The 72,089-nt window shown below is 43.8% G+C and overlaps 1 protein-coding gene across 3 annotated transcripts; it reads right to left on the reverse strand.

The window, feature by feature from the left end:
• Positions 1–11,843: 11,843 nt before the first annotated feature.
• crfb1 (cytokine receptor family member b1) lies at positions 11,844–51,762 on the reverse strand. 3 transcript variants are annotated; one of them, XM_084313806.1, is made up of 8 exons: positions 51,658–51,762; positions 51,398–51,487; positions 44,469–44,578; positions 26,795–26,961; positions 16,050–16,216; positions 15,400–15,553; positions 13,974–14,104; positions 11,844–12,949 (listed from the first exon to the last, which is right to left on the reverse strand). In XM_084313806.1, the coding sequence occupies exons 3-8, from the start codon at positions 44,549–44,551 to the stop codon at positions 11,870–11,872; spliced, it is 1,782 nt and encodes a 593-aa protein (XP_084169932.1). In that variant the 5' UTR covers positions 44,552–44,578; positions 51,398–51,487; positions 51,658–51,762; the 3' UTR covers positions 11,844–11,869. The 3 variants fall into 3 exon arrangements, with proteins under 3 accessions (XP_084169932.1, XP_084169931.1, XP_084169933.1); XM_084313805.1 differs by having other exon boundaries at positions 44,458–44,578; XM_084313807.1 differs by lacking the exon at positions 26,795–26,961.
• Positions 51,763–72,089: the final 20,327 nt, after the last annotated feature.

Here is a 72,089-nt window from a genome sequence, read left to right on the forward strand (position 1 = left end):
AATTGTTAAGGGGATGCAGACCAGAGGGGTGGGGAAAACTCCTGTTATACAGCCCCACGGCGAGCAGGAACTGCACAACGGCTCTAGCTCTCTCATTAACCTTCCCACCCAGGCCTAGAAATGAAGACAAAGAGAATGAAATAACTCCCTGAGAAGAAAGTACTCCATAGAAGGTTCTTCTTTGTTCCCTATACTTAATACAGTCCATCAGGACATGCTGCACTGACTCCGCCCCCCCCCCCCCCCCCCCCCCCACACTCACACAGCCCAGATGGGTGTTTCCCTACTGTACACAAAGTCTGATTAAGCCCACAGTGCCCCAACCATAATCTACAGAGTTTAACAGAGTCCCCCCCCCCCCCCCTCCTGACAGAGGGCTGGATAGAGTAAAAGTGCCTCCCCTTGGTCTTCGTGTCCCACCTACACTTCCACTCCCTCAAAACCCCCTCCCTAATTTCCCCCCTCAGCTCAGCCCCCCCCCCCCCCTAACTGTACAGACAGATCCGGGGCCATTCTACCTAATGATCCTCCACAATTTCATTCCCTTCAACTCCTGCATTCCCTGGGACCCAGCAGAACTTCACCTCACAGCCAACCTTCTCCAACCTGAACAACACCATCAAGATCTCATGGATCAGGTCAGGCCGAGCCTTGACTTGCCCTCTCTCAAGCTGCCGCTGAGTCTGAGCACAGAAGCACCCCCTCTGGCTTGACATCCTCCATCCTCCACCCACCATAATGCCGAGGATAGCCAGCACTTCTGACACAAACACTGCGCTCCCATCAGATATCCGAAGACCAGCCTGCAGATCCCACTGGGCCACATAAGACTCCAAACCCAGCCCTCCCAGAGACTGGGTCCGTGAAGATCCCAAGGTGCACCTCCAACTCGCATCTTAGGAATTGATTCCACGCCTGCCTGGATCCCAGCCTTTATCCACCTCCAAGAAAGACAGGTTGACGTCCCGCTCCTGCATCAGCGAGAACGGCACCGGCGTCCAGCTCCCACAAGGTGGCGGGTCCTCCTGAGTCCTGTACCAGCCCCAATTTTCCGGGCCACTGGTTCACCTCATCAAAGAATGGCCTGCGCCCTGTGTAGGCAGAACACTTACATTGTTTGAATAATTTGTTTGGTTAGTGCATTATGCTAAGTCAAGCAATTACTTACCAACACTGGGGGCTAGATCCACAAAGAATGGATTGCACGGTGCTAATTGCACCCTTACTTACACTTCGTTATGAATTGAAAATGGGGGACCCTGATGTAAACAAGACGAAAGTCTTTCTCTGGTCTGCATCCCCTTAACACTTGTGTGTATTGAGCCGTACTGTATTGTACCCATTATGCAATCTGTTAATAACATTTTCATTCAATCAATCACGTGCAATCCATTTTTGTGGATCTAGCCCTGGCTGTTCATGTCTTTGTGAAAAGTTATGTTTGATCTGTTTTCTGGCATGTATGTCTATTTCCCCAGTCAGCTGCAGGATATCTCCTAATTTCCTAGTCTGACTCACAGGATATAGACTGTGGGTATAAACTGCCATTAGCCGCTGCTGTGTATGGTGATGGAGGGGGCTCGGGATAATCACTGTACAGTCTGTCTCAATTATTGTCTTGTCATGTTAAGTTAATGTCTTGGGATGTCTTTTTATGTATTATTATTATTATTATTATTATTATTATTATTATTATTATTATTATTATTATTATTGTGTTGTGATATGTTTTTGTTTCATGTTTGAAAAATAAAATAAAAAGATTTGATCAAAAAAAAAGCTGCCATTAGCCGACTATTTCAGTCTGAATTCTCTCCTCCTCTTCCGCTATCTGTGACACTATTATAGCTATTATAGCTTAGCACCGCCCAGGATGATTGTCAAGGTCAAGGTCAACTTTATTTATATAGCACATTTAAAACCAACCGAAGTTGCACCAAAGTGCTTTACAATACAAAAACAGAGAAATACTAAAAATACAAAATACAGTAGGCCTATACACAAAATAAAAAGCTACAATACATTAAAACAATCACGACACGACCGGGGATGTATGGCTTACCAAGCCTCAAAACGCCAATGAAAACAGGTGAGTCTTTAGCTGTGCTTTAATAATCTCTAGGGTCTGAGCAGACCTAATTTGTAGTGGAAGACTGTTCCACAATTTAGGGGCAGCCATCGCAAACGCTTGGTCACCTTTTGTTTTTAGCATAGACCTTGGGACATCTAAAAGTAGTTTGTTTGATGACCTCAGGGCCCCGTTCCCCGTACCTGGCTAACTGAGTTAGCCGGATAATTTTCAGCATAGCTTGACTTAAGCCAGACATTTCCGTTCCCAGACGTCGGATTTTCTAAATCGCCATGGTAACAGATCAGAAAGTTTGAACCTGGTCGAGGGCAGGGTTTAGTTCAGTTAGCTGGATAACCTGCATGGCCACACCCTCGCAAAGAAATGCCAGCTCCCTTCCTGAAATATTTCTCACAGTCTAGATCCCATTATACCATTCTGAATTATGTTTTTGTGCTTCGTTTGAAATGTAAAATAATAGGTCTGCAGTAACGCTGATAATAAATTATATTCAGCCTATGAATTTACGTTGTCCTATTATGCACGTCATATTTATACGGATACGGTGCTCGCGACACACTATTTTAATAACGGACTAAACAGATCATTGCAAATGTGAATCCCGCAGGGATATTTTTAATGAATGAAACCGGGCATTTGGCTCTGATTAGTTTCATATTATTTGCTGTGTATTTGCTTAACGGAGCGCCCGGATTATGTTTCATTCAAGCTGAAGCGTCTATGCGCGGATTGTGGATATGAATTATGAGGAATCTGAATCTGTGGAGTGTTTAATTGTATCACTGTCACTGTGACAGTGTCACACGTTATTGTGATATTGTAACTGGGTTTAAAATATATGAGGAGATGCGCTGTTTGATGGATTTGATGACGTGACTTGATAAATTGAATGAGCCTTTGACGTTTTGATGAATGAATTTGAGAAAATGCATTTCAAGCACTGTTATCTGATGATGAACATGAGGTGTCACTGGTATAAACTGAAGGTTAATCAATTCAATGCATGTATGGATGAACAGATTAAAACCTGATTAATAGTGTAACTGCAAGCCTCCCTCCAAGCCTCTCTTTGGGAACCATGTATAATATTTATATAGTACATAATACATAAGCACATACAGTAGGCCTACAGATATCCTCATAATATAATTCGTATCAATTAGATATACTATTTGGGCTTGTTTTTATCCTTATTCTGAAAGAGTTGAACAAATTATTTTCGCTAGCAAGATCTCATTTGATTATTCATTCCATTAAGCCTAGTGCCAGCAGGCACATTTAAAGAAATATAATCTGATTTATTGGGGTAATGAGGGACTTAAAATGAACCTATAGATATGCATTTAACTTGTCGGCGAGGCTATTGAGCCGTACTGTATTGTACCCATTCTGTAATCTGTTAATAAAGTTTTAAATCAATCAATCAATGCCGTTAGAAAATCAGGATTTCTGCGATTGACACCTGCTGTCTTTTCAGCTGAGGTGGCCGCGCGCAATTATCCTGAGTCTCAAGTCTGGTTCAAATGAACGAGACTGAATCCACCTTCGAGGAACAGGAAAAGCGCGGATTCAAACATCAGGTTAATTGAATCTGGATAATGGGACTTTTGATCGACTTAGTTGAACCAGGTACGGGGAATAGGGCCCAGTGCTCTAGCTGGGGTGCAAGCATTGTGATTGGTTTAAAGAAATATAAACAAGCCAGAGAGTCCCCCCCCCTATGCTTATAAAGCTGGGAACGAGGTTACCCTATGCTGCAGTGATAATAGGCTCAGCCAGACCTATCTGTGACATTAGAGCAGCTCATTGGCTACACCACAGCTAGGAAAGAGCTCTCTGTGACATTAGAGCAGCTCATTGGCTACACCACAGCTTGGAAAGAGCTCTCTGTGACATTAGAGCAGCTCATTGGCTACACCACAGCTTGGAAAGAGCTCTCTGGCTAAACTGTCTGAGATATGCAATAACAAGAGACTAGTGACTATACAGTGCCGAGTGCCAGTCATTTAGGAAGATCACACAAGATGCTTGTTCACTTCCTGTGAGAAACAACCAGTAAGATACATATTGCTGGCTATGTATTCCCTTCATAATTCATTGAGACAAAGCAACTGAGAGATAGATGGACAGTGGTTCAATGGTAAATGGAATGCATTTATATTAGCAGCTTTTATCCAAAGCGTTTTACAACTTATGCCTCGTGTTCACTCACTCACGCACACAGGGTTAGGGATTAAGTGTCTTGCTCAAGGACACTTCGACACGCTGCCTTCAGATTACAGACGGCCACTCTACCTCTGAGTCACTGTCACTTCCGTTTAATTCCTCAACAGATTTCCTTTAAGACATAGACTGTACAGTACATTCACAACTCGGCATCATGGGAGATTCCGGTGATATCTCCACCATCTCCACACACACAGTTACTGGACGAACACGAGGCAGGAATGCATTGTTGAATAGACAATAATATGGACATACTCTGTGTTGGGGAAGCTACTCTGAAAGCATAGTTTGACAAGCTACCAATTACTTGATCCTGGAAGAAGTTGAACAAAGGAAACGCTGCCCTCAAGAGAAATATAGTTTGGTGAACTAGTTATTTTGATTCGATTTGATTTGAAATCTTTATTTCGAACATGTAAATACAAACTAAATAAAACAAAAACAAATCATTAACTCATTCAGCGCCAGTCACGATGATAGTCGGGTTAACTCGCCATCGCTTGAGCGCCGATCACGAGTATAGCCGGGGTTTAATCGTTATTTCTTTTATTAGCGATATCCATTCATTTTCATCCATCCACCCTGATGTTATCGCTGGGAATAGGTCTGAGCTCGCAATAGGGCCGCCTACGCCTTCAAGCTGGTATTGCACTCCACTGGGAATGGTGGTTTATTTTCTGGGACGATCCAAGCCGTGCGGGGGCGTGGTTTAAATACTCAGGCGAGGTAACCTGTTTCAACGATACATCTGCGAGGCTGCCCCCCCCCCTCAATATGTTTATGATGTAAACAAGACGAAAGTCTTTCTCTGGTCTGCATCCCCTTAACACTTGTGTGTATTGAGCCGTACTGTATTGTACCCATTATGCAATCTGTTAATAACATTTTCATTCAATCAATCACGTGCAATCCATTTTTGTGGATCTAGCCCTGGCTGTTCATGTCTTTGTGAAAAGTTATGTTTGATCTGTTTTCTGGCATGTATGTCTATTTCCCCAGTCAGCTGCAGGATATCTCCTAATTTCCTAGTCTGACTCACAGGATATAGACTGTGGGTATAAACTGCCATTAGCCGCTGCTGTGTATGGTGATGGAGGGGGCTCGGGATAATCACTGTACAGTCTGTCTCAATTATTGTCTTGTCATGTTAAGTTAATGTCTTGGGATGTCTTTTTATGTATTATTATTATTATTATTATTATTATTATTATTATTATTGTGTTGTGATATGTTTTTGTTTCATGTTTGAAAAATAAAATAAAAAGATTTGATCAAAAAAAAAGCTGCCATTAGCCGACTATTTCAGTCTGAATTCTCTCCTCCTCTTCCGCTATCTGTGACACTATTATAGCTATTATAGCTTAGCACCGCCCAGGATGATTGTCAAGGTCAAGGTCAACTTTATTTATATAGCACATTTAAAACCAACCGAAGTTGCACCAAAGTGCTTTACAATACAAAAACAGAGAAATACTAAAAATACAAAATACAGTAGGCCTATACACAAAATAAAAAGCTACAATACATTAAAACAATCACGACACGACCGGGGATGTATGGCTTACCAAGCCTCAAAACGCCAATGAAAACAGGTGAGTCTTTAGCTGTGCTTTAATAATCTCTAGGGTCTGAGCAGACCTAATTTGTAGTGGAAGACTGTTCCACAATTTAGGGGCAGCCATCGCAAACGCTTGGTCACCTTTTGTTTTTAGCATAGACCTTGGGACATCTAAAAGTAGTTTGTTTGATGACCTCAGGGCCCCGTTCCCCGTACCTGGCTAACTGAGTTAGCCGGATAATTTTCAGCATAGCTTGACTTAAGCCAGACATTTCCGTTCCCAGACGTCGGATTTTCTAAATCGCCATGGTAACAGATCAGAAAGTTTGAACCTGGTCGAGGGCAGGGTTTAGTTCAGTTAGCTGGATAACCTGCATGGCCACACCCTCGCAAAGAAATGCCAGCTCCCTTCCTGAAATATTTCTCACAGTCTAGATCCCATTATACCATTCTGAATTATGTTTTTGTGCTTCGTTTGAAATGTAAAATAATAGGTCTGCAGTAACGCTGATAATAAATTATATTCAGCCTATGAATTTACGTTGTCCTATTATGCACGTCATATTTATACGGATACGGTGCTCGCGACACACTATTTTAATAACGGACTAAACAGATCATTGCAAATGTGAATCCCGCAGGGATATTTTTAATGAATGAAACCGGGCATTTGGCTCTGATTAGTTTCATATTATTTGCTGTGTATTTGCTTAACGGAGCGCCCGGATTATGTTTCATTCAAGCTGAAGCGTCTATGCGCGGATTGTGGATATGAATTATGAGGAATCTGAATCTGTGGTGTTTAATTGTATCACTGTCACTGTGACAGTGTCACACGTTATTGTGATATTGTAACTGGGTTTAAAATATATGAGGAGATGCGCTGTTTGATGGATTTGATGACGTGACTTGATAAATTGAATGAGCCTTTGACGTTTTGATGAATGAATTTGAGAAAATGCATTTCAAGCACTGTTATCTGATGATGAACATGAGGTGTCACTGGTATAAACTGAAGGTTAATCAATTCAATGCATGTATGGATGAACAGATTAAAACCTGATTAATAGTGTAACTGCAAGCCTCCCTCCAAGCCTCTCTTTGGGAACCATGTATAATATTTATATAGTACATAATACATAAGCACATACAGTAGGCCTACAGATATCCTCATAATATAATTCGTATCAATTAGATATACTATTTGGGCTTGTTTTTATCCTTATTCTGAAAGAGTTGAACAAATTATTTTCGCTAGCAAGATCTCATTTGATTATTCATTCCATTAAGCCTAGTGCCAGCAGGCACATTTAAAGAAATATAATCTGATTTATTGGGGTAATGAGGGACTTAAAATGAACCTATAGATATGCATTTAACTTGTCGGCGAGGCTATTGAGCCGTACTGTATTGTACCCATTCTGTAATCTGTTAATAAAGTTTTAAATCAATCAATCAATGCCGTTAGAAAATCAGGATTTCTGCGATTGACACCTGCTGTCTTTTCAGCTGAGGTGGCCGCGCGCAATTATCCTGAGTCTCAAGTCTGGTTCAAATGAACGAGACTGAATCCACCTTCGAGGAACAGGAAAAGCGCGGATTCAAACATCAGGTTAATTGAATCTGGATAATGGGACTTTTGATCGACTTAGTTGAACCAGGTACGGGGAATAGGGCCCAGTGCTCTAGCTGGGGTGCAAGCATTGTGATTGGTTTAAAGAAATATAAACAAGCCAGAGAGTCCCCCCCCCTATGCTTATAAAGCTGGGAACGAGGTTACCCTATGCTGCAGTGATAATAGGCTCAGCCAGACCTATCTGTGACATTAGAGCAGCTCATTGGCTACACCACAGCTTGGAAAGAGCTCTCTGTGACATTAGAGCAGCTCATTGGCTACACCACAGCTTGGAAAGAGCTCTCTGTGACATTAGAGCAGCTCATTGGCTACACCACAGCTTGGAAAGAGCTCTCTGTGACATTAGAGCAGCTCATTGGCTACACCACAGCTTGGAAAGAGCTCTCTGGCTAAACTGTCTGAGATATGCAATAACAAGAGACTAGTGACTATACAGTGCCGAGTGCCAGTCATTTAGGAAGATCACACAAGATGCTTGTTCACTTCCTGTGAGAAACAACCAGTAAGATACATATTGCTGGCTATGTATTCCCTTCATAATTCATTGAGACAAAGCAACTGAGAGATAGATGGACAGTGGTTCAATGGTAAATGGAATGCATTTATATTAGCAGCTTTTATCCAAAGCGTTTTACAACTTATGCCTCGTGTTCACTCACTCACGCACACAGGGTTAGGGATTAAGTGTCTTGCTCAAGGACACTTCGACACGCTGCCTTCAGATTACAGACGGCCACTCTACCTCTGAGTCACTGTCACTTCCGTTTAATTCCTCAACAGATTTCCTTTAAGACATAGACTGTACAGTACATTCACAACTCGGCATCATGGGAGATTCCGGTGATATCTCCACCATCTCCACACACACAGTTACTGGACGAACACGAGGCAGGAATGCATTGTTGAATAGACAATAATATGGACATACTCTGTGTTGGGGAAGCTACTCTGAAAGCATAGTTTGACAAGCTACCAATTACTTGATCCTGGAAGAAGTTGAACAAAGGAAACGCTGCCCTCAAGAGAAATATAGTTTGGTGAACTAGTTATTTTGATTCGATTTGATTTGAAATCTTTATTTCGAACATGTAAATACAAACTAAATAAAACAAAAACAAATCATTAACTCATTCAGCGCCAGTCACGATGATAGTCGGGTTAACTCGCCATCGCTTGAGCGCCGATCACGAGTATAGCCGGGGTTTAATCGTTATTTCTTTTATTAGCGATATCCATTCATTTTCATCCATCCACCCTGATGTTATCGCTGGGAATAGGTCTGAGCTCGCAATAGGGCCGCCTACGCCTTCAAGCTGGTATTGCACTCCACTGGGAATGGTGGTTTATTTTCTGGGACGATCCAAGCCGTGCGGGGGCGTGGTTTAAATACTCAGGCGAGGTAACCTGTTTCAACGATACATCTGCGAGGCTGCCCCCCCCCCTCAATATGCAATGCTGTTGAACGTGGCACGGACCTCCGCGGCCAGTACTTCAAATGGCGATCAGATAATTGGATTCTTTCTTTTGCATTACATCAGATACAAGGTAAGAACACTATATATACATTTGATCGTTGATCTGATATGTCTTTCTACCATGATCACGGCTGTGTGTGTGTGGCTGTGTGCCATTGAGTGGGAGGAGGCGGCGGCGGAGCCTCACGGTCTAATGCTCTTTTCATTTTTGCATGAGGAAGGATAATAATGATGATCTAGCGTTGATTTCAGGAAGATTCGATAATCAGGCGAAAAATTACAACATGTTTAGTGTATTCCACTAAACGCTATTATCACGTCTTTCTCTGGAATTACTCAGAAGCACCCAAAGTTATACTCCTATTCAAAACGGTATAAAACGGAAATGTACCGATGAAAAAACAATCCGTTTTGTACATGTTGACTGGAAGCAACTCACTGATAATCGACGGGTGTATTAGACCCATAGCTATAATTTAAGATATATTTTAAGCACTCGCAAATCTCGCAGTCCCCCCATTGATTAAAGCGGTGGCGTTCTAGCGCCATCTCACGGATTAAGCTCCGGCGCTGAATGACTCATGAGTTAAGCACAACATTCAGACTGTTCCAGTGTCACTCCACATATGGAAATGCAATGTCTTCTCCTGGTAGTACGCACACTAAGAACTTTTAAGTTGAGTTCTCCCCTCAGATTATAACCCCCCTCTCTTTCAAAGAACAGTTTTTGAATGTTTCCTACTACTAATACTACTGAAGTAGTTCAAAATACTTGGTTGCCTCCGCCGTCTGTGTGTGAATGTGATGAGTGAATGGGTAAAATGAGAGGAACAAATTGTAAAGCACTATATAAATGCACCATTTACCATTTAGCAGACCTGCAGGGATGGGCGTTTGGTTTAACAAGTGTGCACTTAATACCCATCACAGATATGTAATTGAGGGTAGGCCTATGACATCACAGGAGACGCTGTGAGGAGGAACACGCCCACATTATGGGGAATGCGCTTCTACTACGGTCTGCCCGTCTGAAGCCTTTCCAGTTCGCTACCGGGCCAGAACTCCGGCCACGAGACTCAGTGAATAAGCGAATGGCATTGCATCAACTATACTCCTAGCAAGTATTTCAAACCACTATAGTGTATGTCCAAAAATGCAAACTATCCCTTTAAACTATCTCTTGATAGATTGTTTTCCTACAGTCTGATGTCATGCCTGGTTGTGAATTACATTAGTTGTTTGTGCAGACTGTTGTGTTTAGCTGGTTCACCCAAAAATGCTGTATTATATTGATTACATTTTGTGTATTATATTGATTATATTTTGTGTATTGTATTGATTATATTTTGTGTATTATATTGATTATATTTCAGACTGATGGTTTGCTCTGTAACTGGCAACCAACTAACAAACCTTTCTCAGTGTGCAGTGTCACAGGGCTTGGCTAGGGGGCAGAAAACTCCCCATATTTGGACCCCGTGTTAAATTAGTAACAAACGTGTTTCATTTTTGTACCATATAATTGTATAATTCCTTCTCTCAGACCCCCATACATTCAAAGTGAATGTCAAAAAGGTACAACATTGACTTGATTATTATTATATTTGTTTTACCCTGCCCATACATGTACCTCCCCTCCCCCATGCTGCTATGACGACCGGAGGGGATTAATAAAGGAATATCTTATCTTGTCTTAGTTAACTACACCTCAAAATAGGACAAAAGTAATTAACTACAATCACTATGCAATTTAGTTGAACTACTAGCAAGCTAATGCAAAATATAGTTTAACTACTAGTTTAATTACAGTGTGGTACACCAGCTGCACTGAAGCAGACAGAAAGGCGATTCAGAGGGTCATAAACTCGGCACAGAGAATCATCGGCTGCCCTCCCTGAAGGACCTGCACAACTCCCGCTGCCTCAACAGAGCAAAAAACATTACAAAGGACAGCTCACACCCTGGCTTCCACCTGTTCGACCTGTTGCCATCGGGCAGGCGTTACAGGGGCATCAGAGCCAGAACAAACAGGCTCAGAGACAGTTTCTTCCCCAGAGCCATCAACACCCTGAACTCTAACATGCACCAATAATTCACCTTTCCCCCTCCTCCCACTGTGCAACATCCTGATGTACAATATCCACAGTGCAATACCCACCCACTACCGTCTGACACTGTGATTGTTATTTGTGTATTGTTATTTTGTATATTGTTGTTATTTTGTATATTGTACAGTATTGGAACATTGTCTTATTGTATAGTATTTAATGTTTCTTGTATAGTATTTTATGTTTCTTGTATAGTATTTAATGTTTCTTTCTTGTATAGTATTTTATGTTTCTGTATAGTATTTTATGTTTCTGTATAGTATTTTATGTCTCTCTTTTATTACTTGATTACATTACTGCACCTTAAGTTTGAGTCCCGAATCACGTTATAATGTAAATATAATGACAATGAAGTACAATCTAATCTAATTACATGTAGTGAAACTACTTACCAACACTGCACATACTTTTAATGGTAAATGGGTTTATACAGCATTATATAGCATTTATATAGAGCTTTTATCCAAAGCGCTTTACAACTTATGCCTCACATTCACCCATTAATTCACACACCGACGACGAGGGCAACCATGCGAGGTGCCAACCTGCTCATAGGGAGCAGTTAGGGGGTTAAGTGTCTTTGCTCAAGGACACTTCAACACACCGCCGGGAGGAGCGGGAATCTAACCGGGAACCTTCAGATTCTGCAGATGACTGCTCTACCTCCTGAGCCACTGTCGCGCCCGATAGACAAACAAACTTCAGTGCAACATAATCACCCCCCCCCCCCCCCCCCACACACACACACACACACATACACCAATCCAGCATAAATGGTCAGCGTCCCATGTAGCCTGAGAATTCTTCCTCTTCCTCTTCCTTGTCAGACTTCGCGTTACCAAGGTAACCAGAGTCTGTCTGCTCAGGCTGCAGTGATGTCATCAGTGAGCCGTCTGTCTGCTCAGGCTGCAGTGATGTCATCAGTGAGCCGTCTGTCGGCTCAGGCTGCAGTGATGTCATCAGTGAGCCGTCTGTCGGCTCAGGCTGCAGTGATGTCATCAGTGAGCCGTCTGTCTGCTCAGGCTGCAGTGATGTCATCAGTGAGCCGTCTGTCTGCTCAGGCTGCAGTGATGTCATCAGTGAGCCGTCTGTCTGCTCAGGCTGCAGTGATGTCATCAGTGAGCCGTCTGTCTGCTCAGGCTGCAGTGATGTCATCAGTGAGCCGTCTGTCGGCTCAGGCTGCAGTGATGTCATCAGTTCACGTTGTGACTCCGTGTTGCTTGGTCTCAACAAAGTCCTATGATGTAAGTCTGTGGGAAGTAAAGCCCATTTAAAAATGTCTACAGTGGAGTTAGTAGCATCTTCCTCCTCCTCCTCCTCATCTGTTTGCAACGCTCCGAGTGTGACTGAGAACAGGTTGATGTTGCCAGAGGAGCTACCAGCCTCCTCCTCCTCCTCCTCCCCACCCACCGCATGTCCCGAGACTCCTCCCACTCGCCCCCCGTCAGGCGTGAAAGACACATTTGTTCCTTCATGTTCTGCCTGTACTCGGCCCAGAGCCCCGCCCCCCTCCTCCTGCACCACCGGTTCTGCTTCCTCAACCAGACCCGACGAAACGACACTCAGACTCCCAGAATCCCCAGAGATGGGCCCACCACTCGCATCGCGGGAGTCTCTGCCGGCGCTGGTGTCCGGCGAGGACAGCTCTCCAGCTCTGTCCACATAAAGTCCTTCCTCCTCCTCATCCTCCTCATCATCATCTTCCTCCTCTCCCTCAGAGTTAGGCCCCCCCGCTGTGAGAGGATGGGTTTTAGGTTTGGTCATCTTCACTTTTTCTTCCGTCTTGGATGTGATGGAGACCACCAGGTCAGGGACAGTTCTCTCAGGGGTGAGGATGTAGCCTCTACGTAGAGCAGCCTAGAGAGAGAGAGAGAGAGAGAGAGAGAGAGAGAGAGAGAGAGAGAGAGAGAGAGAGAGAGGAGAGAGAGAGAGAGAGAGAGAGAGAGAGAGAGAGAGAGAGAGAGAGAGAGAGAGAGAGAGAGAGAGAGAGAGAGAGAGAGAGAGAGAGAGAGAGAGAGAGAGAGAGAGAGAGAGAGAGAGAGAGAGAGAGAGAGAGAGGAGAGAGAGAGAGAGAGAGAGAGAGAGAGAGAGAGAGAGAGAGAGAGAGAGAGAGAGAGAGAGAGAGAGAGAGAAAGCAATGGTAAGCAATGTGGAGATTAGGGTTGCACGATACACCGATACTAGAAAGTAACCCAGCTGTTAAACGGTTCAATACTCCCTTTTATTAGTATCAATACTTTTAGAATAATAGCCTGATGCATATTTTCTATGAGTTAAGTGGATGCAGAGCAGTGTGTGTGAGAGAGAGAGAGGGCACGCGTTGCATAGTGGCTGTGTCAACAGTGTCGACTGAGCATAGGGAAAATAGTCGCAGACATCCCCAAATGTCTTATTATTTCATAATACAAACGTTTCTGAATAGACGTTTGGATTAAACCAAGTTGTATGCAGTGATGAACGGTCTTTCCCAGCGGAAACACAAGTTACTTAACGTTACACAGGTCACGCTATGCACGCCTAGCTTGCTAACGTTAGATAGCAGTGTTGATAAGGAGTCATCTGCCTACAAAGATGCTGTTTCAACAAATGTATTCACGAAATGGATTACTATTCAAACGTTATTGAAGATGAATATATTGCGATTCTACCTACTGTAAAGCCAAGACCCGACAGTGCTAGTGTCTCTCTCTCTCTCTCTACTAACATAGTGCGGAGTGGAGAGATAATGTATAATACATGTAATAACAAATGGACATTAGCTATAATATTATATAGCTCAGCAGCTGTAACAATCATTTAATTATTCATTATATCATTATATACGTTTCGTAGATGACACAGCTATACGACACAGCTATATAGTATATATATAGTTTCTCACCAGTAATGTCCTGGGCAGGTGGGTCTTCAGTTTGCACAGGAAGCCTGTGTAGGCCAGGCCAACCATGAGAGTCATCACACCCCCTCCAAGCAGGATGAGAGCAGCAGCCACGGCAGCTACAATGGGCAAGACTACACACACACGCACACACACACACACACACACACACACACACACACACACACACACACACACACACACACACACACACACACACACACACACACACACACACACACACACACACACACACACACACACACACACACACACACACACACACACACACACACACACACACACACACACACACACACACACACACACACACACACACACACACACACACACACACACACACACATTAATACTTTATTTGGTTCCACAAATTATATTACATAAACAGGGAATCAAATATATCGGGGCCAAGCAGCACTGAACACTTAAGGGTACACATAGCACCTCCTTCTCCACGTAGCTAAGCTGCCAATAATAGCTGAGACAGAGCCATATTTGGCAATTTGTTTGGCTTTTCTTTTAGACATTGCAGCAATTCTCAGACCGGTCATGGTGCATTTGTATACATGGCCAAGACTTCCGAATACAAGTACACTATATCTACACTTATACCCAAGGTCAGCCATCACACTGAGCAGTGGTTGGTATTTGATATACTTGTCCCGGAAGGCCTGGTCCATGTACAGATCAAAGGTACAGCCTACTTCTATGACCAGCACCTCCATGTGGCTGGTGTCAACAAAAACAACATCCGGTGTATTTGGTATGTTAGCAAAGACATCGTTGGTAAGGCCAAACCACTCTGGTTTCACTCTGGCATGTTTGTACATTGCTGCACTAGATGGTGATATGTTCCGTACCACATCAGACACAATACGGTCCACACACACACACACACACACACACACACACACACACACACACACACACACCGATTGTAATAGCAAAACACTGTAACAGGAATTACCTTGGACCCATTTAAATTTGAATGTTTTACGTTGTCATGTTTGAAAAGGTCTATATAGTAATATATTGCACAGGCCTGGTCTGGCCTATTTCTATTTTATATTTATTGTAAATTCTCAGATTCTATTGTGCTATTGTGCTATATTTTATTTAATTCATTCGTTAATTTAATTTATTCTACCTCTTTATTTACAGTTGTACATACAACAGCGACCTCTAGGTAAAATAGCCCCTCTTGGTATTGCACTTTGTTAAAAGAAATTATATTTTGGTCTGTGGGTTGGAGTTGAGTGGGTAGAGGGCTCTGCAAAGAAGGTTCCGGAGAAATTCACATTATAATAAGTTACTATATAGCTATAAAAGAAATTATAAATAAATAATTGATATCAAACAATTTCATCAACTAGTGTTCAAAAGCTCCATTTTCTACGTTTAAACTCACCTCTCCTTGGCTCACTGGTGAATGCGCACATCCACTCTGAAGGCCTGGTGTTGGTGTTGGTTACAATGCGCGTGTGAACCTGGACACAATACTCCACGCCTCTCTCTAAGTTGTTAACAACATAGCTAGTGTTGGAGGTTTCTATCTGTATGGCCTGCAAAAATGAACCGGGAGAAATATCTTTCAGCTGCAGTGGGAGTTCAGTTTTACATCAAATGGTCCACGGTCTATGCTGCGGACTCTGAGTGTAGTGTGTGGATAATAATAATAATAATAATAATAATAATAATAATAATAATAATAATAATAATAATAATAGTGTTATAGATAACATCTTTATGTAAAATAAATCATAAATCCACAGAGCTTTTAGAAAGGTGTGTAATAAAAGTATTGCTTTTGCCCCCGAAAAATGATTGATTAATGAAATGATCATTAAAGAAATATTGACGGGTCCAAAATGAATGTCGTTGTCGTTTACATGTATCCCCTCCCTACTTCCCATTTCCGCAGGTGGAATGCACCTTAATTTGATAAATGACATGCTGGTGCTCTAGTGCGACATCTAGTGGCTGAACCTTTACTATTAATAATAACAGTTCCGATAACCTTTTTTAACGGCATTTCCAACGTTCCTCAAGTGTTCCTACCGGTTTCCCCTCTGCCTTCTTGGTGAGAATTTTGAAAAAGGCTCCGTAGAATTGCTGGATGGATTCACCGCGCAGGTCGGATCTGCTGTCGGGTTTGGGAAGTGAGATGCCCAGTCGAAGACAATCACCACATCCCTCGAGTGACAGCACCGGAGGACCTATCACCGCTAGGGGGTGGGACCAGATGACAATGGTTACTTAACCCTTTCACTGCCACACGACAGCCGGTTAACCCTTTCACTGTGACAATACAGAAGGTTAACCCTTTACTATCACACAACCGACGGCGATGCTCCATCATTAGCTCCGCGGATGCGGAGCTAATGATGGAGCATCGCCGTCGGTTGTGTGATAGTAAAGGGTTAACCTTCTGTCGTGTGGCAGTGAAAGGGTTAAAACACGATTTTTATAGAATTTTGGACCCCTAAGCTGTATTTCATACTCATCAATGATAACTCTGTATGATAGCATGTACAATAATGCTGTATATACTGTGTATATATATATATATACCCACCTGTCTGTACATACCTGCGCATAATCCTCTTACATATCTGTAGATACTATTTATTAATTGTTATGTTGTTCCTCTTCTCTGTTTGTATTTAGGAAATGCTGAAGAGTTGTGCCCTTCCTGCTGACCCGTCGTACAGAACTTGTAAGTCGCTTTGGATAAAACCGCCAGCTGCTAAATGACTAAATGTAAATGCCAAACTTCTTTTCGTTGTACTGTACAATGACAATACATTTGAATCTAATCTCTTTTTTATGCTCACTTATGCCTGTATTTTTTTTTTTTACTGCTGTGAAGCACTTTGAACTGCAATGTCTGTATGAAAAGTGCTATACAAATAAAGTTTATTATTATTATCATCAATCTAACCTAATCTAATGTAATCGAAGGGTGTAGAGTCCTTTCTCAACACAACCCATGCTGTGCTTCATACTGGAGACCCAGCTCCTCCTTTAGTTAGCCACAAGACTCTGGTCTCTAACTACACACCCTCAAGACCCCTACGCTCTGCATCTTCTGGCCGCCTCAGACCTACTCCTATCCAAGCTCCCGGAGGGTCATCAAAGAGAAGCCGCCTATTCTCAGTCCTTGCCCCACAATGGTGGAATGAACTACCCATCCCAGTTAGGACAGCCGAATCCCGTCCAATCTTTCGCCGTCGACTAAAGACTCACTTCTTCAACCATTATCTGAAATGATAAAAAAAAAAAAAAAAAAAAAATCTAACCGTGACTAACCGTACTGTCATGCACTTGTCCTAATAAACTAACCTACACTGTAACACGCAACACTTGATGAACATTGTTACTCAGCTGATAGAGTTGTACCCTTCTTGCTGTCTTGTCGTACAGAACTTGTAAGTCGCTTTGGATAAAAGCGTCAGCTAAATGACTAAATGTAAATGTAAATGTAATGTAATGTCGATGGAGCCACGCTAGAAGAAACGGTGCAGAGAAGGTTTTTCAGCATTTACCACGAGGCTTGTACAGACTCCAGCGTGGCCCCACTGACTTTACATTTACCACGAGGCTTGTACCGACTCCAGCGTGGCCCCACTGACTTTACATTTACCACGAGGCTTGTACCGACTCCAGCGTGGCCCCACTGACTTTACATTTACCACGAGGCTTGTACCGACTCCAGCGTGGCCCCACTGACTTTACATTTACCACGAGGCTTGTACAGACTCCAGCGTGGCCCCACTGACTTTACATTTACCACGGGGCTTGTACAGACTCCAGCGTGGCCCCACTGACTTTACATTTACCACGAGGCTTGTACCGACTCCAGCGTGGCCCCACTGACTTTACATTTACCACGGGGCTTGTACAGACTCCAGCGTGGCCCCACTGACTTTACATTTACCACGAGGCTTGTACCGACTCCAGCGTGGCCCCACTGACTTTACATTTACCACGGGGCTTGTACAGACTCCAGCGTGGCCCCACTGACTTTACATTTGTACATTTGCCGGAGCTGTAGGCATCCAGTAAGATGAACTGTATGGGTTGTGCTGAGAAAGGACTCTACCGATCAACAACAGAATTGGTAAGTCAGTAACAGGGCTAAGGGACCATAATTCTGAACTTACCTTTTAAGAATTCTTCCTAGGGTATAAAACAACACCAACCTCCCACCACCCCTACACCCGCCAAAATTAGCAGTGCCCTGGTCATCACCGAGGCCGATGTGCGCGCTGAGTTTAAACGCATCAACATCAGGAAAGCAGCCAGGCCAGATATCATCCCAGGCCGGGTGATCAGAGCATGCGCGGCGTAGCTGGCGGGGGTGTTCGCGGACATATTCAATTGATTGATTGATTGAAAACTTTATTAACAGATTGCAGAATGGGTACAGTACAGTACAGCTCAATACATACAATTGTTAAGGGGATGCAGACCAGAGAAAGACTTTCGTCTTGTTTACATCAGGGTCCCCCATTTTCAATTCATCGTAACATATATGACATACATGCCATACAGATAGACAGTACTGCTACATCTATACATTTATGACATACCAGATTTGCAAATACAGTACTGTTTGTGATACAAAAAGAGTCCAGAAAAAGGAGTATATACATTTGACGTAGAAACTGTACATTGGATTGGGTAGGTGGGGGGGGTGGGGGACCTGTCCCGCTCCCGGAGTGTAGTCCCCTCCTGCTTTAAATCAGCCCACATTGTGCCAGTACCAAAAAAGAGCAAGGTAACAAGCCGTAACTGGCGCCCAGTTGCTCTTACCCCCATACTGAGCAAATGCTTTGAGAAGCACATCAAGGCACTTCTCAACAACAACCTACCACCCAGCCTGGACAAACACCAATACGCCTACAGACAAGACAGATCCACAAAAGATGTCATGCTCAATGTCCAATCTGTTCCTCTACTTTGTCTTCAGCTGTACCAGAGCTGAGAAGCCACTTTCACAAAGATAGGTAGTGCAAAAAAATAAAAATAATATATTTTTTTAATACAACGCACCGACTAAAAAATTCGGCGTCGACCTCTTTTTATGATCGACACCGTCGATTATGTCGACTAATCGTTGCAACCCTAGACAAGACGGATCCACAGAAGATGCAATAGCCACAACCTTACATGAGGCTACCACCCACCTGGAGAAGGCGGGGAACTATGTGAGGATGCCGTTTGTGGACTACAGCTCAGCGTTCAACACCATAGTCCCTGTTTGTGGACTACAGCTCAGCGTTCAACACCATAGTCCCCGCCAGACTCGACACCAAGCTCAGAGTCAACCCCAGTCTGTGTGACTGGATCCTGGACTCCCTGTCGGATTGATCCAACACGGTGATTCAATTCGCAGATGACACCACAGTGATAGGCCGAACACCAAGAGCGACGAAACGGCCTACAGGAGAGAGGTTGACAACCTGGCAAAGTGGTGCCAGGAGAACAACCTCTCCCTCAATGTGGTAAAAACAAAAGAGCTGGTCATAGACTACAGGAGAGGGGAAGAGAAGCTGGACCCCATCACCATCGACGGGGCTGCAGTGGAGAGAGTCAGCAGTTCCTCTGTGTTCGCATCACCGACAAACTCACCTGGGACGTCCACACTAACCATGTGGTAAAGAAGGCCCAACAACACATCTACCACAGGAGGCAAGTTTGGCATGACACCAAAGATCCTGAAGGCGTTCTACAGAGGGACAACAGAGAGCGTCCTGACAGGGTGCATCACCGCCTGGAGGGGGATCTGCACCGACCTCAACCGGTGAGCAGAGTCAGGACAGCCCAAAAGATCTGTGGATGGGAGCTTCCCTCCATCCAGGACATCTATGAAAGCCGGTGCATTAAAAAAGCCTGGAAAATTATCAAGGACCTTAATCACCCCAACCATGGACTGTTCCAGCTGATGCGGTCTGGAAAGCGCTACCGCAGCCACACAGCCAGAACCAACCGGCTGAAGAACAGTTTTCCCCCTAAGCCATCAGACTCAACAGAGCCCATTGACGCCCCCCTAACCCCCCCACGGACTACACTTGAGAAACACTGTTGCTGCTGATAAAACCATATTGCATTTTACACACTGCAAAAATGTGCACATTGCTCATTGCATATCACACAACATACTTTGTTTGGAACTGTACATAGCCATTTTGTTATTAAAATGTTATATAGTATAATATCTACATCCTGTTATCTGCACTGCACACTTTTTAGAACTGTATATAGTCATCTTCATTTTAGTCATATTTTATCTTATTGTATTCTTATTCTATTTTATTCTTATTCTATGCACATTTTATTGTATTTATATTATTGGAAGCTGCTATGGTAGAGGAACCACAACAAATAGAATTTCACTCTCTCTTTACTGTAAGGTACTGAAATACGTGACAATAAAGGAATCTGAATCTCGGAACCTCTAAAAGGTCATGTAGATTGAAGTTGGCAGGCTTACAATGTTATAAAATGTCTTGTAAACCAAATATCTTTCTTTAAAGTAACTAGTAACCGATGGGTTCAGATAAATGTAATGTAAAAAGTACAATATTTCCTTTTGAAATGTAGTAGAGTAAAAGTACTAGGGCTGACCCCTATTAGTCGACGAATCGGTCGAAAGGAGCCGTAGTCGACTGCCAACCTCTTTGAATAAAAAATAATAATAATAATTAAATTCTTTAAAAAAAGATTTTAGCATTCTTTCCAAAAGAAAAGAGGCCTAGAAGCATGGCTAACACTAATGGCACGCATAGAGGCTAACTGCCTACGAAAACAGGCACAGAGGCACTGAAAGAGGATTTCACCATCTAATGAACACACTAGACTAGACAAATGTCAAGATGTATCCATCAGTGGACCAATTGCATGCTTTTGCAGAGGACAAGAAGCCTTCAGTCGACTCCTTCAGACATTAAGCACCCCCCACAGCCCAAATGGAATGATAAAAAAATATATATATATATATTATACTTTTTTTTATTTAAAATTTTTAGTCAACCAATAGTCGACTAACGGCAAATTTTGGCCAATCATAGTCGACCATCCAAATCCTTAGTCGGGGACAGCCCTAAAAAGTACCAAGTCCCCTAAAATGGAAATACTCTATATAGAGTACACACATACAAGTACTTTATAATTGCACTTAACAGTACTGTGCTCGAGTAAAAAAAGAAATTTACTTCCCACCGCTGGCCAATACAATGAATACAATGGCTGAGAGATTAGTCAAGTTTTACTGTAGAGCCCAGTATCATAATACATGTCTCAACAGGCCTCACAACACACCCTGACCTAGTCTGTAAAGACAACTGTCAAATGTAGTGCTTGATAAAACTGAAGAGCAACCATCCTCCACTTCCTGTCCCATTGGGCAACAACATACTGCAGACGTTTATTCACTCAAGATGTGTATCTCCAGTGGTTGGTTAAGATGGGTCCAAGGATGTTAGGGTTAAGGTAGGTGTAACTGAGGGGTACAATTCCCTGACTGTATTAATAAGTATTGGTATCATTAAACCACTACCGTCTTATGTACATTACTACTGGCCATACCGTACACAAGTATATGATGATGAACACTTCCCCACAATGAAATCGGTTCCACACAAAGTTGTATTTAAGTATTTATTGCAGCAAAAGGTACATAATATACTTCTCTAATTACTTTGGATGCTCTTGTAAGGCAAAGGAATGTGCGTAGGCAAATCAATAATGAATGTCCATTCTCTGGTTACGCAGGAGATAATAATACAACCTGAATATTAGGAATTATATCTATGGTACTCTGGGGAGGCAGCGGGAGATTCTGGTAGGGGGTTCCCACCGGTTGTAAGTCAGCAGGGGGAGGAAATGTTCGAATGCAAAGTCTGGGTCAGCGGGGACTCAATAGGCTCCTGCTATGGGAGGCGGTATATTACTCCCTGATCGGCAGACGAAAAACAGCAGCTGTAATCCCAGTATGCGTGCAGCACAGGTGAAAGCCGGCCAGCCTCTCCAATAGAGACGGGCTCGAGTGATGTTCCTCACGGGTAGATCCCACAGCAGTGGGTGTAGGCGATTCTTCTCTGCTCCAACAGTCTGGTCCAAAGCAATAAGAATAATAATCCAGCCGGAAAGGGGGCTCTGCATTCACCGTTGTAGATACTCCGGTGCGCGGTACTTCACATTAACTAAGTTGAACTTGACGTTATTCAACCAAGCTCTGATACTTTACTATCCTATTCGCACACGGCTATAAGTGCTCTATTTAGACGCACAGTTGCTCACTTCACTTGGTCTTTGACTCGTGATGAAGGCTTTACTAGTAAGGAGCGAACGATACGTTGAACAAACGTATTAGGATAAGACAAGACTCTATTTTGGGGCAATGCGGGCCCACTTCACAGCACGTTGTATCGTAGTGTGAGGCTTCAACTTGTTACTAAGACTACTGCTGTATCCACCTACGCCATATTTATATGTGCAGGGAATAAACTAGTGCCAACCTTATTTCTGTCTCGTATTCCTGGGCAAAGCCGGGCATGTACAGACATGTCTTGACGGTAGCTTTGAACTCGACTCTGGGGGGCATGGCCGCTGGCGCCTGTGGACCGCTGTCCAATAGGAGAATGAAATATTATGGTCTGTACTAGGCTAAAGGGATATTCCGTGTATATGTACAAGGAATATACAAGGGATATCAAACGATATACAAATATTATGCAATATATATCAATCAATAAATATATATATTCGGTTTAATCTGACCCTTTGTAGTAAGACCCTTTGTGGGACTAATTAGTCCCACCTAATTAGATAAGCAGAGACAGATTAACCGCACTGTCCACTACTCAATGTCTGTTGTGAGGGGTAGGGCAGTTCACAAAGTCATGGGTCATGGTCGTCATTAAGCGAGTCGGGGAGCCTTGGCGACTCTATCAGCCTCGCCACGGGTCGGTTGTAGGTCCGCCCTTGGACGAGCAATTCTGCCGCTCTGACCTTTCCGTCGGCACCAGTGGTCACTTTGCTTACGCGGCCGGCCGGCCACGCAGCTCGGGGTAGTGACTGGTCTATGGTCATGACGACTGGACGGGATGAAGGGGGGCTTAGGAGGAAGCGGGCCTGAGACTGCTTTGATCTGTGCTTGGCTGTGCCTCCTCCTCCTCCGTCTGTTTCTCTTGTTTGCTCTGTACCCCGTCTGAGGAGGGGCCGGTCCCGGCCGCCCCGTCAAGGAGTCGCTTGGGGTGCTGGGTTCGAGGTCAGCTACGTCTGGAGCGCAGCTATGGGGGGTGGAGTTCCGAACTCCCTCTGGTGCCCACGGTTCTCTCACGGGCCGGTGTCGCTCGCCTTTGTGTGTAGGCAGCGTGTAGACGTGGGTTGACTGTCAAGTCCGTAGAGGGGGCCCTGGAGCGTCCATCCCAGTCGGGTCTGAACCGCGACTGGGCATCCTTTGGGTCCGATGTGGGCCGCCTCAATTGGGAGAATGAGGTCCGCGTGGTCGGAGCCGATGAGCAGGGTCGGTGTGGCGCCGTCGATAAGCGGTATAGGTAGTTGACGTAGGTGCACATACTTAGCCATCAGCTGTGGGATGGGGTAGGTGTACTGAGACAAGCCTATGTCGTGGCTGGTGAAGACGTTGGTTATACTATACTGCTTCTCGGGCTGGTCCACCGCTGCTATCTTGAAGGAGACCTTTTCACCTTTTATGGTCTTCTGGTCCCTTCTGATGGTGCGTATGGTCATGGTATCTTTGACACCCCGCAGGCCCAACTGGGCTGCTGCGGAAGCGAGGAGGAGAGTCTTTTCAGACCCATCGTCCAGGACGGCGTAAGTGTCCAGGACCTTGTCCTCGTAGCTCAGGAGCACTCTGACCACTTTGAGGAGCACTCGGGGGGTCCCGCTATGCTGGTCAATGTGGAGCACTCCTGTTGGTCGGTTGCCTTGGATCTTCTGGTGGGCTCCGCACCGTGCTGCGCGGTAAGCGGCGCCCGCCTGGGCCGCCCTTGCGCGGTAAGCGGCGCCCGCCTGGGCCGCCTCACGCCACTGGTCAACGTGGACGGGGTTCAGTGTCTTATATTCGGCGCACTGTGCCAGCCAGTGTCCGCCGTCGCAGTAGGTACAGTAGGGAGCGGTCTGGTGGCTCTTCGGTACTGGTGCCACCGCCTCGGCATGGTACATTACCGCGACGGGCCCACTCTGTTGTCCTGGCTGACGCCTGTTGATGTCATGCAGGACCTCCAAGTGGGTGCCACCGCACCTGCTGCACTTCTTCTTCAAGCGGCACTCAGCTGCTAGGTGGCTGCGCGCGCAGCGGAAGCAGCGGCGGTGGTCCTTGATCCACTGACTCACCTCGTCCGTGGTCAGCTTCCCGAAAGTGTCGCATTGGTACAGCCGATGTTCTCCCTCACAGTACTGGCACTCAATCTTCCACTGGTCCTCTTTCGTCGAGGGGGTGTTGTGGTTCTTGTGCTGCGGTACTGATTCGGCTTGGTGCATAACGGTCACCAACCGGCGGTTATCTGTTGATCCCCGAGGTCCGAGTCTTGGGCTTGGTCCACTCCATACGAACGTGTCGAGTCGTAGGCTACTGACCTCCCTGGCGAGGAACTCAGATAGGTCTAGGAGGGATGCCTCTGGACCGTTGGGGTCGCGGTGGTCTCTCTGCCGCCGAAAGCGCTCTTGTCGGGCGGGAGGGAGCTTCTCTAGTATCCTCTCTACATTAGAGTTAGCGTACAGTTCATAGATCCCCTTTTCCTTTTGGGACCCCAGCATTCCTACCAGGGACTGTACCTTGATAGAGAGGTCATCTAATGCTCTGTTGTCTCTGGCTGGGGGGAGACGGTCAATGTCTCTTATCTCCTGTATCACATAGTCCCATATGCGTCCATAACGTTGGTCGAGGGCTACTAGAGGAAATGTTCGAATGCAAAGTCTGGGTCAGCGGGGACTCAATAGGCTCCTGCTATGGGAGGCGGTATATTACTCCCTGATCGGCAGACGAAAAACAGCAGCTGTAATCCCAGTATGCGTGCAGCACAGGTGAAAGCCGGCCAGCCTCTCCAATAGAGACGGGCTCGAGTGATGTTCCTCACGGGTAGATCCCACAGCAGTGGGTGTAGGCGATTCTTCTCCGCTCCAACAGTCTGGTCCAAAGCAATAAGAATAATAATCCAGCCGGAAAGGGGGCTCTGCATTCACCGTTGTAGATACTCCGGTGCGCGGTACTTCACATTAACTAAGTTGAACTTGACGTTATTCAACCAAGCTCTGATACTTTACTATCCTATTCGCACGCGGCTATAAGTGCTCTATTTAGACGCACAGTTGCTCACTTCACTTGGTCTTTGACTCGTGATGAAGGCTTTACTAGTAAGGAGCGAACGATACGTTGAACAAACGTATTAGGATAAGACAAGACTCTATTTTGGGGCAATGCGGGCCCACTTCACAGCACGTTGTATCGTAGTGTGAGGCTTCAACTTGTTACTAAGACTACTGCTGTATCCACCTACGCCATATTTATATGTGCAGGGAATAAACTAGTGCCAACCTTATTTCTGTCTCGTATTCCTGGGCAAAGCCGGGCATGTACAGACATGTCTTGACGGTAGCTTTGAACTCGACTCTGGGGGGCATGGCCGCTGGCGCCTGTGGACCGCTGTCCAATAGGAGAATGAAATATTATGGTCTGTACTAGGCTAAAGGGATATTCCGTGTATATGTACAAGGAATATACAAGGGATATCAAACGATATACAAATATTATGCAATATATATCAATCAATAAATATATATATTCGGTTTAATCTGACCCTTTGTAACAGTAGGAGTGTATGGAGCGTAACAGTAAGAAGCATTTTGTATAAAAGTATTCTGTACTTCTGTATGACAACTATTAAAGAAACTTGAAACTTGAAGTGCTTAAGATTGGTCCAATGATGTTAGGGTTAAGGTAGGAGTGCTTAAGATTGGTCCAAGGATGTTAGGGTTAAGGTAGGAGTGCTTAAGATTGGTCCAAGGATGTTAGGGTTAAGGTAGGAGTGCTTAAGATTGGTCCAAGGATGTTAGGGTTAAGGTAGGAGTGCTTAAGATGAAGGTTTGAAGGTTATGTACTGTGTCTCTGAAGGGGTTGAAGGTTATGTGCTGTGTCTCTGAAGGGGTTGAAGGTTATGTGCTGTGTCTCTGAAGGGTTTGAAGGTTATGTACTGTGTCTCTGAAGGTATGAACCGGTAGAGCGGCACGGTGGTGTAGTGGTTAACACTGTCGCCTCACAGCAAGAAGGTCCAGGGTTCGATTCCCGCTTGGGGACCAGGTTTCCATGATGCCAGGTACCCAGGTGGGGTATCTCCCAGGCCTTTCTGTGTGGAGTTTGCATGTTCTCCCCGTGCTCGCAAGGGTTTCCCCCCGATAAGATAAACCCAATGGAAAAACATGCACAACAACAGATCGTTAACACTGTGGCGTCCTTGACGAAGACGGGCAGGAGCACTTGGATTGGTCCCCGGGGCGCGACTCACGTTGACGCCCTATCTGCTCCCAGCTGCCCATGGGGGGAAAGACGACGGGATGGGTTAGGCGCAGAGACTCAATCGCATCGGCGACTGAGAAAAAGACAATGCATGTGTGTGTGTGTGTATCCCGGTGTGTGTGTGCCGCTCCAATTGCATGTCCAGTTTGTTGCATGCCGATTAAAGACCCCCTAAAAGAGGTCCCGCATTATTATTATTATTATGAAGGTTATGTACTGTGTCTCTGAAGGGGTTGAAGGTTATGTGCTGTGGACATACTGTCTCTGAAGGGTGTGAAGACTTCTTCTTTGGATATGGCAGAGGATGAGCCATGGTGGGACGCCTGGACGGAGAGGTAGTACGGCGTGTACACGTCTCTGAGCTTCAGCGTGTAACTCGTTGTGACGTTGGAGGGATTTGGCAGTTGTCTGGCTTTCTTGTTGATCCTGCACAGAGTGAAACAAAGAGCTTTATTTAAAGACTGAATGTGTCGGTTTGTTGACTGAATGTGTCGGTTTGTTGACTGAGTTTGTTGACCGACCCTCTCTTGCGAGGGTTAAACAGTACTTATTTTTTTAAATGTATTATTATCTTTATCCCCCTTCTTTTTTTCCATTTTTCTCCCATCCCAATGTTAGTCGTTATGCCAATTCCCAATCCCCTTCCTGGTCGTTGCGCACTCTACCCCCTACCGTCGGTCTGGGAGGGCGGAGACTATCGCATGCTTCACTTGTGTGACTGGGAGACTTGTGTGACTGGGAGACTCATGTGACTTGGAGACTTGTGTGTCTGGGAGACTAGTGTGACTGGGAGACTTGTGTGACTTGGAGACTTGTGTGACTGGGAGACTTGTGTGACTTGGAGACTTGTGTGACTGGGAGACTTGTGTGACTGGGAGACTTGTGTGACTGACTGGGAGACTTGTGTGACTGGGAGACTCATGTGACTGGGACACTTGTGTGACTTGGAGACTTGTGTGACTGGGAGACTTGTGTGACTTGGAGACTTGTGTGACTGGGAGACTTGTGTGACTGGGAGACTTGTGTGACTGGGAGACTTATGTGACTTGGAGACTTGTGTGACTGGGAGACTTGTGTGACTGGGAGACTTGTGTGACTGGGAGACGTGGTAAATACACAGGTCACAACATGTTTACAGGAACGTTTGGGAGTTGTATTTTGATTGTATTTAGAGTATATTTCCTGACTGTAGTGAACTAGGCTAGATGTCTGCCCCACTTCCAGTGAACGGTCCAGGCGTTCCCTAAGCCCAATGCATGCAGAGAGACGAAAAAGGTATGTATCTTCTTGTCTAACTCCAGGGAAGATGTTAAATAAGCTAATTTCCCAAAATGTTGGAGTTTTCCTTTAAGACTAGACCTGGTTTAAGACTTAACCTGGTTTAAAGATTCAAGATTCAAGATTATTTATTGTCATATGCACAGTTAAAACGACAGTTTGCCATACAATGAAAATCTTACTTTGCTAGTCCACCCTTCACAAAAAAAATCACACAGTACTTAACTTAAACATATTTAAATACAAGCGAGTGCTAGAAAATAAGATATAATAAAAATAGATACAATATATATATACAATACAACAAGGCACAGTGAGTTACAATTGCACGTTCCATGGAGGTGACAGTGGGTCATAGCAGCAGTTAAAAGTGTATTTAGTGATTCATAGTTCATAGTAGAAGGTGTGTGTGGAGGGGGGGGGGGCTAGGCATTCAAGAGTCTGATGGCCTGTGGGTAGAAACTGTTTGTCAGTCTCGTGGTTCTGGCTTTCAGACTCCTATATCGCCTGCCTGATGGCAGGAGGTTGAAGAGTCTGTGTTGGGGGTGTGCACTGTCCTTAATGATGTTGTGTGCTCTCCTGGTGGCCCTGGTAGAGTAAATGTCCTGCAGTGAGGGGAAGGCTGCTCCAGAGATGTACTGAGCAGTTTTAATCACTCGCTGGAGTGCCTTCCTCTCCTTAGCAGTGCAGTTTCCATACCAGACCGTGATTGAACTGGTAAGGACACTCTCAACCGTACTTCTATAGAAGTTGCTGAGAATCTTAGGTGGCATGCCAAATTTTCTCAGCCTTCTTAGGAAGTACAGTCGTTGGTGGGATTTTTTTTAACGATCTGTTGGGTGTTGTGAGCCCAGGTGAGGTCCTCGCTGATGTGGATACCGAGGAATTTAAAGGTTTTAACCCTATCCACCTCCGTCTCACCTATGTACAGAGGTGTGTGCTGTACACTCCTCCTCCTCCGTGGGTCAACAATCATCGCCTTGGTCTTGTCTGCATTCAAGGAGAGATTATTGTCCTGACACCAGGCCACCAGTTCCGCCACCTCCCTTCTGTACGCCTCCTCAGCTCCCCCAGTGATCAGTCCGATGACTGTAGTATCATCTGCGAATTTGATGATACTGGTGTTGTTCTGGGAGGCCACACAGTCGTGTGTGAAGAGGGTGTACAGCAGGGGGCTCAGCACGCAGCCCTGGGGGGTCCCTGTGCTTAGAACCTTTGTGTCTGATGTCCGGTTGCCAACTCTGACTGACTGGGGCCTGTTTGTAAGAAAGTTCAGCACCCAGTCACAAAGAGCCGGTGTCAGACCCACAGTGAGGAGTTTCGCAGAGAGTTTGTGTGGGATGACTGTTAAATCCAGAGCTATAGTCAATGAATAATAGCCTGGCATATGTGTCCTTGCCCTCTAAGTGGGTGAGGGTGGTGTGGATGACGGTGTTGACTGCATCCTCAGTGGACCGGTTCTGACGGTAGGCAAACTGCAGACTATCCTCTCGAAACACTTCATCACTATTGGGGTGAGTGCAATGGGACAATTGTCATTCAGACAGGTTACAGTGTTTTTCTTTGGCAGGGGCACGATGGTGGTGGTCTTGAAGCAGGTGGGCACAACAGAATGGCGCTGCTCCGACCGGCTGCCTCTCTGTTCGCTCCGTCGAGACTGTGTTTACTTTTGTTAATATTTATAGTTTTTAGAGTTTTGTCCGTACCAACTGTTGGTGCATTTAATGTATATGACCGTCAGTCACTCATAGACATTGGATTACGGGAAACTTACCAACTGGATTACTCACTGGATCAGCTTTCCGAACCGCATCAATGGCCTGAAGAAATTCTCCGGAGATCAGGACCAGATCCTTTGTTCCTAGACCCCAGGAACAGAGGAACCAGACGGCGAGGGAAGAGGGCTGGGATCCGTAACAGGCTGAGATCCAGACGCCACCGTACACCACTGCCCAGTATATTGCTAGCCAATGTACAATCAATTGACAATAAACTGGATGACATCCGAGCAAGGATTCAATATCAAAGAGACGTTAGGGACTGCAACGTCCTCTGCTTCACCGAGACGTGGTTGACGCCGGACGTCCCAGACCACGCAATTCAACCGGCTGATCACTTCTTTATACATTGCAAGGATCGGACATCAGCAGAGTCCGGTAAACAACGTGGAGGAGGTATTGCCTTCATGTTTAACAGAAATTGGAGCGATCCAACGAACGTGAAGGAATTATCCAACCACTGCTCCCCAGAACTGGAATATATAACCATCAAGTGTCGTCCTTTCTTCCTCCCGAGGGAGTTAACGGCGATCGTCCTGGTCGGAGTGTATATTCCACCGCAAGCCAGCAACAAGGTTGCGCTCTCCAGACTACACGACGAGGTAAATAGAATCCAAGTGGCGAATGTTAACGCCGCCATTTTAGTTCTGGGAGATTTCAATAGCGCCAATCTGAGAAAGGTATTGCCTGACTTCTATCAGCATGTGACTTGCAACACCAGAGGCGGTAACATCCTAGATCACTGTTACACGCAATTTAAAGGTGGCTACAAGGCTCATTCTGATAGTGGCTTTGGTAAGTCAGATCACGCATCCATCTTTCTTTCACCAAAGTACAGACAGAGAATTAAAAGTACTCCCGTAGTCTCGCGAGAGGTGCAGAAATGGGATGTGACGTCAGAGGAGACGATCCGGTCAGTGTTTCACCACACAGACTGGAATGTGTTCCGCGACACAGATAACATTAATGTCTACACGGAGACAGTGCTGGACTATGTTTGTACTAGGGTGAAAGAAACAATCCCCACTACCAAAATGAAAGTTTACCCAAATCAAAAACCCTGGGTAGACAAATCCGTCCGTGAAGCTCTGAGAGAGCGCACCAAAGCATACAACGACGGCCTAGAGGCAGGCAACATGGATGACCACAAGGTGGCGCGATACAACGTAAGGAGGACAGTGTCAGAGGCCAAACGACGCTACAGGGATAAAATTGAACTCCAGTTTGAACAAGCTGACTCTAGAGCTATGTGGCAGGGGCTCAAAACGATGACAGACTACAAAGGCGCCTCCCTCAAACTGAACAGTGACATCTCCTTAGCAAATGACCTCAATACCTTCTATGCGAGGTTTGATGCTGGTAATAACAACACCAGCTCACAAGCCTCGGCAATGGGGGGGGGGGGGGGTCGGCTGCTGATGGAGGCGCAGTGTTCAGGGTAACAGAGCATGAGGTGAGACGGATCTTTAAAAAAGTGAATATCAGGAAGGCAGCAGGTCCGGACGGCATCCCCGGCCGCGTCCTAAAAGTCTGTGCCGACCAACTGGCCCCAGTATTCACTGACATATTTAACCTGTCCTTAGAACAGGCTGTCATCCCCACCTGCCTGAAGAAGTCCACTATTATCCCTGTACCCAAAAAATCCAAGCCTGCTTGCCTCAACGACTACCGCCCTGTAGCTCTCACCTCCATAGCCATGAAGTGCTTTGAGAAGCTAGTAAAGGGCTACATCTGCTCCTCCCTCCCCATCAACATGGACCCCCTGCAATTTGCATACCGCCCCAACAGGTCCACGGAGGACGCCATATCCCATGTGCTGCACACAGCAGCATCACACCTGGACAAGAGGCAGGGGAACTATGTGAGAATGCTATTAATCGACTACAGCTCGGCATTCAATACCATAGTCCCCTCCATACTCATAGCCAAGCTCAGGGACCTGGGCTTGGGCTATGACCTCTGCCAGTGGGTCTTGGACTTCCTGACTGGCAGACCCCAGGTGGTGAGAGCAGGCAACTGCACCTCCTCATCCATCACCCTCAACATAGGGGCCCCCCAGGGCTGTGTTCTGAGTCCCCTCCTCTACTCCCTGTACACACACGACTGTGTGGCTCAGCGGAGTAGCAATACAATCGTCAAATTTGCTGACGACACAGTGGTGGTGGGCCTGATCTCTGCCAACGACGAGAGGGCCTACCTGGAAGAGGTCAAGGTCCTGGCGGAATGGTGCCAGGAAAACAGCCTCTCCCTGAACGTCAGCAAAACAAAGGAGATGATTGTGGACTTCAGGAGGTCGGGGGTCAAGGACTACAGCCCCCTCAGCATCGACGGGGCACCGGTTGAGAGAGTCAACAGCTTTAAGTACCTCGGAGCCTACATATCCGAGGACTTGACATGGACCACACACATTAACAGTGTTGTGAAGAAGGCACGACAACACCTCTACTTCCTCAGGCGCCTAAGGAAGTTCCAAGTCAGCCAGAAGATCCTTAAGAACTTCTACTCATGTACAATAGAGAGCATCTTGACCGGCAACATCACCTCCTGGTTTGGGAATAGCACTGCACAAGACCAAAGCAGACTACAAAGAGTGACACGTTCAGCCGAACGCACAATTGGAGGGGGGCTCCCCACCCTCCAGAACATTTACTACAAGCGTTGCAAGGGCAAGGCTAAGAGAATCATTAAAGACTCCAGTCACCCGAACAACTGCCTCTTTGAACTGCTGCGGTCAGGCAAGCGATACAGGAGTCTCAAGGCGAGCACAGAAAGACTCAGAAGAAGCTTCTATCCCCAGGCCATCAGGCTGCTAAACGAACAATGAATGAACACTACACAACAACAACCACCAAACGCACATAGCACACACATCCACACGCACACACTCACTTTAAACAAACACACTGTAGCACCCACTCCACACACTTATAGCACACACCCACTTTAAACAAACACACTGTAGCACCCACTCCCCACACTTTATATTTATGGATGAAGGATTGCACTACAACTCGTACACCTTACTGTAAATTGTACCTAAAATTGTACCTCATCCCATTTCTGCTTTGCACTAGATAGTACTGTACATTAGTACACTGCATAGTATTGTGTATTGTATATTATATGGTAACTCAGAACATTGTACATATGTCTATACCGAACACTGTGACCTCATTTTCTTCTTCTAAATTCATGCTATATTATGTTATTATGTTATTTGATACTATCTTGTCTAGCACAGTCTCTGGAGCGTAACAGTAAGAAGCATTTTGTATGAAAGTATTCTGTACTTCTGTATGACAACTATTAAAGAACTTGAACTTGAACTTGAAGCTTGTGCTAGTGACAGGTTGTAAATGTCAGCAAGTACGTCAGCCAGCTCCATGAACAGACCCTGAGGGCACGGCCGGGGATGTTGTCTGGGCCGGCTGCCTTCCGTGGGTCTGTTCTCCTCAGAACCGCACATACCTCTGCCGTTGTCACGGTGAGTGGTGGTAAAAGTAAATGATCTTGTTTTCATAATCGTTTCAAAACCCTGCTGCATTCTGCGTGCGCCGTTTCCAGTGTTTAGCAAGACACAGATGCTTTCAGAACCCTTCACCGCAGACTCCCACAAGTGGTTCGTTCTTAAAAGGGAAAGTCGTTCTTCAGTTCCCTTGAAATTCAACCGTTGGCAGCAGGTCTCTGTGGTAACAGCTGCATCATTCACACATAAGAGAGAGACGCTCCTCTCTAGAAGCTGCTTCACACTAGGGCTGGGCGATATGGAAAAAAATCATATCGCGATAACGATATGATAATTTTATTTTATTTCTCGATATCGATAATTATCGAAATGTTATAAGTATATAAAAAAAAAAAAAAAAAAAAAAACAAGAGATGTATGTTTATTTTGCAGCAATTCTTTGTCATTGCCGCCATCTTTAGTGTTACATCCCCTCACACTCCAGTTCTCAGGCTGCAGCTGGTTTAAAAGCTAAAGTAAACCGGCTTCTCTGCTGGCTGTGGCTCCAGAGGAGTTGAACAGTTCTGGCTCTGCTAGTTTATTTTCGATCTTTTGGCGCTTTTTTGGTGGACAAACCACCGCACATGTGCACTGTGACTCGTGACTGGAGTCTAGAGCCATATGAAATCCGCGTTCACGGAATCGCGGACGGAATCGCGGAATTAACCAATAAAAATGGAATCAACTGCAAAACGTGGAATATTGCAGAATTTGGCCTAATCTGGACTGAAATTTCGTTTTTGGGTGGAACGTTTGGTGTACACGCGACCGGGGAGGCGGGAACGCTACAGCGTGTTACACACAACACAGCCGCGGTGCTCAAGCGTCTGGCTGCTTGTGTTAACATCGTCAAGAAGCTAAACTATTCCACAATAAGCCCTCAATTCAGAGCAGAACAGTATCCTAATGACTTTTATGCCTCCGGTGATAAGGTGTTTTGCTAATTCTGTCAACGTTCCGTTATGTAACGTTATAGGACTATCTATGGAAATGATAGCTTCTAGAAGTTCTAGCTAAATCTGGTGCACCCATCAATTTGTTTAATGCAAACGATTGTCATTATACACTGCCCTTTATAATCTAAATAAACTTAAATAGCTATGAAACGTTACATTACATAGGACTATAGATGGAAATGATAGCTTCTTGCTAAATCTAGTGCACCCATCCATTTGTTTAATGCAAACTATTGTCATTATACACTGCCCTTTATAATCTAAATAAACTTAAATAGCTATGAAACGTTACAGTACATAGGACTATAGATGGAAATGATAGCTTCTTGCTAAATCTGGTGCACTCATCCATTTGTTTAATGCAAACGTTTGCCATTATACACTGTCCTTTATAAACGAAATAAACTAAACTAAAGGTGCCTAAATTATGCATTACTATATTTCATCACAATATAATAGATATAGCTAGGTTACTGACATTGTCATTGTGATAATGTCAGTAGTAGCTAGCTGTATCTATTGTTTACACTTGAAATATGTATTTTTATTTTGTCACAATATTAATTGAAAAATATTGTGTAAAATTGAACTGTATTTCTGAGTTGAAGCACTTAAAAACATTAAATGGACTGTTATATCTTATTCAATTGTGGACATTTATTCATTCCCACTTATTAGACACTATTTCTGATGGTAAAATGAGCATAAAAGGCAAAATACAGAATTCTGAAATATTAAAACGGAAAAAATGGAATTTGGGAAAAAATAAAATGGAATTTGGAAAATAATAAAACGGATTTCATATGGCTCTAGAGTCTAGTTCTGCTAGCACACATAGCCTACTGTGTACAGACGGTTTCAAAATGTATTTTAAATTAGAAAGCAAACAAAATAAATGGACAAGAGAAAAAGAAATCTGAATTTGGTCAGTATTGTCATTTGGACAAGCAAAGCCATTACTTTAAGTTGCAGGCAAGAAAGACAAGTCTGTCCACTGTCTCTCTTTAAAACTGCCCTGTTGCAGGTAAAAAAAATAAAAACTTAAAAAAAAAAAAAAAAAGATTTTTTTTTAATTTCGATATTCGATATCGATTATTAAAATATATCGCGATATTTATCGTTATCGTTATATCGCCCAGCCCTACTTCACACATAACAGACGCTCCTCTCTAGAAGCTGCATCACATAACAGACGCTCCTCTCTAGAAGCTGCATCACATAACAGACGCTCCTCTCTAGAAGTTGCTTCACACATAACAGACGCTCCTCTCTAGAAGCTGCTTCACACATAAGACGCTCCTCTCTAGAAGCTGCTTCACACATAAGAGAGACGCTCCTCTCTAGAAGCTGCTTCACACATAAGAGAGACGCTCCTCTCTAGAAGCTGCTTCACACATAAGACGCTCCTCTCTAGAAGCTGCTTCACACATAACAGACGCTCCTCTCTAGAAGCTGCTTCACACATAAGACGCTCCTCTCTAGAAGCTGCTTCACACATAAGAGAGACGCTCCTCTCTAGAAGCTGCTTCACACATAACAGACGCTCCTCTCTAGAAGCTGCTTCACACATAACAGACGCTCCTCTCTAGAAGCTGCTTCACACATAACAGACGCTCCTCTCTAGAAGCTGCATCACACATAACAGACGCTCCTCTCTAGAAGCTGCTTCACACATAAGACGCTCCTCTCTAGAAGCTGCTTCACACATAACAGACGCTCCTCTCTAGAAGCTGCTTCACACATAACAGACGCTCCTCTCTAGAAGCTGCTTCACACATAACAGACGCTCCTCTCTAGAAGCTGCTTCACACATAACAGACGCTCCTCTCTAGAAGCTGCTTCACACATAACAGACGCTCCTCTCTAGAAGCTGCATCACACATAACAGACGCTCCTCTCTAGAAGCTGCATCACACATGTACGTGCCGTGCCATACATTAATAAAACATTTAAAAAACGTAAATGCACAAAATTTTTGCCAAAAGGCTAATTTCCATTGGCAGTCCCCCTGCCAGAAGGTACAGGCTAAAATCCTGTGTGAAAAAGGGATGGCAATACAAACAGAATGTGTGCAAACCGGAAAAACCGGAGTAAAGATTATATCCTACAAGCCGACAGTTCAATGACGTTACAGTTAAACTAACCCTGGAGCCACTCACAGTGGAGCAGTCCTCGGGGGCCGGGGGCCAAGATAGTGAGGCTTGGGAGGGGCTGAGCACGAGACCCTTTCCCTGCCTTTAAAAAAAATACGTTTTGGTAAGGTGTGCAACTATATACACACATATATATATATATATATATTTTTTTTGTATCCACTTTTTCTCCCATTTTCTATATTTTTCTCCCATCCCAATTTCGTATCATCCAATTCAACCCTCCCCTGTCACGAACGCTGTTTCTTGCCTCCCACAAGCCGGCTGCAATGTGGACTAAGTCATACATAGCACGAGTCCCCTCCGGTACTTGAGGTAACAGCAGTCGCATCTTTTCACCTGCGCAGCTCGATCTCTCAGTGGCGAGGAGTAACGTGTGGGAGGCTCACGCTGCCCCCGACACTTCCTGATTCTACTGCGCAGGCGCACCAACCGACCTGTAGGAGTCGCTGTCCACAACGCCCGATCCCCACCCATCAGTTTCCCACCCCCTAATACGGCCAATGTGTATTAGTACGGACGACCAGCTAAACTGAAAGCAATGTGGAGCGCTGGGCTCGAACAGGCGAGCCCAGCGTCTCCAGATTTCATGGCGAGCGCCTTGCCCACTACGCCACGTAGCCGCTTATATATATATATATATATATATATATATATATTTATTCTCACTGTGTATATACCTGTCTGTACATAACTGCATATCATCCTTTTTACATATATAGTTACGCTGCTGGCCAGTACGAAGTCACACTATACCATCTTTATACCTGTATCGCTGTACTTATTATATTACAACTCTAATGTACATACATCTGATTAGCACTACACACTAAGTTTTATGTTTACTTTACTGTTACATTTGCACTCTGGTTGGATGACAAACTTATTTTTGTTGTACTGTACTTGTGCTGTATAATGACAATACATTTGAATCTAATCGAATATATATCTAATACTATACAGTATATATCTAATATATATAATGCCAGTATTCTTTATATATATACATGGATTTTTCGGGCTGATAACAATATTGGAGAGTAAAGAATTCTGATATCGATATATATATATATATATATATATATATATATATATATATATATATATATATATATCAGAATTCAGTGTTCGAGTAGGACACCATGACTTCTGATGTATGGTATAGTTGTATATAGTTTTTTTTTTTTAACAATACAGTATGTATTACCTGTATGGTATATTGTGGCTAACGGTAAAGGAATTCCATATGGAATGATGAATCGTGATGCTATATCTTCATATTTGGTATACCTGTACCTCGAGACCCTGAGCTTTGTTTTTAGGAGCATGTACTCTGATATACTATAAACGTAAAATAAAAGTAATGGTGTCAAATTAACCTTTAAAGCCCAACTATTTCACATACATGGTAGCCTTACAGGTCTAACATCCAAACCCCTTGCTGCTACATGATAACAGCAATCAAGCCCATGGAGTTTACCCCTGAAACAGACCATCATTTAGTGTGACACGCCTTGGTTTATAACCTTTGCGTAACTCGGTTGTCTAATTGACATTAAAGACACAATCAGTGATTCAAATGTAAAGAAATCGTTAACCCCAGAGTTGAGAATGTTTTCATTCTCTAGTTCAGGGAGGGGCAACTGGCGGCCCGCGGGCCGCATGCGGCCCTCACCGACGTTCCATGCGGCCCCAGGCCAAAAAAAAAAAAAAAAAAAAAAGAAATTATAATATTTTTTTATTTTTTTTATTTTTTTGTATTGTATTCGACTAAGAAGAGTTGGCAGTCAACAATGGCTCCTTTCGATCGATTAGTCGACTATTTGACTAATAGGGGTCAGCCCTAGTGTGCACATATTCAACGCTGTTGAAAGTGCCGTGCAGCAATATGGGGGTTTTGATAAACTGTCGGCTGTTGTTACCGATGGATTCGCCGGGCTTCTAAGTCAGAGTGGCGTTGAGTGTCCAATGCTGCACTGCATTATACATCAGGTAAGTTCGCTAACATAATTTCCATCTATTGTGCGTCACTATAATGACCAATGCGAGTCGAGTGTAGTCAAATTATATGCGAGAGTCGTTAAATCGTTTTTCTTTTTTTTTTATCTGATATAGGAGGCTCTCTGTGCCAAGAAGCTTGAATACAGCCATGTTATGGATTTGGTTACCAAGGTTACCAATCTAATTTGTGGAGGCAACAGGTCACTAAACCATAGAAAGTTTGTCTCCTTTTTGGAAGAGATGGACACTGATTATGGCGACTTGCAGCTACACACAGAAATCCGATGGCTGAGCCGTCGGAAAGTACAGGAGCGACATTGAAACACTGCAAATGCAATTCAATGATCGGTTTGAAGATTTCAACGGCATGCAGTCACGGATAGCGCTGTTTGCCGGCCCCCTCACCGCTACGGTGTCAGAGCAGCCCCCACCGTTGCAGCTTGAACTGTGCAAGCTACAGTCAGATCCTTTTTTTCAAGCAAAGAGAAATGAGAGGGGAATTTCGTTTTGGAAACTGCTACCTGAGCCCCGCTTCCCACTCCTCAGGCCCTCTCTATGGCCAGTATGTTTGGGAGCACATACATACGTGAGAGCAATTTCTCAAACATGAAGCACATCAAGTCAAAGGAGAGAAACAGGCTGTCGGATGAAACATTATTTCATCTGATACAGATTGCATGCACAAACATTGAAGTTGACATTCCTGCTATTGTGCGCCAAATGGAGAGACCACAAGTGTCTCATTAAAGACAGGGGGGGGAGGAGATGATGAAGAGGTGTAGAGGGGGGGAAGGAGATGATGAAGAGGTGTAGAGAGGGGGGGGAGAGATGATGAAGATGTGTAGAGAGGGGGGGGGGGAGATGATGGAGAGGTGTAGAGAGGGGACCATTATTATTATTATTATTATTATTATTATTATTATTATTATTATTATTATTATTATTATTATTATTATTATTATTATTATTATTATTATTATTATAACCATTATTGACCCACTGTGGGGCGAGGGTGAATGTCATGCCAGTTTGATAAAGGGTCAATGGGAGGCATGTAGTATTGCACTTTACTTTACTTGCACTTTACTTGTTTACTTTTGTAGTGTTCAGATAACACTAATAACACAAACACAAAGCAGCATTCCTGCTGCATTTCACTACAACAGTAAATCAAAAGTGCAATAATAAATGATTTTGTTAAATGTATAAACTTGTATCCTGCTACTAAACAAAACATTCCTGAGTGCTTCATATCCATAACATGCATTTCAGTGTTATAATGTTTTGTTTAGTAGCAGGATAAAAGTTTATACATTTAACAAAATAATTTATTATTGCACTTTTGATTTACTGTTGTAGTGAAATGCAGCAGGAATGCTGCTTTGTGTTTGTTGAGCAGTGGGCTTTAAGTTCATACATTTATTTTATTAGAAGCCTTAATTATAATTGATCATGTTTGTATATATTTGGGGTTACAGCAATACTTTTAAATTCAGCTGTTTATAAATTCATAAAGTTGAAATTGCATTACTAAATGCATTTGAAATGGAATAAAAACAAAGTTACAACAAATTATAATTGTTTATATACCTTATTTATCACATCTGTGACTATTATGGGCTATTTGAGTGATGGGGTACTACTGGCGGGACTGCCGATAAACAATGCGGCCCCCCAGATTGATTGTGGACATTTTGTGGCCCTCACCATATACAAAGTTGCCCACCCCTGCTCTAGTTGATTGATTGAGCTCTTGAGACAAGGACTAAGCAACGGGTAAATATGAGTTTTTCTAATTTTATTTGCTGTATTTTGTTGCTGTAAAGGTTTAGTTTTTTTTACATAGATAATGTCTGAATACATACATGATTTACAACGTTGTGACGCTTTAGCTCAACTGGTTAGTGCAGCTGCCTGTGGATCCTATGGTCCCAGGTTCAAATCTCTTGGTTTCACAATTTTATTATTATTTTTTATTCATTTATGCATTTCTTTATCCATTCTGTACTCTGCACATTTTGCCACTGTCGTGTTCATATGGTTGTGTTTACCTCCGCCTGAATAACACCCCCCGTTGTAAACGCGGGCTGGTTCGCCAGAAAGCACCAAGGTTCAGAGGCTCCAGAATGGCCGGAGCCTGAACCGGCGCCCTGCCGGTGTGAAAGCGCCTATAGTGAATTTTTCATCAACAGATCATGAATGTACGTGAATATAACCTACATGTCAAAGAAGTCGCTACCAGTGCCCAGGAAATGAACATTTAACCTCTTAACACATTCGTGGCCAACCACATATATACGTGTTTCGGATCCAACGCTTGAAGAAGGTTGTTTTGGCTTTTATTCCATTGTAATATCCTACTCAATGTCACCGAACGGCACTGCAGATTTACTCTACTCTTGGAATTCGGAAAAGTGCATTACCGGCCAGATCCTCGTAGGGGCGCTGTCTCGATAATGCAGTGTTCCCTGTTACAGACCGGTGTTTTTTATTTATTTTTTATCATGGGGTTGATTTTTTTGTTAGCCTAAAGCTATGCGTGTAACCGATCGCCTGGAATAGTTTTTGGGACGCTGAATTCAGTATGCAGTAAAGGAATATAGCATCAGCCAATGGACATATGTATCTACCAGATGGCGATCGATAACTGGGAAATCCTTTTTACCGGCCACAGGTAAGAGCGATTTGACGTCAATTTCATGCTGATCAGGCCTTGCTTTGATAGCCATCCACCCGGTCAGCGAATGAGGCTACTGAGGCTAATGCCGTTATTGGTAATCAATAATCAGAAACGACGTCCCCCGCCCCCCCGCGTCTATATTTATCACAGCCGAAGAGTGCGTCGCGTTTCTCTGATTGGCCATGACGCCCATGTGACCGCGGCAGCGCGAGAGAGCGGCAGTGCGGAAATAGGCTGCATCCTCCACGTCAAGAAAGACAGACAGGCATTCTCTGTGACAAACCCTAACCTTAACCAACTCCGAAATAATGCCTAACCTTAACCCTCCCTAACCTTAACTTAACCCTAACCTTAACCAACTCCGAAATAATGCCTAACCTTAACTTAACCCTAACCTTAACCAACTCCGAAAGAATGCCTAACCTTAACCCTCCCTAACCTTAACTTAACCCTAACCAACTCCGAAATAATGCCTAACCTTAACTTAACCCTAACCTTAACCAACTCAGAAAGAATGCCTAAACTTAACTAGCAGAAGAATGCACATTTATAGCGAGAGATGATAAACGTAAAAAAGAAAAGGAAAAAAAATTGAAGTGATTCAAACTTGTGACCAACCGCACCGCAGGCTCCACAGCACGGCGTATGTACCAGTTGAGCTAAGCGTCGATGGAAAAACATCGGGGATTACGGCTACATAATGCCGCAAGCTCTGCCGCTCCACTCTGCGGCTGCCGCGGGGCGTGTCGCAGCCAATCAGGGAAAAACGCGGAAGCACTCGGCAGCACTCTTCGGCTCCAATTAAAGAATAGGCCGCCCCCCCCCCCCTTTCATGCATTCATGGTGGACCATGATACCGATTAAATGCATTTAGATTTTTAGCTCTAGCTTGTCTATAGCCGAAACGCCATTCGATTTAACGTTATTAGCTTAGCACCCTATATCTCGCCTTCCAGGAAATAACCCAGAACATTCTGCTATAACGTTCATATTCACGACGCTATAAAATGGGAACGGATTGATGAAATTGTTTTTTATTTAAGGCATATTGAAGGGACGGTTTATAGTGTCAATTAGGGCTGACCCCTATTAGTCGATTAGTCGACTGAAAGGAGCCGTAGTCGACTGCCAACCTCTTTTTATCATTCTTTCCCAAAGAAAAGAGGCCTAGAAGCGTGGCAAACGCTAACGGCACGCATACCAGAGGCTAACTGCCTACGAAAACAGGCACAGAGGCACTGAAAGAGGATTTCACCCATCTGATGAACACACTAGACTAGACAAATATCAAGATGTATCCATCAGTGGACCAATTGCATGTTTTTACAGAGGACAAGAAGCCTTCAGTCGACTCCTTCAGACATTAAGCACCCCCCCACAGCCCCAAAAAAAAGATATTATAATTTTTTTTTAGTCGACTAACAACACATTTTTGCCAATCATAGTCAACTATCCAAATCCTTAGTCGGGGACAGCCCTAGTGTCAATTGACAATGACAATGGACAGATAGCAATAATATAAAGTATAGATTTAGCTCTACAAACAGCCTCACGCACAATGAAACCTTGTTATGATAAGATGGCCGTATAGAGTGAGATTAGACGGATCCCAGTGGCCGCGAATGTGTTAAACCCTAGCCATATTTTCAGAAAATTCGCCTAAAAGTACATACCCAAGTAAATGGAAGATTGCTACACTTCTAGAAGGTCCATTTTCATGTTCTTGGTATCTAGGGACATCTATGGACCTTAGGGAATGTATTCCCTGTGTCAGAAATATTGTGTCCGTTACTATACTCAAGTAAATTGTAATGAACCAAAGGAAAATATAAATTATTATAATTGTTTCCCCCCCCCCCATCTTTGACGGTGAATAACACCATGCTAACATTGACCAGACGTGAAAAATTGCCACCGAGCTCATTCAGCACCTTCTTGAGATCAAGTGTACTAAGAATATGAGCAAATTAATAAAGAGCAGATGATTTACAGGTTTTTTTGTAGATAAAGTACTAAATGTTGCCATCTGGACACATGCAATTTTAAATATACAAGATACAAGATACTTTAATGCCACACAACAATGGTTGGTGGTAATTGTTTTGGGTAGATTGTTAAGCACTGGTTACATCAACATGAAACAGACATCAAACGCCCCCCTCCCACCTCCCAATCCCACAATAGATACATAAATACATATAGGACAGTCACGGTAACGGTGTCAGTCAGTGACAGATGCTTGCCCGTCTGTGCAAAGCGGGGCGGGCCAGGGTGTTCAGTGTTCGGACTGCTGTGAATATAGAATATCAGGCCTAGGGCGGCTGGGTGGCGCAGCGGACATTGCGCTCGTCACCAACGCACGAGACACCGGTATCAAATCCGGCTGTCGCCGTTGCCTCCGGCTTGGGCCAGCCGTCATACTACTGTAACTCAATTGGCAGAGTTAGCGGGTGGGAAGTCGATGGGTGGTAATCTGGACGTTATAAACAGCGACTCCTGCAGGTCGGTTGGGGCACCTGCACAGCAGAGACAGGAAAATGGCGGGGGCAGAAACAATATACCTTGTATTTTATGGCAATAACGTTCAGGTTTTTTCGACCCTTGAGATATAATCATGAAAATAACGTAACAATGTTTTACCCACATCGGCCGGCTGAGCTTCGACAGCGGCTGGTGTGAGCTCGGTAGTGTTTTTTTAAATATTTTTTTTATGTTGACGGTTTAGTTTAGTTTGTTTAGTTTATTTATTTAGCACATTATTTAAAAAAAAAAACAGTGCTAGGAGGGAACGAAGCCCAAAGGGCTTGTACAAAGTTCCACTCCCATCTCATTGTCCATAAACAATATGAACGAAATACATGTAAACATGGTCTAGAAAATAAACTACAAAACAGGATCAGAGACATAAGGCAGACACTATAGTGAAAACACGGAAGATTGACACTGTAAGAAGATTTTTTTTTTTCTTTTAGTACAAGAGGGCAAACGAGAGGAGAATAACATTAATAGTATATAATGAGGAAAAAGAAACAAGCAGCCATACAGTAGATGTAACACTGAGTAACTTAATGTGATGGTGATTTATGATGAAATTAAATTACATTTGAATTGTTTTTTAAATATAGATAAGGAGGTTGTTGACCTCAATGATGAACTTAGAGTGTTCCAGAGTTTAGGACCTCTAAAGCTAATGTTGAATTGATGGCTAGATGTCCGACAGAAAGGTAAGTGGAGTTTATTACTATGGTTTGTTGATGATCAGGCTTAAGGCGTTAGTTAATAGGTGAATCGAACTAATCGATTCAGATTCGACTCTCTACGAGATAATCAAATCTGTTGAAGGACTCTTGTCTCCCCACCACTAGAATGCATGCTGCACTACGGAGTAGGATGAGGGACAATAAGGTTCACCACTAGAATGCATGCTGCACTACGGAGTAGGATGAGGGACAATAAGGTTCACCACTAGAATGCATGCTGCACTACGGAGTAGGATGAGGGACAATAAGGTTCACCACTAGAATGCATGCTGCACTACGGAGTAGGATGAGGGACAATAAGGTTGAAAGACCTGCAGAAGACCTTGTATTGTGTCCCCGGGGGGGTCCCGGGCCCAGGGTCCCATCGCAGGACGTGGTGGAAGTTGAGCGAGTGGACAGATACATTGTCTGGAGCCAGCAGGGCGCCCAGAGCTGGGGGGGAGAGAGAGAGAGAGAGAGAGAGAGAGAGAGAGAGAGAGAGAGAGAGAGAGAGAGAGAGAGAGAGAGAGAGAGAGAGAGAGAGAGAGAGAGAGAGAGAGAGACAGAGAGACAGAGAGAGAGAGAGAGAGAGAGAGAGAGAGAGAGAGAGAGAGAGAGAGAGAGAGAGAGAGCGCAAGGGGTGGAGAGAGAGAGAGAGAGAGAGAGAGAGAGAGAGAGGGGACCATTTGACAAAACGTACCTCTCTTCATTCAGGGTTCCCACATACATGAAAGAAAATATGATTTGAGAGATATTTGTAAATGTACTGTTCAAAAAGCTAAGAAAGGGATTAAAAGGAGGTTATTGGGGTTAACTTGTGGAACAATGCTGATATACAGTTAAGAATGAGTAATTCGCTTTTGCTTTTTAAGAAAATGGTTTGTAGGGCGGCTGGGTGGCGCAGCGATCTAAGCGCTCGTCACGAACGCGAGAGACACCCGTATCAAATCCGGCTGTCGGCGTTGCCTCCGGCTTGGGCCGGCCGTCATACTGACTCAATTGGCAGAGTCAATGGGAGGGGAGTCGATGGGTGGTAATCTGGTCGTTGTAAACAGCGACTCCTACAGGTCGGTCAGGGCGCCTGCACAGCAAGGACAGGAGATGAGGGTAGTGGGAGCCTTCCACACGTTACACCTCGCCAATGAGAGTCCGCGCTGGCAGGTGAAAAGATGTGGCTGGCTGACTCTGCATGTATCGGAGGGGACATGCGATAGTATCTATCAACCCTCCCTACGATCGACCAGTGGGGGGCACATGCGAGCAACGATCAAGACAGGGGAGGGGGGAATTGGCATGACTAAATTGGGATGGGAGAAAAACACAGAAAAAGGAGGAGAAAAGGTGTATATACAAAATAAATGGTTTGTAAAACTATTTTTGAAAACTAGGTGAATAATACTGTTTTTTGCCATTTTCTTTTAGAATACTGTTTGAGTCTTAATTTTGTTAAGAATATAGGACAGGCATATATAAGCATTATGCTTCAGTCTGTACCTTTTCAGTCACTGTAAAATCAAATATTGTTAAATGATTGTGTATATTGTATTGTGTGAGATGATGACTGAATAAACTACTACTACTACTACTACTACTATAACTACATTGCGACTATCTTTCATTTTCAAGGATGTCGCTTGAAGGATACAATTCACTTTTAAATGCTGTTTTTTAAGCATATCCTTGGCCTGCTTGCCAGCTAGAGCCAGCTAGAGCATCACACATGAAGAAATGAGGAAAAGCAGTTGGAAAAACAGTTGGAGCGAGCGAGACAGTGACTCGTCAGATTTTATTAAAACAAAACAAAAATAAACCATTTCTTGATTCAGAACAATTTAATCATGGATGAACAAAACATTCAATGTGAATGGTTGATTTGAATTTCAAGGACTTTTTAAGCACCTTGTTAAAAAATTTGCTGTTTTCAAGGAATTCCAAGCCTAGACTTTTTTTTTATAAGCACTTCAAGGACCCTGTGCGAACCCTGTTCATTGTATGGCTGGGCGATATGGCCAAAATATTATATAAATGTTGGGAAATGGTGCATTTATATGGCACTTTCATCCAAAGTGCTTTACAATTTTTGTTCCTCACATTCACACACCGATGGCACGAGAGGCAACCATGCAAGGTTAAGTGGTTAAGTGTCTTGCTCAAGGACACTTCCAACATGCTGCCCGGGAGGAGCGGGAATCGAACCGGGAACCTTCTGACTACCAGACGACCGCTCTATGTCCTGAGCCACTGTCACCCCTCATGTGACAGTTTTTTTTTATCCACTTTTTCTCCCCATTTTCACGTTGCTAGACTATGCCTCCCACTGGTCGGCTGTAGTGAGGATAGAAGCCTTGCATCACGTGTCCCCTCCGGTACACGAGGAGGCAGCCTGTCGCATCTTTTCACCGCAGCAGCTCGAACTATCAGTGGCGAGGAGTAGCGCGTGGGAGGCTCACGCTGCCCCCGCTACTTCCTGTTTCCGCCACACCGCCGTCACCCAACCGACCTGTAGGAGTCGCTGTCCACAACGTCCAATCCCCACCCTCTAACACTTGCCAATTGTGTTAGTATGAACGACCGGCCAAGCTGGTAGCAACGCAGAGAGCTGGGCTCGAACCCAGCGTCTCCTGTGTTAGTGGCGAGCGCCTTGCCCACTGCGCCACTCAGCCGCCCACCTCATGTGACATAAGGTATAATTGTTGTTTTCCAGTAAAAAATACAATGTGATATGAAATGTTTTTATGTCGCGTTATCTTGTAATACCCCTCATGGTGCCTTTTCATTCAAAATGGTAAATTTTCCTTTCCCTTTTCTAACGGCAAGAATTTTTTCTTTAATTAAAGGGGAACTCCACTTTTTTTGGAAATTAGCTTATTTAACATCTTCCCTGGAGTTAGACAAGAAGATGCATACCTTTTTTGTCTCTGTGCGTGCATTTTAGCTTTGGGAATAGACGCTCCGTTAGCATAGCTTAGCTTCATCACTGGAAGTGAGGCAGGACAGTAGCCTTACAGTGCCTTACAGTGTATTGCAAGGTCTGACATTGACCAAACTTGATATGCATGACCTTGGTGGGCTCTAGGTCAACTCCTGAAAAGGGGGTCAATGTCAGACCTTGCAATCAAAAGTTAGGGGGCGCACTGAAATTATGGCAAGGGTTATTAGCCCCCTAACTTTTGATTGCAAAGTCTGACATTGACCCCCTTTTCAGGAGTTGACCTAGAGCCCACCAAGGTCATGCATATCAAGTTTGGTCAATGTCAGACCTTGCAATACACTGTAAGGCACTGTAAGGCTACTGTCCTGCCTCACTTCCAGTGATGAAGCTAAGCTATGCTAACGGAGCGTCTATTCCCAAAGCTAAAATGCACGCACAGAGACAAAAAAAGGTATGCATCTTCTTGTCTAACTCCAGGGAAGATGTTAAATAAGCTAATTTCCAAAAAAAGTGGAGTTCCCCTTTAACTTAAAAAATAAAGTATATTTTATATATATATATTTTATTAAAAAAAGAGTATTGTTTTCTTTTTACAAAATGTATATTACTGACAGTATAGTAAAGATCCATATTCAGTATACCTCCCACCCCTACTTCATGGCATTACCAAACGGCTGGTATTACTCATACTTCATAAGACACATGTGCACTGACTGCACACAAGCACTTAGACATGCACAGCTCTAGAACACTGTAACACAACTCTTTGGCATGCACCCAGACAGTTACAGTGCACACACATTCAAATGTATTGGTTTAGCCTACTTAAAGGGCCACTTCACCAAATGCTGATTTATTTTGCACATAATCTCACACACATCCAAAAACTCTAAACAGTTTTGCACAAATTAATTTAGTTTGACAGTTATTGAGAGTAAATTAGTTTGAATATGGCCATCAGTGATGTCATTGGGGACATTGAATCCTTGTGTTGTGCATTACGTCTGGACTAATGTAATGCACTTTTTTCAGGCCTACCTAATTCAAGCATCAAAAATCTTCAACTTGTGCAAAATGCGGCTGCATGTATACTAACTAGAACTAGATAATTGTATCACATCACACCAGTTTTGTCCGCCCTACACTGGCTTCCTATTCAAGCCCGATCTGACTTTAAAAAGTGGTACTCCTCACCTACAACATTTTAAATGGGCTTGCACCGCTCTATCTATCCGATCTCATCTCCCGATACTCGCCCGCTCGTGCTCTGCGCTCACAAAATGCGGGGCTTCTATCGATTCCTAGGGTTAAAAAGAAATCCGCCGGCCACAGAGCCTTTGTCTACCGCGCTCCCTACCTGTGGAACAAATTACCTGCCGTCGTCAGGGGCGCCTGCTCTGTCGAAGCTTTTAAATCCCTGCTTAAGACCCATCTTTTCTCTCTCTCCTTCAACCTACCCTGATCTCACCTGGTCGGGGACTGACCTTTTAGATTAATCTGTCTAGTTTAGTTAGGATGTCTATTTTCTCCCATGTCTGACAGACATGGGAGAACCTTTTGGCCTCTGTCTCTGTCTCGGCCGGTCCTGTGGAACGGCTTCGTGTCGCCTTCTGTCTGGCCTGCAGTGCTGAACCTTCTGAGTGGCTCCTCCTGCCCCCACGGGATGTGCGGACCTGGGCTGTTGTTCTCGTATCTCACCCTGTGTCCATGCGCTTGCAGTGGTTCTATCGCTCTATTTCACAATTTTCTTGTATACTGTGGTTCTGCTGTCGCCATGTGTGCATACATGTGCTCACTGCATGTATCTGTTGCTCCATCTCCGCCCACTACAAACATGGGAACTCTCTAACCCCTGTCCCAACCCCCCCATCTCTCTGAGTGCTTGTCTCGTAGTGCTGACCAAGGTGGTGGATGTCTCTGGGTCTTGGCCAAGATGGATCAGCTTCTTACCGTCTTCTGTCCGTGGTCTGTCAACATGGTTTGTGGTCTGTCAACGTGGTTTCATTGCTGGGTTAAGTACTTCTATTCTATTCACATAATATGCTTACTTCATATATCTATTCTATTCACATATATGCTTACCACTTGTATCTATTGCTATGTCCGCCCATTACAATCACGCAAGCTGTCTAACGCCTGTCCCGTCTCCCTGTGAGTTGCTGTCCCGAAGTGATGACCGGAGTGTCGGACGTCCCGTGATGAAGACCGGGAGGATGCGACCCTCTCTGCGTGCCCTCCTGTCTCCGGCTGTCTCGTAGTGATGACCGGAGTGCTGGACATCCCGTGATGATGACGGGGAGGTTGCGACCCTCTCTGCTCCGCCCCCTATCTCCCTGTCTCCGGCTGTCTCGGAGCGATGACTGGAGTGTTGAATGTCCCGTGATTAACTCTTTCAGTGCCACGCCTGGTTTTCCGTTTTACCGCTTGAATGCCACCATCGGCGCCAATGTTAATGTTAATATCGCCTAATCTATGTTTTAAATTATGGCTATGTGTCTAATCTGCCCATCGCATTATCAAAGACTATTTTCCAGTCAGTGCTGTGAAGGCAGATTGTTTTTTTATCGCGTCGTTTCCGTTTCAGAGCAGTTAGAAAAGCCCCCGTTTTGATATAAAAAACAGCTCATTCTGGAGCATTCTATGAAAATCGTCTTTTAGTGGAATATTCCACAACGTTGATATTCGTCGGCCTTTTTATGAATCGTTTTCAAATAAACGCTAGATGATCAATATTATACGTGCACGCAAGCACATTACGGCCGCGCACTGATAATCGCTCCGTTGATTTCCTCACAGACTTTTACAGTGAAACCGAAAGAAGACATTTCACAAAACAGCTTATAACTTCATCAAACTTACTCCGATTATCCTACCACTGATAACATAGAGTCCTTACCTCAGTTACCTGACATCAGATGGTATCCAACTGGTATATTCCAATTCCTAATCACCATTCGAAAAAATCGATACGTGTATGGATCCAACGCGACACTGTAGATCTCCATGATCCGCAGGGATCTGAGGCTCCAGAATGAACTGTGGTAACCCCGGCTGGATCAGTGAACTGGAAAATGTGGAGTACCGGATTTTTTTCCCCATTCATTTTCATTGAGTCCATTCCAAAGTCACTTATGTCATCTGGGAGACGACAGGGGGCGCTTTTTTCCACAGTGATCACCGGCGCAGCTCGGCTATACTCGGGTAGGCTCGGGTGATGCAATAATTTTTCAGATCGCAAAAAAAAATAATAATAATAATTCCGAGAAATCTCGTGAGTGGCACGCAACCACCTATAAAAAAAACCGAGAAATCTCGTGAGTGGCACTGAAAGAGTTAAGACGGGGAGGACACAACCGTCTTTGCGCCGCCCCTGTGCCTCAAATAGATCCGCTATCAGCTCTATCTTTAATCTTTCAAAATGTTCAGTTGCTATCGCTATCAGCTCTATCTTAAATTTTTCAAAATGTTCAGTTGCTATTTCACTACACACATGAGTGCATGCTTACCAACTGTCCGTCTACAACACTACTATCACCGACATCTAAGAAGAGAGATCCCCCCTTGAATGGCCCTTCTAAGGTTTCTCTCCTCCACACTGCCTGTGGTGCATTTTTTCCTATTGCTAGGTTTTAGTGAGTTTTTCCTTACCTTCGCGTGGGGTATGTCTGGGAGTGTTTGCATTCATTCATTTATTTTGCATTTATTTTTTATTTGTTGGACCTTATGGTGTTCTTGTTTGGTTCTTGACTTATTGTTATGTTTCTTCTTGACTTGTTTAAAGAAGACGTGTCCGGCCCATGGGGACATAACGTGTGTTGTCGGGCCTTACAAATAAATTTGATTTGATTTGATAAGCCATCAGTCCATAATAAGACAAAGTATTGCTATCATTTCATGGTGCTGTAATTAACACAACACATGGATTCAATTGCAATAATTGGTGGCCATATTCAAACGAATTGACTCTCAATAACTGTCAAACTAAATTAATGTGTTTAGAGTTTTTCAATGTGTGTGAGATTATGTGCAAAATAAATCAGCATTGTTTTAGCAGTGATCCTTTAACTAAACACATGATGCAGAATGACGTGTCATTGGTATGTTGCATTTTTTTTAATAATCTCTTTTAAATTCGGGTGGGACGAGAGTTCTCCACTGAGGTTAAAGGTAAGGTTTATGAACACCGATTTCGCTGTAAAACACCGGTGTTGAGTATTGATTGCATGGGCGGTTCCTGTAAATCAATAATAGCAAGACAATGCAGTATTATAGTAATCCAAGGCTACGAGTTCAACTCAACAAGTAACGAGTGTTTAGAAACTACACGGCAGCTCACTTACCGCTAGGAAACTGTATCATCATCAACATAGTAGCGAGGAACATGTCATCTCTTCTCAGGTCTCGCCCTTTGTAGAAGACATTGTTGTCATCTGCAACAATAAGGTTAGGTTACCATTAAAAAACTATAATAATATGACACTATTATTATGAATGAATGTGAAATAATCATTTCATATGACATCATATCTAACGTTAGTTCGCCTAACTTAAACAAACAATGTTACCAACAACAATATAGACTACACCGATTATTACCCACCATAACAACCTTGTTCTTGTGGCTGTGCCCATAACCTCGTTCCCAGCTAATACTGTGCCCAAAAGCAGAAAGGAGATATTTGATCGCCTGACAACGGAAGACAAGTTTGCAGTCAGCGAGAGTAGGGTATATCTGCAGAGCCGCAAGCCAACGTCTGGGCGGGGCTTCGGGGCTTGTACTCTGTTTGAGGCGAGCTTCGGGGCTTGAACACCCGCCTCAAACCGAGTACAAGCCCCGAAGCCCCGCCCAGACGTTGGGCTTGCGGCTCTGGTCAATAGTATCCAGCTGCAGCCGTTCAGACCAGCGCTTACAAGCCCCGCACATACAAGCTCCGCACATAGCAACCCCTCGCTTCCATTGGCTGATTTTGGTCACGTGATTTTGGGTCACGTTGCACGTTGCACTGCGGGATTGATTGATTGATTGATTGAAAACTTTATTAACAGATTGCCGTATGATTTGGGTCACGTTGCACTGCGGGATTGATTGATTGATTGATTGATTGATTCATTGATTCATTGATTGATTGATTGATTGATTGAAAACTTTATTAACAGATTGATTGATTGATTGAAAACTTTATTAACAGATTGCCGAATGGGTACACGTGACCACAGGCCCTGATTGATTGATTGAAAACTGTATTAACAGATTGTAGAATGGGTACACGTGACCTGACCGATTGATTGATTGATTGATTGATTGATTGAAAACTTTATTAACAGATTGCAGAATGGGTACAGTGACCGATTGATTGATTGATTGATTGATTGATTGATTGATTGATTGATTGATTTATTGATTGATTGAAAACTTTATTAACAGATTGCAGAATGCAGTACAGCTCAATACACACAATTGTTAAGGGGATGCAGACCATGCAGTACTGTTACATTTGTGACATACAGTAAATATATACAAGGGGGAGGGAACTGTACATTTATGATGAATTGAAAATGGGGGACCCTGATGTAAACAAGACGGAAGTCTTTCTCTGGTCTGCATCCCCTTAACAATTGTGTGTATTGAGCTGTACTGCAGATATATTTCAATTGCCTTACTTATTTACATAAGTATTATAGGCCTACAGCAGTATTGTACAGACAGTCTGTGTGAAGTCTGTGTGGTTATCCAGCTGCACAAAGGCAGAGCAAGAGGCTCTACAGAGGGTGGTGAAGGCGGCAGGCAGGATTGTCGGGACTCCTCTATCAAACATCACCTCCGTCTTCACCTCCCGCTGCCTCCACCGCTCCAAGTGTATCATCAAGGACCAGTCTCACCCAGCACATCACCTCTTTCAGCTCCTTCCCTCAGGGAGGAGATACCGGTCCATACATGCCAAGAGTTAAATATTTAAGAACAGCTTTTCCCCCCAAGCAGTCAGACTGTTAAACGCTCATTGACTGTCCCCTCACGTGCACCATGCACTTACCTGGACTTGATAATCACTGTTACCACTCATCATGCACTTTATTTAAAATATTCTGTTATGTACAGTGTTATATGTGTTTCATGTATGTATATATTGTACTACGGTCTGTGGGAGCTCCCCTGAAATTTCACTCACGGTCATATAAGAGTTTTAATGTAGAAGGTTTTATTAATGAAATGTTGGGTATAAACTGGGAGGAGGTATGTTGTGAGGATGACCCAGAGGTTGCACTGGACTTATTTATGTCAGAAACAAATCAGCCCCATGGATAGATAGTAGCTTTTAATGAATTTTAATGAATGAGAGAGACATACTGTAGCCAAAAAAGCATCAGTGTGTTCCAGTTCTGCAGATGACAGACAAAAGTACCGTTCCTTACGTAATCAAGTCACAAAGTTAAATAAGGTGAGAAAAAGGGAATATTTTAAACCATGGTTATATGATGTGAGAAATGATGGTAAAAATCTATGGAATGTTTTAAATCAAATTATGGGTAGAAAATCCAATGTCTGTACACCTTTTGTTGAGTCATATGGAATTGTCCTAACCAAACCATGTGATATTGCCAACCATTTTAATGATTTTTATGCAAGTAAGATATCTCAGCTCAGGCAGGGAATGCACATCTCAAACAATACAAAATCAAATGACATAATTAAGAATATCATATTGAAAGATAAAGGGTGTACATTTGATTTTCAACAGGTTGAGGTTAGTGATATTGAAAGGTTACTCCAGGCTCTACCTGACAGCAAGTTAGCTGGCACAGACAACTTGGATAGTAAATTATTGAGAATTACTGCTACGATCATAGCAAGTCCAGTGTCATATTATTAATATATGTATACAAGTGGGCCTATGTCCAAAGAGATGGAAGGAGGCTAAGGTTACTCCTTTACCCAAAGACTCCAAATCAGTTTTTAATGAGGGCAACTCCAGACCTAATATAGAAAAGATAGAAAGGCTGACAAAGAGAAGAAGAGTGGAGCAGAAACTGGAGAAAGAAAAAGATGGAAATATTTGAGCATTCTCAGTTTTTTAGAGCCACACTTGCAAGACAGGGAGACCAGCAGCTATTTCAGGGAGATGGAGAGCCAGCAGACTGTGGACTCCTTGCTTGCCTCCATCATATATGTCAGAGGTAATAATTGACTTTAGGGCCTGATCACTTCAGTGCAAGCAGGGAGTAGGAGATGAAGGTTGTTGTGGAATATTCCAATGAGCCAAACAGTGAAGCTGTAGGAATTCAGATCGAGTCAATTTGTATAAAAATATAGAACATCGTTTATTTCTGTTTCCATGCCCACAGAAAAGTGCTCAGTTCATCATCAGAGACCAGAATGTCATATCTCCTTCCTCAACCTTGGCTGTTGTTTATAAGAAGGCCGTCAGACTGTAACCTAGTGTCTTTGCCTAGTATACTAGTTGATCATATATTAACTAGTCAAAAGCTGTACAGAGATTTAACACAGATGGACATAGATAACATTTCCAGTCACAAGGTTTTTATTGTTAAACATTCACAGAATGTGTGTGAGATACCACTGATGTAATCAGGTTTGTTTACATAAATGGCAAACTATATATATATATATAGCTTTGGCATTTTGTGGAAAACTGGAAAAAGTGGAAACTTAATTTAATTATTCTAGTCATTCATCTCCAAAACTGAAATATTCTGTCGTCTGTCACCCAGACGACCCAAGGTTTGAGCAGTGAGGAGGAGGGCCCTGGTCCATCCACAACACTGCCCCGCTCTGCACCACCAGCGGAGATAGCTGCTCCACCACCTGCTCCACAGAGGGAGGTCCCTGGCACCTCCATCGTCCGTCGGGGACATAACAGCTCTGCACCACCAGCGGAGATAGCTGCTCCACCACCTGCTCCACAGAGGGAGGTCCCTGGCACCTCCATCGTCTGTCGGGGACATAACAGCTCTGCACCACCAGCGGAGATAGCTGCTCCACCACCTGCTCCACAGAGGGAGGTCCCTGGCACCTCCATCGTCCGTCGGGGACATAACAGCTCTGCACCACCAGCGGAGATAGCTGCTCCACCACCTGCTCCACAGAGGGAGGTCCCTGGCACCTCCATCGTCCGTCGGGGACATAACAGCTCTGCACCACCAGCGGAGATAGCTGCTCCACTACCTGCTGCACACGGGGACATAACCGCAGGGCAGGGCTCCTCCTCCACCACCACCACCCGCCTGACTACCTACCAGCAGGAAACAGCAATGAAAATTTTTTATTGAGCCTGCTGCCAGCTTTGGACACACTTGATGGTGAAAATAATTCACTTTTAGTAGAAAAAGGGGGTAATCACTGCGCTCAGACAGGTGCGTAGTCCAACATTAATTAAGTTGCAAAAAAGGAGGTAGGGACCGCACTCAGAATATCGTTGTTTTTATTTTCAAGTTGTTATAGCGCACAAAACGTTTTCAGCCATCCGGCCTTCATCAGTGTGCACAGCAGTGCGCTATAACAACTTGAAAATAAAAACAACGATATTCTGAGTGCGGTCCCTACCTCCTTTTTTGAAAAGAATTCACTTGTCAGAATGAAAATCCAGCAGGTTTTGCATGAGGCTCAGTTTCCAGTTGAGTTGTAGGTTCTTTGTTTTATTGTAATCAGTTCAATTGTTTTTAGGTTTACTTGTTTTTAATGATTTAATTTAATTGTAATCAGTTTAATTTACCTGTGCCTTTGATGATCTGTAAATAAAATAAATATGCACTGTTCTAATAATCAATTCAATGTCTAAATGTATCTGTGCCCATAATTGTAATATGTATATATGCATTGGTCAAAGTTTAATCTTGATTTGCATCGTAATAGCCAAAACATTATGCTAGTTATGAATAACATTTATACAAAATTGTTGGTAATAAATAGTTATTGTACAAGGACAATCTTGTTTGAGCATCATGGGAACAACTCTCTCAACACAAAGTAGGTGGCTCTGAAAAGAGCCTTTGGGTGAATACGGGAGGTAGGAGTAGGAGGTCCTCAGATGATCCCATTCTGCCATGGCACCTATCCTGCAGCTGAGCAGCTGAGAAGTACCCAGTGAAGGTTTCCCTGACAGTAATGGCCTCTCTGGTGGCGTTGTTGCTTCCCATCCTTCTGAGGGCCTGGGCACCAAGGAGTGGCTCTGCTGGCACCACAGGCACTGGCACAGATCCATCGTCCCACCTGATTGATTGATTGATTGAAAACATTATTAATTGCAGAATGGGTACAATACAGTACAGCTCAATACAAACAACTGTTAAGGGGATGAAAGACTTTCATCTTGTTTACATCAGGGTCCCCCATTTTCAATTTATCAGGACATTTATGACATACAGATATTTATATATAGCCTACCTCATGAAGTTGTGGAGCATACATGTTGCTTTCACAACTTTCTCCGCAACCTCTGGAGACACACCCAGCACCCTCCTATACAGCCTCCACTGAGCCGCCATGATGCCAAAGGAGCACTCCACCATTCTTCTGGCGTGGGAAAGCCTGAATGAATTAATGACAACTTTATTTAACAGATTGCAGAATGGGTACAGTACAGTACAGCTCAATACACAATTGTTAAGGGGATGCAGACCAGAGAAAGACTTTCGTCTTGTTTACAAATCTGCATATGGCTCGCTGATAACAAACTATCATTACACATGGGCAAAACAGAGTCCATTCTCTTCGGTTCAAATAACAAACTCAGCAAGACCGACGGCTTCTCAGTTACAGTGGGTGACAATATTGTCACAAGGAAAGACGAAATTACCTACCTGGGTTCCATCCTAGAGGAAAATCTTTCCTGTGACAAAATGGCATCCAATGTAATAAAAAAAGTCAACCAACGAACTAGATTCTTGTACCGGATCTCCTCTCTGGTAAACAAGAATACCCTGAAGACTCTGGCAGGAGCACTCATTCAAGGGTACTATGACTATGCGTGCACCTCATGGTACCAAAGCACCTCAAAGGCGCTTAAAACAAAATTACAAACATCACAAAACAAACTGGTCAGACTACTTCTTGACCTGAACCCCAGAACCCACCTCACCCCTGCCCACTTTGACAACCTAGGATGGCTTAGAGTAGACGACAGAGTACAGCAACTTGCAATGGGCCTGGTCTACAAGATACACTATACGACCGGGGTGCCCATGTACATGTCAAAATACTTCCCAAAGGTCAGTGAATACCACAACCACTACACCAGAGGAAGCTCAACAAATCATGTTAAACCCAGATTCGGCTCAAACAAGGGACTAAACACGTTTCGCAATTATGCCACAACAATGTGGAACGCCCTACCCAAAGCTGTAAAGGAAAGTGAATCCCTGCCCACATTCAAAACCGCTCTTAAAGAGCACCTACGGGAGGCTGCAATTCGAAACTGGCCACCGTAAATGCCCAAAACCCCCACCACCTCCTAATAGACAGTCTCCTCCCCACCGCATGTATATATTCCCTCCCCGCCGTATGTATATTTCCCTCCCACCCCCTCCTAATGTACAGTCCCCTCCCCATCATATGTATATACTCTGTCAGGATCTAGGGGTAACAGTACTGTATATTTGAATACCGCTTATGTCACAAATGTATCAGTACTAAATACCTATATGTCCCTATGCCATAAATGTCATGTATGTTGTGTATGTCATAAATGTCTATATGAATTGAAAATGGGGGGGACCCTGATGGAAACAGGACAAACGTCTTTCTCAGGTCTGCATCCCCTTAACAATTGTATGTATTGAGCCGTACTGTATTGTACCCATTCTGCAATCTGTTAAATAAAGTTTTCATTCATTCATTCACATCAGGGTCCCCCATTTTCAATTCATCATATGACATACATGACATACAGATAGACAGTACTGCTACATCTATACATTTATGACATACCAGATCTACAAATACAGTACTGTTTGTGATACAAAAAGGGTCTAAAAAAGAGAGTATACATTTGAGGGGGAAGAAACTGTACATTGGAGGAGGTTGGGTAGGTGGGATGGGGAAACTGTACATTGGAGGATGAATGAATGAATGAATGAAAACTTTATTTAACAGATTGCAGAATGGGTACAATACAGTACGGCTCAATACATACAATTGTTAAGGGGATGCAGACCTGAGAAAGACGTTTGTCTTGTTTCCATCAGGGTCCCCCATTTTCAGATGCAGACCTGAGAAAGACGTTTGTCTTGTTTCCATCAGGGTCCCCCATTTTCAATTCATATAGACATTTATGACATACACAACATACATGACATTTATGGCATAGGGACATATAGGTATTTAGTACTGATACATTTGTGACATAACGGTATTCAAATATACAGTACTGTTACCCCTAGATCCTGACAGAGTGGGGGGGCATGTGGTAAACATGTTTATCTTTTAATTTAGTTTTGAATGACCAATTGAAGCTCTGACATACCTGCGGTGCAGCAAGGGGCGAGGGCGAGGGATCCAGATGCGGACGGCCGTGTTACTATTGTCTCAAAGGGAAGCGTCTTGTACTCTGTGTGGCACTGCCACTCGGGACAATAATACGGTCCGGTCGTGGAGTCACTCCACAAGTCTCCAATACAGTGCTTGCAGAACCGATGGTCGCACTTCAATGTGATCGGGTCGCGATATGAAGACTTACACAAAGGACACGCCGCCGCAGGGGTGTTGAAAGATGCGCCCATTTTGTTTATAAACTTTATATCTGTTAGTGTTCTTCTTCACTTAGTTTCACGTAATGTTTTGGTTGCACAAATCACGTGACCCACCCAAATCAGCCAATGGAAGCGAGGGGTATCTAAGCGCAGGGGACCTCAGCCATTGGGTGGGACCCAAATTCACGTCACCAAAATCAGCCAATGGAAGCGAGGGGTTGCTATGTGCGGGGCTTGTATGTGCGGGGCTTGTAAGCGCTGGTCTGAACGGCTGCAGCTGGAAGCATCTCGCTCTGATCGCCTGTTGCTTCTTCCCAATCCAACAGTGCAAAAATGCTTCCGCATTTGTCTCCGCAGGCCACTACGGTAAAGCGCCTTTCTTTTCAGGCCCGCTTAGACAAATGCTATGGCATTTCCGCGTACATTGCAACGAATCACTTGAAACCTCGGCTGGCTGTCTATTGCCATTCTCTAAGTCAAACTCTAACCTTAACCAGCTCCTTAACAGCGCCTAAACTTAACCCTTCTAACCTTAAGCAACTCCGAAACAATGCCTAACCTTAACCAACTCCGAAACAATGCCTAAACTTAACCGGCGAAATGAACACACGTTAAAAAATATTGCCATTCTCTAAGTCAAACTCTAACCTTAACCAGCTCCTTAACACTTTGGGTGCCGGGAGCCGTCTTTAGACGTCTTTGCTGGCCATGCTAAAGTTGCCGGGGGACGCTGTACGTCGTCTTTATATCAATATTTCAAAAATCTGCGATCGGATTCATAATGTCCCTCCGCTGGCCTGGGATCCACCAGCAGGACCCACTGAGCTCTCTGGCGGTTCAGGAGCGCCATCTGGTGGCCGATCGGCGCAAGCGCTTAACAGGAAGCGCACTAGAGGTTTTGCTAGACGTCCGTATTGCTTCCGGCCACTCGGTACATGTCCCGTGACTCTAGCTCGTCACTCTACATAGCGATCGATTGCCAATAACTCGATAAACAACATGATTTGGACGTATATACCATTATACAAGCTGGAGATGGACCGGGTAATAATATATCCCATAATGATAAAATTTCTACTCGACGATGATCGCCCAACGGCGCGCGGAGACTGGGGTGAGTTTCAGCGTGTAACGTTACCGTCTTCGATAATAACTGATATTATCAACATTTGACCCACATTAGATGATTGGTATAACGTTGCCCACGGAATTATAAACGCCCCCTCGCCCATCCGGTCAACATCAGATGACGTGTAGTAACTTCTAGAAGTACGTCTAGTTGGAATTTTTTATATCGCGCTGATTGCCATCAAACTGTATTTCATCATCAATATAATGCATTTGGGGCTATATATCACGTTCTGGAGAAAGCTGCAGAAAGAGATGAAAACATACTTATACATTAGACCATACTTTACTATGAATATGTGAATGAAAAAGTTTAACGTTGCTACACAATGAACAATACATATAGGACTTTGAATGGGCCCTAATAATGGCAATGTAGCAATAGAATTTAAAAAGTTATAGCCCTGCAAAGAAGGGGACTTTCTCCATAGACAAATAGCGCTGGCAATCTATGGTATATAATTAATTTAACCTTAGGCAACCAAAGTGTTAACAGCGCCTAAACTTAACCCTTCTAACCTTAAGCAACTCCGAAACAATGCCTAACCTTAACCAACTCCGAAACAATGCCTAAACTTAACCGGCGAAATGAAACGGCGAAAGAATGCGAATGCACGTTAAAAAAAAAAAAAAAAAAAAATTGAAGGGAATCGAACTCGCCAGCAACAAGCCGTAGGATCCACAGCCATGCAGTCTCGCCAATTGAGCTATTTCTGGATACTGAATAAGGGGCGGTTACTGGCATATAATGAGCTCCGCTCGTGTCGAACCAAGGCGGGATCTCATGCGCATGCGCGGGCACCTCGCGAGCACGCCGGCGCACGCACGCACCTGAGCGAGCACGCCGCCGCCGGTGCACGCACCTGGGCGCTGGGCGAAGGAAAATGAAAGGCGCATTACCGTAGTGGCCTGCGGTGACGAATGCGGAAGCATTTTTGCACTGTTGGATTGGGAAGAAGCAACAGGCGCTCTGCCTAGCGAGACGACCCCTTTCTGAACGTCACCGTACTTCCCCTGCTGTCCTAATGTGGTTTCCTTACAATCACGTGCTGCTACTGTATTGATTGATTGAAAACTTTATTGAACAGATTGCAGAATGGGTACAATACAGTAGCCTACGGCTCAATACACACAATTGTTAATTAAGGGGATGCAGACCAGAGAAAGACTTTCGTCTTTCAGGGTCCCCCATTTTCAATTCATAATGAACTATTTGTTTTGAATTTTATTGGGGTTTCGTTTTTTTCTTCTCGTTTTTTTTACTACATCTTTATTTTAAAGACACATTTGATAAATAAAATACATACAATAGAAATAAAGACGCAAGTGTATGACAATATGTTCACTTATTACAAAACACAAAGTACAGTATTGCATACATGCATTGTTTTGATAGTTTTTTGTTTTGTGAGGTAGAAATCGTTGACACAAAAGGGGGTCGTCCGTTTTTGGCCAAGTTGCAAAGTCGCAAGTCGTCATCATAACTTTAGCCTTAAACTTCGTTTAAAAATAAATGTAAACATGTTCTTCCGTGCCGTCTGATCTACTGTATCTTGTGGAATACATTGTGTGACTTGCAGAAAACTCTATAACCACAAGAGGTCACTGTTGAGCAATGTAAGTGTAAAACACGTCAGCGGGCCAAACATGGACTTTTATAAATATCACCCATTGTGTGACGCTATATAGGCCTGCCACGATGATGAACCTATGGTGCTTTATTTAAGTCACATTTATAACAGAGGCCTTGCATTGCATTTCTGGGTGATTCTCTTTCTTTCAACATGGCTGCCTGTAACCTTTGGTAACCACTTACAAAAAAACCGAAAGGCTTAATTTCTGTGCAGTGTGGTAGAGTTGGTGAAACACTGGGAAAGCATGATGATGTTACTGTGAACTGTTTACAAGATCCAGTAATAAGACACATTGCATTTGTGTTGATATACTTCTCACATATTTAAATGGGGGGGGGGGCTCTCTGCTCAGCCCAACCACCCCTCTGGTCAGCCCAACCACCCCTCTGGTCAGCCCAACCACCCCTCTGGTCAGCCCAACCACCCCTCTGCTCAGCCCAAGTGCCCCTCTCTGCTCAGCCCAAGTGCCCCTCTCTGCTCAGCCCAAGTGCCCCTCTCTGCTCAGCCCAAGTGCCCCTCTCTGCTCAGCCCAAGTGCCCCTCTCTGCTCAGCCCAAGTGCCCCTCTGGTCAGCCCAACCACCCCTCTGCTCAGCCCAAGTGCCCCTCTCTGCTCAGCCCAAGTGCCCCTCTCTGCTCAGCCCAAGTGCCCCTCTCTGCTCAGCCCAAGTGCCCCTCTGGTCAGCCCAAGTGCCCCTCTCTGGTCAGCCCAAGTGCCCCTCTCTGCTCAGCCCAAGTGCCCCTCTCTGCTCAGCCCAAGTGCCCCTCTCTGGTCAGCCCAAGTGCCCCTCTCTGCTCAGCCCAAGTGCCCCTCTCTGCTCAGCCCAAGTGCCCCTCTGGTCAGCCCAAGTGCCCCTCTCTGCTCAGCCCAAGTGCCCCTCTCTGGTCAGCCCAAGTGCCCCTCTCTGCTCAGCCCAAGTGCCCCTCTCTGCTCAGCCCAAGTGCCCCTCTGGTCAGCCCAAGTGCCCCTCTCTGCTCAGCCCAAGTGCCCCTCTGGTCAGCCCAAGTGCCCCTCTCTGGTCAGGCCCAGCCCCCCACCTCAGTTCGGCTGTCTCGCTGTGGTCCGTTGACTCTGGTGTGCCCTGTAGTGCCACCCAGAGGACTTAAGATCCTCTCTGCTTTCAGTCTAATCGGTGTGCAAATATGAAAATGATCATGATTACATGATGGCATTCTGTCTGTTGGCCAAGCTTTATTTTAGCTTTATTTATTAGTCAATGCTTTAAATCAAATGGGTCATTTGTTGACATGTAGACAAAGAGCTTTATTTAGGGTAATTTGTTGAAAAATACCCTTTTCATCAAATCAAGTTTCAAGTTTGTTTTTATTTGTCATGTATAAAGTACATTACAGTGAAATGCTTGGTTCTGTATGAGACCCTGATAATGTGCTTCATACAGTAAAAAAATTAAAGTAAAAGAGGAATAAAGTCTACTATACAAATATACAATATACAAACTAAAGTACAACTTAAAGTACAATTAAGTAAAAATGCAGACAATGAGGTACAAAAATGCAAACCTTTTAAAAAGATGCAAAATGCCAAAATGAGGTATGGATGTAGTGCAAATATTTTAGTAATACACAGAGCAAATATGGTGTAGTGTTATAATAACTGTTTAATAACTAAGTGTTTAAAGTGTCTAAAAAGTGAGTGTTAAGGTGTGTGCAATGAATGTAGATGGATGGGTTGATGTTACATATAGTCATTGAGCATCCTGAAGCTCCTTCTGAGTCTCTCTGTACTGGCCATGAGACTCCGGTAGCGCTTGCCTGACCGCAGCAGTGCAAAGAGGCAGTGGTGTGGCCCTGCCACGCCTGATGTAAATGTCCTGGAGAGTTGGAAGCCGATCGAGCCACTCTCTGCAGTCTGTGTGCAGTGCTATTCCGAAACCAGCAGGTGATGTTACAGGATGCTCTCTCTCTATTGTGCATGAGTAGAAGTTATTTAGGATCTTCTGATTCACTTTGAACTTCCTTAGGCGCCTATGGAAGTAGAGGCTACACTGTCTATGTGTAATGGGTCGACATGTAGACAAAGGGCCTTTTTCTGGGTCATTTGTTGACATGTAGATAAAAAGACATTTATAAAAAAATTAAATACACACACATATAAGTTCCTATTTTTCCTCACACATATCATTACTATCTGGCACTGAGGCTGCCATGGCCAGAGCCCACATATTAAAGGAACACGCCAACTTTTTGGGAAATTAGCTTATCTGTTGTAAACAAAGAGGAAGTAACATACCTGGGATGTATACTGGATAACAAAGTATCCGGAGAGAGTATGGCTTTAAAAAACAATTTCTAAAGTAAATCAAAAAGTAAAGTTTCTGGCCAGACGTTTCCTCTTTTTTAAACAAAAAACGCACTACTGATACTGGCAGGTGCTATTATCCAATGCCATTTTGACTATGCTTGTACCTCCTGGTACAGTACACAGGTATTACCCAGACCCCGAAAAACAAACTCCAGACATCCCAAAATAAACTGATTAGACTACTACTTTCACTCCATCCCTGGACTCACATTCTCCCTGTCCACTTCGCCAGACTCAAATGGCTCACAGTGGAGGAAAGAGTGAAACAAATTAAGCTGTCTTTAGTCCATAAGATTATGCACAGCACTGTCCCTAAATATCTCCAAACTTACTTTGTCAAGGTCAGTGATATGCATAATTACCAGAGGGAGCTCCTACAACATTGTTCCCATCAAATTCAAGAGCTGTATGGCAAAAAAAATAGTTTTTATACTCGGCTGCTCTATTGTGGAATGGGCTCCTGGACAGCCTGAAGATGGTTGACACCATATGGAAATTCAAGTCCACATTAAACAACTGGTTTATGGATGAAAATAACCCAGGGTAATACCCATGTATTTTATTTTTATTTTAGACAGTTCTTATGCTTTTAAAGTACTTAAATGTTTTAGTTATTTGAGGATTGTTTCTTTTATTGTATTATCTTTTAGGATTGGTTTTTCTTTATCAAATTGTATATTGTTTTATGCTAATACATTTGTTCATTATTATTTTTTAAACAGTTTCAGTTGATTTTAATTTATTTAAAACAGTTTCAGTAGTTCCTTTAGATTTGTATTTTGTATGCTTCTATACATATTTGTTGTCTTGAGTTGTGTCTGTCTGAGACCAAGGACCACAATGTAAATAAGTCCTCGGACAACGCACTGCTTGCTGGCCTCCCGGCCACTGCTACCAAACCTCTTCAACGAACGCAGCGGCCCGCCTGATCTCAAACCTACCGAAGTCGGCCCGTGTCACCCCACTTCTTAGGGACCTGCACTGGCTGCACATTGCTGCACGAATCCGCTTCAAGGCCCTCGACCTGGCATACCGTGTGGCAAAGGGAACCGCTCCCGCCTACCTAGGGTGGCTGGTTGCCTTGGGTCCCTAGAAACTAATGTGAGCCCCAACCTCAGGAACCTTGGGGTAAACTTTGATCAGGCCATGCACCTCGACACTCATATCAAGTCGGTGACCCGCACCTGTTTTTTCCATCTCAGGAATATTGCTAAGCTTGATTGAATTGATTGATTGATTGATTGATTGATTGATTGATTGATTGATTGATTGATTGATTGATTGAAAAGTTTATTAACAGATTGCAGAATGGGTACAGTACAGTACAGCTCAATACATACAATTGTTAAGGGGATGCAGACCAGAGAAAGACTTTCGTCTTGTTTACATCAGGGTCCCCCATTTTCAATTCATCATATGACACACACGACATACAGATAGACAGTACTGCTACATCTATACATTTATGACATACCAGATTTGCAAATACAGTACTGTTTGTGATACAAAAAGTGTCCAGAAAAATAGTGTATATACATTTGAACTGTACATTGGAGGAGGTTGGGTAGGTGGGGTGGGGTTGGGTGGGTGGGGCTGTACATTGGAGGTGGGGGGAGGGGGGTTGGGTAGGGGGACGACGACACTGTACACTGTACATTGGAATACTGACAAAGCCATACTTGGTCTTTACTGTACAGCTGGGTTAGGACATTTGTAGGGGCCAGTTTCGAATTGCAGTCTCCCGTAGGTGTTCTTTGAGAGTGTTTTTGAAAGTGGGTAGTGATTCACATTCCTTTACAGCTTTGGGTAGGGCGTTCCACATTGATGTGGCATAATTGCGAAACGTGTTTAGTCCCTTGTTTGAGCCGAATCTGGGTTTAACATGATTTGTGGAGCTCCCTCTGGTGTTGTGATTGTGGTATTCACTGACCTTTGGGAAGTATTTTGACATGTACATGGGTAGCTCAGGTCGATTGTTTCCCATTCTGACCTAGAGTTGATCATCCATGCCTTCGTTTCTTCTCGTCTAGACTACTGCAATTCGGTTCTCACCTGCCTCAATAAATCATCCATAGACCGCCTCCAGTTCATCCAAAATACTGCTGCAAGACTGCTAACCAGATCAAGCAGAAGGTGTCACATCACTCCAATCCTAGCCTCCTTGCACTGGCTTCCTATACATCTCAGAATTAATTTCAAGGTCCTGGTGCTCACTTTTAGAGCTTTGCATGGCCAGGCACCAGAATATTTAACCGACCTGCTGGAACCATATGTGCCCAGCAGGACCCTGAGAACAGCTGACCAGGATCTGTTGGTCATTCCGCGCACCAGGTTGATCACCAAAGGTGACAGAGCCTTTCAATCTGTAGCGCCTAGACTCTGGAATGCCCTTCCTCGTGGCCTAGAGCTGTAGCGTCTGTTGACATTTAAAAAAATCAGCTAAAACATTACTGTTTAAACAGGCCTTTGGGTAATGTTTGAGCTTCTCCTATAAAATATGTCTTTTGTTTTGTTTTCTTTCTCTGTGATGCATTGTGTTTTGTTCTGTCTCTTATCTCTTGAATGGTTCTTGCTTTTTATTTTTATTTTATTTAATTTCTGCTGTATGTAAAGCACTTTCTGAGTTGTCTCTGTGAAAAGTGCTATATAAATAAACTTTACTTACTTACTTACTTACTTACTTACTTACTTACTTACTTACTTACTTACTTACTTACTTACTTACTTACTTACTTACTTACTTACTTACTTACTTACTTACTTACTTACTTACTTACTTACTTACTTCCGGTCAACTACACACCCTCAAGACCCCTACGCTCTGCATCTTCTGGCCGTCTCAGACCCACTCCTATCCAAGCTCCGGGAGGGTCATCAAGGAGAACCTGCCTTTTCTCAGTCCTTGCCCCACAATGGTGGAATGAACTACCCAACCCAGTTATGCAGGACGTGTGTATGCTGTAAGTCGCTTTGGATAAAAGCGTCAGCTAAATGACTAAATGTAAATGTATTGTGTTTTTATCCTTGATGTTGTTTGTCTGAGTTGCATATCTTTTTTGTATCATGTACTCTTCAATTACAAACATCAATCAATCAATCAATCAATCAATCAATCAATCAATCAATCAATCAATCAGTCAAACATAAGGGAGAGCAGTGATAAATAAAAATACAAATAGAAAAAAAAAAATTGGGTGGGGGGGGGGGGGGGGGGGGGGGGGGGGGCTGTTTTAGATCAGCACTGGGGGAGGCGAGGGCCCTCTTAGGAGGCGAGCGGTTTTGTCCCGACGCTGAGGTCTTAACCCTTTCACTACCACACTACAGAAGGTAACCCTTTCACTACCACACTACAGACTGTTAACCGTCTGTAGTGTGGTAGTGAAAGGGTTAACCTTCTGTAGTGTGGTAGTGAAAGGGTTAACCCGTTGTCGTGTGGCAGTGAAGGGGTTAACCTTCTGTATTGTCGCAGTGAAAGGGTTAACCCTTTGGTAGTGTGGTAGTGAAAGGGTTAACAGAGCAGTTATGGAGAAAACAGAGAATAATGAGTTGGAGTTTTAAAACTTTATTGAAATGCTGATTATGGGTACTTTGTACTCAATAAAACCAAACTCATTGTCTGGGTCTGGCACCAACAGCTTGTCAATGTGTCTCATTGTTGAATATGTTCAAGATGTCAATCTTATTGTTCTTGTCATTCCACCATGGACATGTTTGAAGTAATGATGATGTGTTGGGAGAGTTGAAGTTCATCTAGCTTGCCTTGATAGGTACGGTCATAGGGTAATAATGATGATGTGTTGGGAGAGTTGAAGTTCATCTGGATTCCCTTGATAGGTACGGTCATAGGGTAAGCGTCCATCAACATATTCATAAAAGACCAAGGAAGTCCACCCTTGAACTCGTTGTTGATCACATACTCTTGACCACCGTAGTTAGACCACTCACTAAAATCCTTGTAAAACACTGGATGATCGGCAGTTACCTTCTTGGCATTATGTAGACTTGCCTGTGCCGGGCTTCCCAAATATCACGGTCACGTAGGGCTTAGGCCTAACAAAAATAATGGTTGGTTTCAGGTTGCCGACGGACCCTGCCGATTTAGGTGCGACCCAATATATTTTATGAGTTTAAAAAAAATATTATATATAAAAAATTTTTTTTTTTTTTTTTTTTTTTTTTGAATAAAGTTTCATAGAAATCTTAGTCAAACATTTAGTATTATGGATATTAAACATGCTGGCAGAGTACATGCATCCATGTTGTTGTGAACATTTTAACCCTTTCACTGCCACACGACAGCCGGTTAACCCTTTCACTGTGACAATACAGAAGGTTAGCCCTTTACTATCACACAACCGACGGCGATGCTCCATCATTAGCATCATTAGCTCCGCATCCGCGGAGCTAATGATGCTAATGATGGAGCATCGCCGTCGGTTGTGTGATAGTAAAGGGCTAACCTTCTGTCGTGTGGCAGTGAAAGGGTTAATTAAATAAAGAAATTCCCTATCCATAGTCGCCGTGGGAAAGAATTAAAAAAAAAAAAAAAATTCCCTACCTACCCATGGCCAAACTGACAACCAACCTGAAACCAACTATTATTTTTGTTAGGCCTTACTCTGCCATTCAGAGGGATCGGTCATCATACTGAGGCACTCCTGGATACGCCGGATGTAACGGACGGTGGTGGCCGGATACATCTCGACAGCTGACCTCAACCCACTGGTGCGAGCCAGCTGCCAAACTGTAGCCAAATCCTCCCGCTGGCCTTGTTTCTGGGGCTCTCCAACTCCATAACACACATCTGACTCTTTGGAACATTACTCTTCGTTCGACGCATCATTACCCTTCGCCCAGGGCAGGAGCCTCTTCAATCCCGCCAAGCGGACTTTAGTCTTAAAATTCACAAACCCCTGTAAATGAGGGGTGCCCGTGCTAGGCCCAATCTCCCGAGCAACGATGGCAAAATTAACATTATCCACCGGAAACACAACCTTAAAGGAACACGCCAACTTTTTGGGAAATGAGCTTATTTGCCACCTACCCTGGAGTTAGACAAGCAGACACATACCCTTTTCTTCTCTGTGCATGCATTAGGCTTAGGGAACAGCCGCACCGTTAGCCTAGCTTAGCGTCATTCACTGGAAATAGGTGTGCCAGTGTAGCCTAGTTCCCAACAACTCCAAAACTTTCCTGTAAACATGTTGTGACCTGTGTATTTAATTTTTTCTTTTACATTTTCGTTTTCTAAGCAGATATAATATACTCTGACATTTTTTTTGCCGAACCACTGCTGCCTGGTCACAGTGATTTCATCACCTCAAAAGCCCAGTTTTTCAAAAACATTTATTTGGAGTATATTTGTAATATAATATAGCACATAACAAATGAAATCACATATCTAAACATAAATATCCATCACAATACCATGCCCATTCTAACAGAAACAGTAACCTAGAGTTAGTTACATATAGATTAGGATATTACTCATCAAAGGTAGGGATGCTCGATATTGGCTTTTTTACCGATACCGATATTCCGATATTGTCCAACTCTTAATTTCGATACCGATACCGATACCGATATCAACCGATACCGATATATGCAGGGTTTCCCCCCAAAAAAACTGAATAATTTCATGTAATTAATAATTTCACTGGATGCATTCAAAAGGCTTTCTAAATGTAAGCATTATCTGTGCAAAATATGATAATTAAAAAAGTAAAAATTAACATTACATATCTCTTGTTGTTGAATTAAACCAACATGCATACTTTTGACAATAAATAAAATAAGAATTGGTTCTTACTTGCTTGCCTGGGTAAATAAAGGTTAAATAAATGTAAAAAAAAAAAAAAAAAAAAATCTTTTTACAGATACCGATATTTTCCGATATCACATTTTACTGCCGATATCGGCCGATAATATCGGTCGGCCGGTAATATCGGACATCCCTAATCAAAGGTATAAACAACTTCTGATTATGTTGCTGAGTTGGTTACCAAATCCAAAGCCTCCATCTGTTCCCTTGACCTCCTTCCCACAACCCTCGTCAAGGCATATCTCCCTGTTCTGTCCCCCATCATGGTTAACATTATTAATACCTCCTTAGTGTCTGGCACTCATTCAAGGGTACTACGACTATGCTTGCACCTCATGGTACCAAAGCACCTCAAAGGCGCTAAAAACAAAATTACAAACATCTCAAAACAAACTGACTACTGCTTGACCTTACTCCTAGAACCCACCTCACCCCTGCCCACTTTGACAACCTAGGATGGCTTAGAGTAGATGACAGAGTACAGCAACTTGCAATGGGCCTGGTCTACAAGATACACTAAGTACATGTACATGTCAAAATACTTCCCAAAGGTCAGTGAATACCACGACCACAACACCAGAGGGAGCTCCACAAATCACCCAATAATACACGAGACCCTCTTCTTGGGACCAAGTAAGGTTTCGTCGATAATCCAATGTAGTTACACCCCCCACCCCGCCTACCCAACCCCCCCCCCCCTCACCCAACCACCTCCAATCTACAGTCCCCCCCCCCACCCCACCTACCCAACCTCCTCCAATGTACAGTTTCTTCGTCAAATGTATATACTCTCTTTTTTAGACTCTTTTTGTATCACAAGCAGTACTGTATTTGTAAATCTGGTATGTCATAAATGTATAGATGTAGCAGTACTGTCTATCTGTATGTCATTATGTTATGATGAATTGAAAATGGGGGACCCTGATGTAAACAAGACAAAGTCTTTCTCTGGTCTGCATCCCCTTAACAATTGTGTGTATTGAGCCGTACTGTATTGTACCCATTCTGCAATCTGTTAATAAAATGTTCAATCAATCAATTTCAAAACTGTCCCCTCCTGTCTCAAAATGACTGCAGTCACCCCCATCCTGAAAAAGCAAGGTTTGGACCCGGATGAACTGAACAATTACCGGCCGATCTCCAACCTTCCTTTCCTTAGTAAGTGAGGTATATTTGAATCTGTTTCTATAAAGAATATAACTTATACATGTTAATAAGACGGACAGGAGCACTTGGATTGGATTGGTCCCCGGGCGCAGCCCCACACCGCAGCCCATGTCTGCTCCCGGTTGCCCATGGGGGGAAGAACGGTGGGATGGGAAAAGTGCAGAGAGACATTTAATCGGCCACTCAGTGCATGTGTGTGTGTGTTCCTGTGGGTCGCCCATCTCACATGTGTGTGTGTTAATCTGCATGACAAATAAAGACTTCATAAAAATACCTGTGATGAAAGTTCTGGCTGTTTTCCAAGCGAGCCGGGCAGCTCCAGACAGGAAGCACACTGCACACAGGGTCCGGTAACAAAGCGATTTTAATCCTCACCACAACACGTAAACACAAGCTTCAACCATCCAGAAGAGAACAGTCCCCAAGTATTTCCGACGTTCGACTGATGTCTTGGAACTATTTTGTTTCCTGAAGAAGCCAGTGTATATTAGGCTACTACACACCACATAGCCAGTTCCAAGACATAGCGTTGGTCTGAGAGAGGAATCAAGCATAGGGAAAAATACGTGAGGACGATTGTAAGAATGATATGAGGATTCAACTATTAAATGTCAGAGGATATTATGTGTGCTGATGACATACTCTTGTCTCTGGTAGATGTCACACCCGTCTTTAGGTTTACATTGCTCTGGGCGTGCTGTTATATAGTAGCCTACCGTCTAGTTATTATAAACAAAGTAAAACCATTTTTAAACAAACATTTTGAACAACAAACAACCTTGTTTCATTATTTTATTACAGAATATACAGCGAGAAGTCTGCGGACAAAACTACTGTCCACACAGTCGTATTCACGATAAACAAATAAGCTTCCATTTAACAATCTGCTCAAATAAAACCCAAATTATATACAAATCAAACCTACCAAGCCATTTCTCAAATAGTCAGTCGTGTCCTTAAAAAATATGATTCATCGATGACTCATCAAACATGTCGTAGGACGTAAATATCAACGCACATTCATAGACAACGATTTTGTACAAACCAAACTTAAGGCACAAAACCTTGGGTTATCTATATTTCATATAGGCTAGTGAAAGTATATACAGTACATTCCCTGATACAAGTAATAAGGTGCTGTAATGTAGATCTAAAAATAAAAAAGAATTATAAACAATTCTTGAACTTCAATTCTTGAAAAAATTATTACAAAACCCAAAAAATGATCTCACGGCACCGGTTTTGATGGCGCCTGAAC

Source organism: Notolepis coatsorum (genome assembly GCF_963971535.1).
Source record: "Notolepis coatsorum genome assembly, chromosome: 5".
In the NCBI taxonomy this organism is placed as follows: Eukaryota; Metazoa; Chordata; class Actinopteri; order Aulopiformes; family Paralepididae; genus Notolepis; species Notolepis coatsorum.

Bases quoted from the DNA above. Each gene is read 5' to 3' on its own strand.
- crfb1 (XM_084313805.1), bottom strand. From the start codon at position 51,440: ATGTTCCTCGCTACTATGTTGATGATGATACAGTTTCCTAGCG. The intron at 15,554-16,049 runs GTAGGAACACTT...TCATTTTTGCAG, and splicing joins AGAAGGCAGAGGGGAAACCG to GCCATACAGATAGAAACCTC. The intron at 12,950-13,973 runs GTGAGAAACTAT...CTCTCTCTCTAG, and splicing joins ACCTGCCCAGGACATTACTG to GCTGCTCTACGTAGAGGCTA.